Source organism: Electrona antarctica, assembly GCF_951216825.1.
Source record: "Electrona antarctica genome assembly, chromosome: 2".
In the NCBI taxonomy this organism is placed as follows: Eukaryota; Metazoa; Chordata; class Actinopteri; order Myctophiformes; family Myctophidae; genus Electrona; species Electrona antarctica.
The window spans coordinates 34,241,614-34,313,702 of record NC_136807.1 but is presented as its reverse complement, the minus strand read 5'-3'; the positions used below and the strand labels follow the sequence as shown (position 1 = coordinate 34,313,702).

The 72,089-nt window shown below is 42.3% G+C and overlaps 3 protein-coding genes across 4 annotated transcripts; 2 read left to right on the top strand and 1 right to left on the bottom strand.

Moving 5' to 3' along the window:
- Window positions 1-39,997: 39,997 nt before the first annotated feature.
- Window positions 39,998-54,707, bottom strand: LOC306913917 (uncharacterized protein). Of its 2 annotated transcripts, none has more exons than XM_079490753.1 (10): window positions 54,557-54,707; window positions 53,177-53,291; window positions 51,822-51,895; window positions 50,871-51,005; window positions 49,634-49,802; window positions 49,215-49,515; window positions 48,692-48,750; window positions 48,007-48,135; window positions 43,171-43,299; window positions 39,998-41,836 (listed from the first exon to the last, which is right to left on the bottom strand). In XM_079490753.1, exons 2-10 carry the CDS (start codon window positions 53,244-53,246, stop codon window positions 40,623-40,625), a joined length of 2,280 nt encoding a protein of 759 aa, XP_079346879.1. In that variant the 5' UTR covers window positions 53,247-53,291; window positions 54,557-54,707; the 3' UTR covers window positions 39,998-40,622. The 2 variants fall into 2 exon arrangements, with proteins under 2 accessions (XP_079346879.1, XP_079346878.1); XM_079490752.1 differs by having other exon boundaries at window positions 53,177-53,275.
- A 484-nt stretch (window positions 54,708-55,191) lies between these two features.
- On the top strand, window positions 55,192-64,404 carry LOC306912636 (chitinase-3-like protein 1). The gene is made up of 13 exons (XM_079489004.1): window positions 55,192-55,256; window positions 57,290-57,348; window positions 57,586-57,650; window positions 57,751-57,780; window positions 58,417-58,618; window positions 59,346-59,405; window positions 59,971-60,121; window positions 61,472-61,596; window positions 61,693-61,810; window positions 62,043-62,225; window positions 62,459-62,575; window positions 62,942-63,084; window positions 63,180-64,404. Exons 3-13 carry the CDS (start codon window positions 57,626-57,628, stop codon window positions 63,880-63,882), a joined length of 1,857 nt encoding a protein of 618 aa, XP_079345130.1. The 5' UTR covers window positions 55,192-55,256; window positions 57,290-57,348; window positions 57,586-57,625; the 3' UTR covers window positions 63,883-64,404.
- Window positions 64,405-65,021: 617 nt separating this feature from the next.
- LOC306933132 (caspase recruitment domain-containing protein 19-like) lies at window positions 65,022-71,885 on the top strand. The gene is made up of 6 exons (XM_079515173.1): window positions 65,022-65,153; window positions 67,234-67,379; window positions 68,202-68,358; window positions 69,091-69,159; window positions 70,905-70,970; window positions 71,118-71,885. The coding sequence occupies exons 1-6, from the start codon at window positions 65,147-65,149 to the stop codon at window positions 71,237-71,239; spliced, it is 567 nt and encodes a 188-aa protein (XP_079371299.1). The 5' UTR covers window positions 65,022-65,146; the 3' UTR covers window positions 71,240-71,885.
- The last annotated feature ends 204 nt before the right edge of the window (window positions 71,886-72,089 follow it).

The window sequence follows — 72,089 nt, the reverse complement described above, 5'->3', positions numbered from 1 at the left end:
GCTGGAAAGGTTTGTGTGTGCATGTATGGATACTTTGACTTATAGAAGCAAACATTGGCGGCGTGGCAGGAGGTCCCAGAGAGAGAGAGAGGGGGAGAGAGAGTACTGGGGGTCGTGTACAATAAATCATGACTAACAGGAAGGTCTGGACTAACTGTCCGTGGAAAGGCCTTACTCACGTTCATCCATATAAATGGAGTCGACATTTTCGAGCGCAGGCAAGTAGTGATCTTTGCACCGCTCGTGACCTTCTTGGCGCTTCAGAAGAGGCCTGTTTAGTGTTATTCTTATTTAGGAAGTACACCGTAAAACCCTCTGCGTTAATCTGCACCATGTATAACTCCATTTCCCTCCCACTTGTTTACAGGTGTAGCTTCTGGGCCACTTATAGTATAGCATATTATGCTAATACTACTATACTACATAGGCCGCTACAGTATACTACAACAATTAACAAAAAATAGCCAACCTGCAAGCTTCACATATTTTTGAATTGTTTTGACCTTTTTTTATCTTAAAAGAATGTTCACCTATAAAGTAAGCCCAAATGTAGCCTATAGGGAAGCCAGGTGGAAAGTGATTAAAATGACACAGTCTGTTGTTGCACACAGCCCCCCGCCCCCCCCCCTCTCTCTCTCTCTCTCTCTCTCTCTCTCTCTCTCTCTCTGCCCCCTCTGTATTTTTGTTATACTCAGCTACTGCAGCTGTGTAGAGATGACCACGCTTGGTCCCTCTCATAAGCGAGGCGCACGCACGCACGCACACACACACACACACACACACACACACACACACACACACACTGCAGCACCACTCTCCGCTCCACCTCTCCAGTGCACACGATCAAAGTCTCTTTACAGAGGCTGGACAAAAGCAAAAAGCCATAATAGAAAATAACAGCCGCTGTAGGATGACGGCTGCATTCGGAGGGAACGTTATTGTCGCCAGTTTGTCAAATAAAGTGCACATCAGGGAGCTGACAAACAGACGCACACCGAGGGGTTATGGCTGCAATCAAAGCCATTGATAGAGATTGAAATAAAGCACATATTTGGGAGTGGGAAAAATGTACACGCACGCGCGCGCACGCACACACACACGCACACACCTATGGCATTATAGAGGTGTGCAATTATTCAGCATGCATGAATACTTTGTAAATGACCGCTATTAACATCCACATATGGCTGAGGGTATGTGTGTGATTTCTCCATCTGTGTTGTGGCCTGAAACAAGTTGACAGAGGACAAGATGCACTGCAGCATAGTATAAATAATGTAGGCTACTGCCGTAATTGTATGCACAATATATTGCAGTAATACTATCAAGGTTTGCTGCTAAACAGTGTACAGTTGTACTATTAGGGCATACCGTTGAATGCCACTGACCTTGTCCCTTTCTCTTTGCAGAGGTTTGCGTGACCTGCGCATTTCACAATGTAGATATTATGTCCACTAGGGGGAGTAGAGAGCTATATAAAATCTGCCACCAGTCAAATCAACAGAGACAGAGAGAGAGAGAGAGAGCGAGAGAGAGGGGCTAAAAATGACTGTGGTTTGGGTTTTTATTCATTTGTTGTATAAATCAAACATCATACATAATGGTGGTTTTCTGTTAATGTTGACACTAATATTACGTCACGTCATTAACAACTAATAATGTTATCTTCTACAAGTTGTAGAAGACAATGACGTGACGTGTAGTATCTAGGCATACAAGTTGAAAAGCAATTTAATAATATATCATGTTGTCATGAACCTGGCTCAGAGTTCGGACAAAAGTGAAGGATACACAGATAACTTAAAAACATGGTTTACAATAATTAAAAGAAAAAGAGTTTGTTAGTCTGTAGAGTCAGTAGTATAGGTGAGTGGATGTGTGTGAAGTATGGTGTTGCATGATGGATGGACACAAACAAACAAACAAACAAACAAACAAACCAAAGTGTGCAAGGGGAAAATGAGACAGAAGAAAACGGGACTGCTTTTAAAGCTCTGAGCACTGGACCCAAGTAGGCCTACTCCAAGTCAGGGCTGATGGCTCATGCAGCTCCACCTACGTGGTACCTGCAACACAAACCAAACAGTGACAGAATGGGAGGGCTGTCCGAGTGTATTCTCTGTACATGTAACATTGTCAATATGCATATTAATCAATCAATCAAAATAATATAGGCCTACCTTTATATTGGCACACAAGACAGTGTGCTACACTAAGGCGACTAAAGGTGACTAAGACCATGTTTACTGTTACACGGCAACGATCAGAATAGAAAACGACAAAAGTGCTGTTGCATTTCTTACTTTGCAACAGTGATTGAAATTAAAGCTGTAGTGTGCATGCCAGGTGGCTAGGTGGCGGTGACGCGCTGCCAGACACCATGAGTCACGCATGTACAACCACTTCTGTTCAGAGCCGATGTAAACAGATGCCATGTGCATTCGTTCCCGTTCACGGAGATGCCAGACGGAGCGTTTCCAAAGATTTCCACTCTGGGAGGTGGGTTCACTTTGGCAACGGCAAAAATGCCGCTGCCGTCTGAAGGCCTATTCATACTCCAGTTTTAGGTGAAGAGTTGGCCATCTTTTCGGTGGTCACCTCTTCACCAAAGCGGTGGTTTTGATAGCGGCGCTCATAGTCCATCACCGTGCTCATATCTCCTAACATCCATGGCTAACAATTCCTCAAATCCATCCATTGTTTTCCCTCTGTTGTCTCTCTGCCTATCTGCCTCCATTCTATTCCTTACTGGTCCTTTTCTGTTCCTTTCCTATTCTATATAGTCTCTCTCTCTTTCTGTCACTGTCTCTATTATTTAATATCTTTGTTCTCTCGTTCTTTTGGTTAGTTATTTTTTTTTTTTATTATTCTTTTTTTTTCTTCTTTTTTTTTACCAGTAATACTGTGTACAGCATTCATCCCAGTCTGATTTGGCAACCGGCATGCGGATGTCTGTGTGGACATGATCTGGCCCGTGAAATGACGCTACCGTATCCTTGCAGCCATGTGGGTTAATAACATAATTTGGCCTTTAGAGGTACAGTACTGTTACCTGTACCTGCAGGAATACATATCCTGGCATGTTTTCACACTTTCATTCTGTGTTGAGTGTTTTGTGTGTAGCAGGTACTCAAAGGGATATCCTGTGCCAGGAAGACAATTCTTGAGTGAGATTAAATAACGTGCTGGTCTGCAATTAATTACTGGTTAGCTTGGATCGCCATATACTGTATTTGGTAAATAATCTGTCATTGTCCGCTGTAGGACTACAGATTAATAACACTACAGTCACTTCTCCTCGGGGCCATCAGGTATGTAGATGTGATCTTCAGAGGAACAGGCAAGCTGTCGTTGGAAATGTCCTTTCAGTTGACGGGCCGTCATTTACAACGCATCAGAGGCAGGCCGTGCGGCTGGCAATTCCATTCAGCTCCGAGTCCTGCTGCTGCTCACGCTCAGTAGTAAAAAAATAAAGCTATTCTAATTAACATCCCCAGTGACCCGAAAATAAACATTTATTTTCCCATCTCCACCGTGCACAGTGGAGGATTTCTTGACATTGTCTCTTTGATAGCTTCTGATTTTCATGTTTTTTCTTCCCTCTTTGCTCAAACCCCCCCCCCCTAATCTATGCATAGAATTCATGCATAATTAATTTTGAATTTACCACTGTATAAGTCTTAAAACACCAAAACAAATTCTGTGATAATGGAGCTGCATGGGTATGGTCTCCCTCATTTGAAAATATTAATCAGCCCCTCCCCCCTTTCCCTCGCTTTCTATCAGTCTGTCTTCCTCTCTCTATCGCTCATGTTTCTCTCCCTCTGGATGTGTCAAATCAAAGCATAACATAACATATGAGGACAGGACAGGAGGACAACAAAGCTAGTTATGATGAAGTGCTACATGGTTCACTAAACACATTGATACAGATACTGTATTTTAGCATTAAACTTATAGACAACTATAGATCCATAGAGAGCAGGCTAGACAAAGATTGATCATCCATAGAATAGATCGAGATACCTGTATAGAGAGAGAGAGAGAGAGAGAAGGGGGGGGGGCGTGGTCAGGCCAGGCAGCCATGAGAAAGCAATAGCAATCTCTGCTCGGCCTTCTTCAACTGGTGGTGATGTAGTTCTCACCTCGGAACGCGATATGTGGCCCATAATAGGTCCTCTTAAGATGCTGAGTTTGTTATGACTCACCTGGCCCTGTGCATTGAGCCCCAGTCCCCAGACCTCCCCAATCTCAGGGTGGCACTCCAACGTCCAACCTTAAGGCCACTGAGCTACGTGAATATACTGTACACACAATATAATTCAATTCAATTCAAAGGGCTTTATTGGCATGAGAAAACACATTGCCAAAGCAAAAGGCACAATACAACAATACAACAATACAAATCAAAACAAAATGTATGTACATGATTTGATTTGATTTGATTGATTCTTTATTTAAGTGTCATGCTTCCGAAGAAGCCCAGCCCATATGGACTTACAGGACACTTTTTACAGTTTACATAAACAATTACAATAAACCGACATGACGGTTTGCAAACAATGATCAAGTGAATACCAAACTGACACTCCAGATCCTTACGAGGCAGATTACATAATATACAACATAAAATAAAATACCATAAAATAAAATACACCATGTACATTTGAAAGTCAGTCTTCAATAAATCAATTTCTATGTACCAAGATCACTCGATGTACAGTAGATAGTGCAGGAATACACACAATGATTAGTCTTTAGGGTGGTTGTGTTCCATTTGATATCCTTCTCCTATCACAGCAGCTCACAAATCTTGCTGCTGTGTTTGTTCTGCAGGTGTGTGTTACACACACGCCATCAGCTCACACCATCAGCTCCACAAAGTGAGTTAGTCCCGGCTAAGTTTGTTTGAACTTATAGATACCAGGCAGCTCTGTGTGTCAAGAGGGTTCTCTTATATGAGAACAAATAGGCCCAGCAGTGTCATTGTACAATATAGGCATATAATTAATACGATTTAGTCTCCGTGAAAGTTTTAACACTCCTGTCAGACAAAGCTTTCTATGTTTCCCTTCTAGTTTCTCCCACAGGCCGGCGTTCCTCGGAGTGGAAAGGCAGAAGACTAATATTCTAAGCAGAGCACAGAAAATTAAACCCACATGGAGAAAGGGAAAAAGGGAGAAGAAAAAGAAGAAAAATAACTTCAAGCGAGCAATTAACAAGGCTCCGCATGCCTATAGCTTTAATGGAGTGGATGATTTATCAGGCGAATTAAAAGCTTAAGACTTCCCACACCAGGGCAGGGGCTATTTGTCAATCAATGCTGGCCCTGGCTCCTGTCAACACAGGTCGCCTTAAAATCGTTCTAAAGTCGTTCTTTAAATGTTTGGTTTATTTCTTGCTCAAATCCTCAAATACCATTGTGGGTATTGGATTTTTAACAGGAGATATATAAATATTGCTGAAACCTCCTAAATAGCTGTAGGTTTTCTTTTCAATCGTAACTGTAGACAGGGAGAGGTTGGGCCACATATGCACAGTGAAATCCAGAGTGATGAGCTAAAGGCTGTCACTCACACATAGAAAGGCCTACTACAGACTGCGGGAGATCACACACACAACACACACACACACACACAAACACACACACACGCACGCACGCACGCACACACACACACACACACACACACACACACACACACACACACACAGTATTGCTGTAAATTCTTGGCCTGGTAAACCACCCAGGTCGTGGAAATCACATTTCATTTGATTTCAGTAGAAGGTAGACCGCTGAAATCTGCGACCGGAGGGGTTTAACAGGCTAATCAATTCTGAAACAATATGAACAAGGAACAATAATGACATTTTTAATTTTAAAATGATAGCCACATTTTGATTTGTATAGGCTATATAGCCTACAAAACAAGTTAACCACACATGATAATAACCCATCCGTTACTACATGTGCAGGGCACAATACTGGGTTAAAAAACACAGCTGAAACATGAAGTGGAGTCTGTCAACTCCCGCAATTTCCTTCTTCCGCTGCAACGTAACTCTAGGATGAGCCGCCCAAAGGGCGGCAAATTCTAGTTGCCTACAAATCAAGATATTAGGGCTATTGGCTTTAATTCCAAGATTAGGCCTATTGCCGGACAAAATATTCATCCAAATCACTACCACCCACAAAATACCACAGCATTCAGACTCCAACGTCAGTACACACTGGATCATGCCTGCACTGCCCACAACCCGGAAAACATTGTGTGATGTGTCCGATTTGCGTTGGCTATGGTTCGTATAGGTATGAGGCACGTGTGACTCTGCCCTAAGAAGAAAGAGTGAGGGAAAAGGCAGAGAGAGAGAAGGTAGACTGAGAGAGACTAAAGTTAGACTAAGAGAGAGGGAAGGTACATTGAGAAAGAGAGAGAAGTGAGAAAGGGTAAAGGCGAAGTCCTGATTTATACTTTGTCGTACGTTGTACATTGTACTTGTTGCATCCGCTTGTAGATCGGCTATTTTTGGCATGCAACATGGTGTACGATGATGGAGTATCATCAAGTGTCCCTGCACAAAACACTTCCACGTGCACGAATCAAAGCTATGAGCAGTCATCAGTTGGGTGAAGCTGTAAAAGCCATTGGCCCTCCCCATGGGACCAGAAAAAGCCATTGCTCCTCCTCCCCAGAAAATACACCCTTTCCCACAGAGAGGAAAAAAGTTAAAGCATAGTGAAACCCTGTGCGTTAATTTACCTCAATTTCTTTTACTGTGTGGAGTGGGAGGAGGATGAGCGCAGAGGAGGCAGAGAAAAAGGATTACAGGAAGTCGTTGTATAGTGGGCAGATTAAAGATTAGATTGAACATCACTTGTAATATAACTGCTCTTCACTTGGCCTCTGACAACCATAAAAGTTGTGAGAGGGAGCTCCATCAAGAGAGGTCGACTTATATTAGAGGTGAGAGGAAAATGTGTCTGCAGATTCCAACGCAATATCCAACGGGGGAAAAGTGCTGACAAGAACGGTCTTTAGAATGAAAGATCTGGCCTTTTTTTCCTCAGACCTTTATGATTCTAATGAGACAGAGTTGGAGCGGTGACGGCTGTCGGGACCGGTGTGGTAATGTGTTAAACGCTTGCAGCAGGTTGGAAAGAAATAATACATATCTACTGTATAGGTAAACGGTGAGATGGCATTTTCTTTCTTCCCTCTGCGTTTTCAGCGCCTTCTACTAATGCGGGCATCTCCAGTCAGCACACAGCACAGAGCCAATGGAAGACGGACGCTGCATGGGCATCTGCTTCAACTGGCGTCAGAATTACCAAGCAGCTTCCAAACCACCATCGCTGACAGACGGGGACCATTTTTAGGGCCACCATTATTTTGTAGTAAGTAACTACTGACATTAGGCTATATAACACATCTAGACAGTGGCAGTTTACATTTTGCCCCACCCACCCAGCAGACGACCTGAAGTGCAGCCAGGCGTGAAGTCAATCGGATCGGCGGCTGTCCAGACTGTTATGCCCATACTGTAATATACACATACTGTATGGTTGTCTGGTTTAGACACTAGAGGGGCATACTGATGACATCAGGGATGCCCATATGGGTATAAAATGAACAAGGGCTATTTGGGGGTCTTTGGCATAGAAAAGGTTGGGGACCCCTGATTTACTACGATAATAAAATAGACTAGCTACTTATTATAGTAACGTATATTAAATGATTGCACATATGTTGCATGTGTATCACTTCCTCATCCTTAGTCAAATGATTCATAATCAGAGTTACTGTATATCTGTCAACCAACAGACCCCTGTGGATGCTTATTTTCCACGCGACACAAAGTCACAAAGTGAATGAAATGAGCTTTGAAGGGAGTTTTGAAGGAGGCAGAAAGCAAGCTAAAAAGTGCATAGAGGGATCATAATTAAAGAAAGAAAGAAAAAAAGCTTCAAATGTCGGTTCCGCTAGCTTAAAGTTCTCCCACCACCACGTCATGCAATCTGCCTTTCTAATTCCCCAAAGGCCTTCAGGCCAATTTTCTGCTATGCTGGCACTAGGCTTCCAAGGAATTGCTTATGTTAATATGCCGGATAAAATAACCTCAGCAATTAAGCAATTAATGTGTTTGGAATTCTTTTTTTCTTTTTTTTTCTCTTCTTGTCAGATATTGGCATTTCCGTGCCTCCTCGACCGAGACAGAGACGGGAAAATAAACAAAAAACTACAGCTTTAGTTGACTTTCTTCTCTGCCATTGATGGAGCCATACACTCATTTGTTTGGTTTGGTTTAATTATTTGCAGATTTAAAAAAGAGAAAAGAATGAAACGTCAACGTGATTAAATATACAGTGATAGAATGATTGAAAAACACAATCAAGCGACAAATGTATGCAGGTGGGATAAATATAAATAAGTGTGACGCTCCCGGAAATTGCACACAGGACATAAAATTCAATTGTAATTGTGGTGTTTGTTTATGTTTCTTTTTATTTTCTTTCTGAGTTCTTTAGTGTTCATGAAAACCTTTAAAAAGATCAGATCTATAAGAACACAAAATAAATATTCCACTAACAGGCTACTGTAGAAGTAAACAATACTATAACCATATTCGGACAATGATGGTAGAAAGATTATTAATATATTAATTGTTTGTGTTTTGTGTCTACTTGTTGCGCATGGCAAAGCACAGGTTATTTTGCTGCTAAATGCTAAAATTGTAAATTGTACACAGACTGTCTTTGTCTTTTTTATTTATTTTTGTTATCAAACAGGGAGAAAGACATTTAGATGAAGTGTTCGCTTTAAGTCTGTCTGTCTGTCTGTCTGTCCATCCGTCCGTCTGTCCGTCCGTCCGTCTGTCCGTCCGTCCGTCCGTCCGTTTGTTTTCCTGCCTCACTACTCTGTGGGCTAGTGGGGTTGAACAGTAAACGGTATAAACTTAACTATTGCTAACATGCTTTTCACCCACAGCTTCCCCTATGAGCAATACAAACCTCGTCAACGAAAATTTGAGTGACCATATTCAACTACACACAACATAAAAAAAAATCCAAAAAATATTCAACCACAGTTTAACATAATCCCTTGTTATCAGTTATCACCCAGTATGTTATGTTTCATTTTCTTTCTATACTCATACCAGGACAAATATAATACATTTCTTCACACATTTATGTGGCAGTGTCACAACCTATAATGACCACAGAGTGTCACAGACTAGACAGTGTCACAGACCCTAAATAGGCACCTAGGTTGAAAGTAAATATATTATATCTCTGCTGTCTGGAAGAAACCACCTAACTCCAAAATGTTAATTTTTCAGGAAATTAAAAAAACGTTGTTTTTCTTCAGGAAATGAAGAAAACCTTGTATTTTTAAAACAAAGCAATATTGCCTCATCAAAGTTGGTGACATTATACTATGTCAGTTACTTTAAGAGTGGGAGAGGTGGTGGAGGCAGTTGCTTTAGACGTAAAGGGTGTTAAATGTCAACAGCATTGATTTATGGAAAGAAAAATCAAAAACCTCAAAAATGGTTTCTTCCCGACAGCAACGCTATAGTATATAATTATCTGTATTGGAAAGTGAGTGTGCAGTACAGTACATTTAAAACTAGATTAGTCTGCCTATAGATAATCACTAAGAAATGATTTGATAGTTGCAGCCCAACTGAGAGTGGAAGGAAAGAGGGAGGGAAAGAGCGGCATACGATTCACAATAATATAATCCAAAGTGAGGCAATAAGGAGAGAGATGGAACATTGCCAAGAGACTCTTGAGTGCACTTTGTCAGCTGAAAGAGCAGGTCAGGGTGGTTGAAAGGGTTTCAATATGTCGCGGAGCCGAGCCATGCCAACATGAACAAATAACACCTGCAACACTCAGCTACAACATGACCCAAGTATATTTTTATTTTGTATTATTATTCTACAATGTACAAGTAAGAATACCAATTTAGACATACTTTGTTACAAGTAAAAGTTCAGTAGTTTACCAGTTCAAAAGTACAAAAGTATTGGCGTCAAAATATACTATAAGTACTAAAATTATGTACTAATTAAGTACTAAGTCACGCAGAATGTCTATTTCACACATTATATCAAAAGTATAAAAAAATCGTCAAAATCTTTCAAAAAAACTGCTGATCTACACAAGCTCACAATATGATGTGATGCGTTGTGAGCTTGTAGATAAAGAAAGTATAAAAATATGACTTAATTGGTAAATGTATGTTTTATCTAATCTACAAAGTAACATGTAACTAAAACTGTCAAATACTTGTAGTGGAGTAAAAAGTACAATATTTGCCTCTGATATGTAGAAGAGTCAGTAGAAGTATAAAGTATTGGAAAATTGAAATACTCATAGTCAAGTAAACATACGTAAAAATTGTACTCACTGTTCAGTACTTTTAAACGAGTTACAGTTAGAGTGCAGATCTTCAGGGTACGACACAACATTCATACACAAGAAGGGAACATACATTACTATATTGTTCTATGCACTGCTATGTGGAATACAGTGAGGCTCATGCATTAAACAAAACCACATGAACCTGAGCATCCCTATTCTGGGGCAAAAGAATAGCAGATCTACAATCTCACAATGCATCACATTGCACACAACAGAATGTGAACTTGTATATCTGATAGTTCTACAATGTATTATAGTTCTACAATCTACAATGTGTGTGTTTTTGTTTTTTGCTTTTGTTGTTGTCCTGTCTTTGTTTTTTGTATCATTGTGGAAAAAAATTAAAGATACGTGACACGTTTGTCTGAATAAAAATATCTTTAAATAATAATAACAATGCAGAAGAGTCCCGAGACAAAAAGTTGTGCGGTTCCGTCACGGACCCAGAGTCACTTCTTGTGGATGGAACCGTGACCGAGCCGGGTCGGATCCCGCATATTTTCGGGTCTCAGGTTTACCCGAAGACCTCTACTGTAGTGCTTAAAGGGACATTTCACCACTGGAAGAAACTCCAGTCACTCAATGTTAATAGTATTTGTAGTAGCACAATTAGAAATGTGCACTATATGGCCAGAAAAACAATGTCTGTGTGTGACTAGGGATTGACAGGATTGATGGATTACTACAACAATGACCATAATGCTTTTGTGCATTCACCCCACCTTGTGGAGAGGGGGAGGCCTGTCAAGTTGGCCAAATTCCAATACCCAAAATCTCGGCCACTCGCTCACCCACACTCGGTCACTCCAGCATGGCGGTGTTACCGTGAAGTTCACATAACTTACATGGAGGTCTTTAAATACGTGACCTAAATAACGCTAAATTGAACTGTGCTAATAAACAAACCACAATGATTTACGATCGGACACTGACATTATGTGATGTCTACATGATTGTCACATATTTAATGCAGGTCACCAATTTCACCATAACACCGCCATGCTGGAGTGACCGAGTGTGATTGAGCGAGTGGTCGAGATTTTGGGTATTGGAATTTGGTTCAGAGACAACATAGTCCAGGAAGGAAGTGAGACCAGTGTCTGTGACATCACTTTGAAAAGTTTGAAATACTAAAATAACACATATTACCCATATAAAAACCCCAGGAAACTGTTTCTTGTCTCCCAAACATCATTAAAATAAGATCTGGTTGCAAAAGGGGTGAACTGGCCGTAGAAAAGGAGTGCAGGAAGATTGGCCTCAAGCTCAATGCCAAGAAAACAAAGGTAATGACAGTCAACACCGAGGACAAAACCATTGCCACTGCAGACGGGACGGTGCTCGAACCAGTCGAGGACTTCAAGTACCTTGGGGCCTGGACTGCCTCAACTGAACAGGATCTGAAGGTTCGGAGAGCACTTGCCTGGATAGCCTTGCACGGGATGAGGAGAGTGTGGAAATCAGATATGGGAGAAGACCTTAAGAGGCGGCTGTTCATAGCTACTGTGGAGTCAGTACTGCTGTATGCTGTATGGGGCCGAGACATGGACCCTCACAGTACAACAGGAAAAAACCCTGGATGGAGTCTACAAAAGAATGCTACGAATGGCACTAGGTGTCACATGGACGGACCGCATCAGAAATGTGGACCTCTATGGGGACCTACCACGGGTCACGGACAAAGTCAGAGAGAGAAGGATGAGGCTGGCAGGGCACTGCGTCAGGCACCCAGAACTTGAGGCAAGTAAATTGACTATGGGAGCCAACCCAGGGCAAAGCCAGGAGGGGAAAGAAGCGTACCACCTATGTAGACGTGCTGACAACACTGGCTGACAACACTGCAGAGCTCAAGAACCTGATGTTGGATAGGAAATTGTGGAGGGCAGCGATCCAGGAATCCCGAGTTGGTGTTGGCTAGACCTCACTCTCGCAGCAACTAACTGTACTCAAATTCATTATGACAATACTGAACCTCTAACCCTCTCTTTCTCTCACCTCCCTCCCACTCTCATCCCACTATTTATTTATTTCTCTCCTCCCACCCCCCTTCTCTCCTGATGTTCTCATTCCATCTCCCTCCCTTCCTCTCACTCTGTCCTTTTATCTCTTTGACACACACCACTTGTAATGTCCTCTTTTTTCTATGTCACCTTTCCTCTCCCCTCATCCATCCATCCATCCATCCATCCATCCATCCATCTATCCATCATAGTGTCTCTTTTCCTCGTCTCAATTCCTCCTCCTCTTCCCCAGTGGGCTGGAATGTAACTCAAGTAAGGCATTGTTACTCCACAAAATGTATTTACGTGACAGCTTTAGTACCTATAGTTAATTTGTAGATTTAGATTATTATTACAAAAGATACCGCTTATGTCCTATTTTTGTTTTGTGAAGTGGTTAAAAAGAAAACAGAAATTCACAATGCATGATACGATACTATATAAAAAAAACTATAAAAACGACTTTAAAAACTAGTGCAATTAAAATAAATTATATATAAATTCTTTAGTTTGTCGATCTGCTATTTTCAGAAACATTTTGTCAAAATGTGAGTTATTTTACTCTGGTATGTACTTTTAATTTTGATGCCAATACTTTTGTACTACTGTAATAACGGACCTTTGCTTTGTAACAGAGCGTTTCTAGATTGTGTTATAGCTACTTCTACTTAAGTAAAACATCTGAGTACTACCTCCTCCACTATTGATCTTCCTACGTCCCATGGCCTCCACCTTCAGCCTCGCGGCTCCGGACTTCCTTCACCGCCCTGCTGCCTCCAACCCCCCCAGCAGACGAGCAGAAGGATGGAGAGAGAGATGAATCAAACGGGGGGCAGAGGAGGAAGCTCCACCTCTGCGCTGTTGTGATATCGAACGCCACTCATCCGCCGTCGGCACCACACTAACAAATTGATTGCGGTTACACTGGGCCACTTGACGGGTCTGCCTCGCACCCCCCCTTTTTACTTCATTCCCCTCTAGCTCGTCCTCACACACACACACACACACACACACACACACACACACACACACACACACACACACACACACACACACACACGCGCGCACGCTTGTATTACTATTCTTGTGAGTTTATCAACATTTTAGGCCAGCATTTCAAAAATCCATTTAGCCATATTTAACCCTAACCCTGTGTTATATTTAGTTGACTGTAAATAGTTGATCTACAAGCTCACAACACAAGCATTATGAGCTTCTAAGTCTGCAACTTGCGGTGCGCAACCACGTAAATATCAGGCATAACTCCAACCCAAATCCTAAAACTATAGAACCTGAAACTTTTTCTAAATGTAAGCCTAACTTTTCATTATTTCTTTTTGCAAAGATTACACTATTCTCATGTGGAAATTTGGCCCTCACAAGCCTGTTAACACACACACACACACACACACACACACACACACACACACACACACACACACACACACACACACACACACACACACACACTCTCCTCTCATTCTTACATTTTTCTTTCTATCTGTGGCGATAGAAGAGCAACAGCGATCTTGACATTAATGATCAATTTAAGAAATACATATTGAGCACAGTTCCCGGGAGAAATTTGTAATCAAGAAGCACATCGATCCCTGGCGCATTATTCTGTACTTGGCCATGATTGCCACTAAGAAGACGTGCAGTGGCGCTTGATTGTAGCGCGATACATCACAGAATAAAAATTGTTTGGGTTGGGATAAAGGGGGAGACAATGAGTAAGGCTTGATTTGCAATGAGTTTCTTGGGAGAAATACTATAAGAGCCAGGCTCTGAGTGAGATATTTCTTATAGGCTACTGATAAACCTGAAGCTGGGACACAAAGTTCTGATGGAGTTGTAGTTTAGTGCAATGTAATGTATCTGATGTATCTGTGTCTAATTTGTGTAGTGTGGGTGTGGCAAGACAATGAAAAACAAATACAAAACCATGGCATGTCATGTTTACCACGTATAGTGGTGTTATAGCTGCAAAGACATGGGCTTCCAGTTCACAATCACCCACTGTCACTGCCTCTCTCTGTCTGTCCTGTTGTTCTGTAGTCAAAAAGAATCACACCTGTGTGAAGTGAGGGGCGAAGCAAAGCAAAGCAAAGCAAAAGCAAAGTTACTATATTTACCCAGGGTATCTGGGCTAAGCTCAAGAACTTGTTTCCAGCCAGGCCCTGCTCATAGAACATTTCATGGTAGTGGTTCAATGCCTTGCTCAAGGGCACTTCAGCGGTGGTAATTTTAACGTGTCGGACCGCTGATTCGAGCTGGCGACCTTCCGGTATCAAGACCGCTCCGCAATCCGTTCGGCCACCGCTGCCACTGACGCTCTTATCATCGTACATCATCATGACGTAACAGCCAACTCGTGCCTTGTTTTGTGATGTAAAAAAAAAAAAAAAAGGCATGCATTTAAAACCATTCTTTATTGAGTTGAAAGTGAAAAGTGCTCCCTCTGGTCCATCCATTGTAGCACTAACCGCCTCACTTTCTGACAGACTCTCTAGTGGGTGTCAGCGTTCTTATTTTCTCTCCAGCCCACTCAGGACTTTGCAAACGCAAATTGCATATATACTGTGTATATATATATATATATATATATATACACACATATATATGTATATGTATATGTATTTATATATGTATATATATATATATATATATATATATATATATATATATATATATATATATATGTATATATATAATTCACTGTGACATATACACACATGGTTCTCAACATGTGGTCTGAGGACCGCATGGGGTTCTTGAGGGGATTCCAGGGGGTCTGAGAATTAACATATTGACTGCCACGATTGTTTCAGTGTCTGTCCATTCATGTGCCATGGTTTAAAGTGAGGTGCCTTATTCAAGGGGAAGAAATTAGTCTCCGGACCCCATGATGAGAAACAGTGGCATACAATTTAGTATTTGTTCCATTGTATGTGTTGTTTTTTTGTGCATGTGTGTGTGTGTGTGTGTGTGTGTGTGTGTGTGTGTGTGTGTGTGTGTGTGTGTGTGTGTGTGTGCGTGCGTGGGCACGTGGTGTCACTGTGTGCATCTCTATGCAGCTTCTGCATATGAGGATATCTGCATCCCTCTGCGGGCTTCCTTCCGCTAAACAGCCCCTCCGCCAGCGCTACGGAGAAGCAGACCGCATCTGTCATCTCCACCACAGCCAGTTCCGCCGCCAGCTGTGGTTTCACAGCTAACACAGCGGCCTGCCGGGAGCCGCCGCTAAATCGGGACCCCTGCTGTCGAGGCTGGATCAACAGGGGCCCCCCGAGGGCCCCCGCTTTAAAAAAAGGAGAAAAAAAGGAGGGGGGGGGGGGGGGGGTGTTAGAACTAAACAAATACGAATAGCAGGCCTCAACCCAGCAGAGAGCGCATCACAAAGCTAATGGAGCGTTCGCGCTGTTTAGACTTACATAAGGGATTTTCTATTTCTTCGTTTAAAGAGGCGTGTGTACTCATGTATGTCTGTGAGTGTGACTGACTGTGTGTGTGTGTGTGTGTGTGTGTGTGTGTGTGTGTGTGTGTGTGTGTGTGTGTGTGTGTGTGTGTGTGTGTGTGTGTGTGTGTGTGTGTGTGTGTGTGGAGAGTGGGCTGCATGGACTTACATTTTTGTGTCTACACGCACATATATCTTAATTTGTGTATAGCCCATCATACCTACAGTATATGTAGCTAAGCTTGCATATCTACGTGTGAGTGCACTTGTATTGTATAGCCCTGGATGTGCACCTCACTCTGTCTGCATGAGTGTAGGTCTAACTTGTCACCCTTGTTTGTTGTCGTCGTCGTCGTCGTCCCCCTATCTCATATCACAGAGGAGTTGTGTACACAACACACTGCACTCCCCTCCTCCCCCCTCGCTAGCAGGAGTGGACCTATCCACTCATGCCCTTAGACCAGATGTGCCAAAACACACTGGTGTGCCCCAGGATCCAGGTGTGCCTTGAGATACAACAACCACACAATATTATTGCAATATATATACAATTATACAAGAAGTTATGAATCATTTTTATAACTTATTTCCTGTGACATGCAACAAATTGTTGGGCCACTAGGGAATAGAAAAGAGGACTCGCTGTCAGGAATTAGAGCATGACAGCGCCTTAAACACACACACTTTGGGTTGCAAAATCGTGGGATAAAATTTAAAAAATAAAACACACACACCCTTCGGGTCACATGTTTGCTTGCATTTTTGATGAGATTACACAGGATTTATGAATAATCTTTAATAGCTTTGATTACATACAGTACTATAGCGCGCCGCTCAATGACCTTGACCAGTATAAATGACCTTCATAAGACTAGTAAATTACCCTACCCAGTATCAATGACCTTGACAAGTATAGATGACCTTGACCAGTATAGATGGCCTTCATAAGACTAGTAAATTACCTTGACCAGTATAGATGACCTTGACCAGTATAGATGACCTTCACCAGTGTAAATTACCTTGCCCAGTATAGATGACCTTCACCAGTGTAAATGACCTTGACCAGTATAAATGTCCTTGACCAGTATAGATGACCTTCACCAGTGTAAATGACCTTGACCAGTATAGATGACCTTCATAAGACTATAGCATGCCCTCCGAGACCATGGCCTTTCGCTTTTCCGTGATTTTCACATTTATTTTTAAATACTCCGAAATCGTGAAAAACGACATACTATAGCATGCCCTCCGAGACCATGGACTATAGCCTTTCGCTTTTCCGTGATTTCACCATTTTTTCAAAACCTCCGAAATCGTGAAATACGACATACATACATACATACATACATGAGCATGCCCTCTGAGACCTTGGACTATCCAACAATGATGAAGAATCGTGCACTATAGCGCGCCGCTTAATGACCTTGACCAATATCAATGACCTTGAGCAGTATAAATGACCTTCATAAGACTAGTAAATTACCTTGACCAGTATGCGGTCTGTGACCATGGACTATAGCCTTTTCCGCGATTTTCAAATCCTGCGAAATCGTGAAAAACGACATACTATAGTATGCCGTCCAAAACCATGGACTATAGCCTTTCGCTTTTCCGCGATTTTCACTTTTTTTTCAAATCCTCCGAAATCGTGAAAAACGACATACTATACTATAGTATGTACTATAGTATATACTATATACATAGTATATACTATAGTAACTATAGTATGCCCTACGAGACCATGGACTATAGCCTTTCGCCTTTTCCGCGATCCAAATCCTCAACAATGATGAAGAATCGCGCACTATAGCGCGCCGCTCAATGACCTTGACCAATATCAATGACCTTCACCATTATAAATGACCTTGACCAATAAAAATGACCTTGACCAGTATAAATGACCTTCATAAGACTAATAAATGACCTTCACCAGTATAAATGACCTTGACAAGTAAAATTGGCATTGACCAGTATAAATGACCTTCACCAGTATAAATTACCTTGACCAATAAAAATGACCTTGACCAGTATAAATGACCTTCATAAGACTAGTAAATTACCTTCACCAGTATAAATGACCTTGACACGTATAAATGACCTTCACCAGTAAAATTTACCTTGACCAGTATAAATGAACTTCACCAGTAAAAATGACCTTGACCAGTATGCGGTCCGTGACCATGGACTATAGCCTTTCGCTTTTCCGCGATTTTCACCTTTTTTTTAAATCCTCCAAAATCGTAAAAAAACGACATACTATTGTATGCCCTCCGAGACCATGGACTAATGACCTTGACAAGTATAAATGACCTTGACCAGTATAAATGACCTTCACCAGTATAAATGACCTACACCAGTATAAATGACCTTGAACAGTATAAATGACCTTGACCAGTATGCCCTCCGAAATCGTAAAAAACGACATACTATAGTATGCCCTCAGAGACCGTATGGACTATAGCCTTTCGCTTTTCCGCGATTTTCACCTTTTTTCAAATCCTCCGAAAACGTGAAAAACGACATACTATAGTATGCCCTCCGAAACCATGGACTATAGCCTTTCGCTTTTCCTTGATTTTCACCTTTTTTAAATCCTCAACAATGATGAAGAATCGCGCACTATAGCGTGCCGCTCAACGACCTCTGAGACCATGGACCAATGAACCATGTAAATACAACACATTGAGCAGGGCACTGCAGGGTAAACCAGAAGTACGACACCAGTGCCTTAGTTTTTGTGTTGTCATTTACAGGTCCTTTCGTTGAAATGTAAAAAAAAAAAATCAACAGTAAAGTAATATATAAAGAAGAAAAACACAGAAGCACAAAAATAACATTTTCGAATTATTTGCTTTGATTTTTTAAACTTTCTCTTGCCGACCTCCCACATTTCATTCGATGATTAACAAAAAACAGTGTTGGACCTGTAAGGGTCCATTTGGTTACATGTGTTACACTCTCAGACTTACAGACATGGACCAAATGGTCCATTTGGTTACACTAGACCTGTACGTGCCCGTCGGCCACCATATATACTCTCAGAGTTACAGACCTGTAAGGGTCCATTTGGTTACATGTGTGTTACACTCTCAGAGTTACAGACCTGTAAGTGTCCATTTGGTTACATGTGTTACACTCTCAGCGTTACAGACATGTAATGGATGGTCCATTTGGTTACATGTGTTACACTCTCAGAATGACAGACCTGTTTTGTGGCTGTTTACATTTGAGGGTCGCCGGTCCTCTCGAACGGAACAGTTTAACGTCATGCCCAGGACGAAAACAGAGAACACCAACATGACAAATAACAGCAGGAAGGCATGGGCCACAATCCACCGTCTTGGCAAAGACCACACAACCCATAATTCACAACGGTCACAGCAAACTCTGTTGCATCACAACTGGTGACCAACAGTCGTAACCAACACCGCCGCCGACCCACAGGAGAATACCATCACACAGTGGTATCAGACGAACCACAATCAGCCAGCCCTCAAACCAAACCCTTCGACCTAGAAGAACTCGAAACTGCAATGGGAAAGTTGAAACCCGGAAAAGACATACTGGCAGAAATGATACAGCACCTGGGACCTAACGCAAAGACCTGGCTCGTGGGGATGCTGAACACATGCATGGAACAGAAAACCATCCCTTCTGTCTGGAGAAAGGCCAAAGTGGTTACAAGCCACAAACCTGGCAAAGACCCATCATCCCCCAAAGAGCTACCGACCCATTTCCCTCCTCTGCATCACCTACACGCTCTATGAGAGGCTGCTACTCTAACGCCTCATGCCACTCAGACACCAAGCTGACTAAAGACCAAGCTGGTTTCCGTTCCGGCCGCTCCTGTGCTGGACAGAGCTAAACCTCACCCAACACATTGAGGATGGGTTTGAGGGAAAACAAATAACTGGAGCAGCATTCAGAGATCTCTCTGCTGCCTATGACACTGTCCAACACAGCACAATGGTCAGGAAAAGCCTCCTCAACAACAGGCGCTTCTATGTCCAGTTAAATGACCAGAGGAGTAAATGGAAAGCCCAAAAGAACGGCCTCACACAAGGTAGCGTGCTCGCCCCCCTCCTTTTCAATATCTACACAAACGACCAGCCACTACCCACAGAATGCCAGCGCTTCATCTACGCCGGCGACCTCTGCATTACCACTCAACAAGCAGACTTCCAGAAGATTGAGTCTGTCCTTGAAAGTGCCCTCCAAGAAATGTCAAGCTACTACAATACAACCACCTGAAACCCAAGCCATCAAAAACCCAACTATGCATCTTCCACCTGAGGAACCGAGACGCGAAAAAAGAACTGAGCGTCACTTGGGATGGTCACAAACTCTCCAACCATACACACACCATGTAACTTGGAGTTACACTGGAAAGGACTCTCCTTCAAAAAACACCTGGAGAACACAAAAGCCAAGGTCAACACCCATACCCGTGAAATAAATGTTTACACACCTCGTTCAAGTTGCAGGCAGGCAGGCAGGCAGGCAGATCCATCCCAAAGCTTCCCTCAGGGAGCCCAGCTAGCCAGCAAGCCCGCCCAGTCAGCCAACGCAGCCAGCCAGCCCCGCCAGTCAGCCAGTGTAGAAAGTCAGGCTGCCAAGCCAGCGCACATCAGCCCTTGCAACCAGCCATTGCAGCCAGCCTTGCTCAGTCAGCTCAGCCAGGCCTCTCTCGCGACTTGGCTCTCTGTCTGCCTGGCCCGGTCTGCCCCGTCTTGCCTTGCAGCAACAGAACCAGCCGGCCTGGCAAGCTAGCCAGCTCAGAATGCGAGCCCAGAGAACGCAGGCAGGCAAGCACGCAGTCAGGCGAGCCAGTTTCAGACAGGCAGGCCAGGACAGACAGTTTGTGGCAGACCGAGGCAAGCAGGCAAGGCACAGTTAAGCAACAAAGTGCAGGCAGGGGGACTATCCGGCCTAAGGCTGCGCTGCAAGGGTTGGATCCTGGCTTGCTGCAAATGCTGGTCTGGGCTGGCTGGCTGTTGGCTGCACAGGCTGTCTGGGCACCCTGAGTCTGGGCTTGTAAAAGTTTTCGCTGCACTGGCTTGCTGGGCTCGCATTCTGAGCTGGCTGGCTTGCCAGGCCGGCTAGTTCTGTTGCTGCAAGGCAAGGCGGGGCAGACCGGGCCAGGCAGACAGAGAGCCAGGCCGCGATAGAGGCCTGGCTGAGCTGACTGAGCAAGGCTGGCTGCAATGGCTGGTTGCAAGGGCTGATGTGCGCTGGCTTGGCAGCCTGACTTTCTACACTGGCTGACTGGCGGGGCTGGCTGGCTGCGTTGGCTGACTGGGCGGGCTTGCTGGCTAGCTGGGCTCCCTGAGGGAAGCTTTGGGATGGATCTCTAGGGGCCTCGGCTTGTGTTGAGCCTTCCAACAGCGTCTACCTTGATCTCCATCCTAAGAAAGAAAGACAGAAAAAGAAAGACACACACAAACCCAACTATGCAGCTTCCACATGAGGAACCGAGACGCGAAAAAAGAACTGAGCGTCACTTGGGATGGTCACAAACTCTCCAACCATACCCACCCCATGTATCTTGGAGTTACACTGGACAGGACACTCCTTCAAAAAACACCTGGAGAACACAAAAGCCACGGTCAACACCCACAATAACATCCTGTGAAAACTAGTGAACTCCAAGTGGGGCGCAGCCCCACAAACAATCCGTGCAACTGCCATGGCCCTGTCTTTCTCTACAGCAGAGTATGCCTGCTCAAGCTGGAGCCGATTATGTCACACCAAATTGGTCGACACAGCCCTAAATGACACCTGTCGCATCATCACGGGATGGGTCAAGACAACAACTGTCCCGTGCCTTTATGCGCTAGCCGGCACCTCCCCGTGTATCGCTCAAGATGAATGGAGAATACAGGAGATAGACAGTGAAGTTGGGGATGAACGAAGGAAAGTCTGGAATGAAATGATAGAGAACACCTCACACACAGTTTCCTTTTGTGGCTGTTTACATTTGAGGGTCGCCGGTCCTCTCGAACGGAACAGTTTAACGTCATGCCCAGGACGAAAAGATATAGAGAACACCAACATGACAAATAACAGCAGGAAGGCATGGGCCACAATCCACCGTCTTGGCAAAGACCACACAACCCATAATTCACAACGGTCACAGCAAACTCTGTTGCATCACAACTGGTGGCCAACAGTCGTAACCAACACCGCCGCCGACCCACAGGAGAATACCATCACACAGTGGTATCAGACGAACCACAATCAGCCAGCCCTCAAACCAAACCCTTCGACCTAGAAGAACTCGAAACTGCAATGGGAAAGTTGAAACCCGGAAAAGCAGCAGGGATTGATGACATACTGGCAGACATTATACAGCACCTGGGACCTAACGCAAAGACCTGGCTCATGGGGATGCTGAACACATGCATGGCACAGCAAACCATCCCTTCTGTCTGGAGAAAGGCCAAAGTGGTTACAAGCCACAAACCTGGCAAAGACCCATCATCCCCAAAGAGCTACCGACCCATTTCCCTCCTCTGCATCACCTACAAGCTCTATGAGAGGCTGCTACTCCAACGCCTCATGCCACTCAGACACCAAGCTGACTAAAGACCAAGCTGGTTTCCGTTCCGGCCGCTCCTGTGCTGGACAGAGCTCAACCTCACCCAACACATTGAGGATGGGTTTGAGGGAAAACAAATAACTGGAGCAGCATTCAGAGATCTCTCTGCTGCCTACGACACTGTCCAACACCGCACAATGGTCAGGAAAAGCCTCCTCAACAACAGGCGCTTCTATGTCCAGTTAAATGACCAGAGGAATAAATGGAAAGCCCAAAAGAACGGCCTCCCACAAGGTAGCGTGCTCGCCCGCCTCCTTTTCAATATCTACACAAACGACCAGCCACTACCCACAGAATGCCAGCGTTTCATCTACGCCGACGACCTCTGCATTACTGGCTGAGCTGACTGAGCAAGGCTGGCTGCAATGGCTGACTGCAAGGGCTGATGTGCGCTGGCTTGGCAGCCTGACCTTCTACACTGGCTGACTGGTGGGGCTGGCTGGCTGCGTTGGCTGACTGAGCGGGCTTGCTGGCTAGAGCCTTCCAACGGCGTTTACCTTGATCTCCGTCCTAAGAAAGAAAGACAGAAAAAGAAACACACATACATTCAGAACGACTTAAACCCTCTATATTTAATAAAACAATTCTGGACAGGAATCCTGTATTGCAGGGGTGCCCAAAAGGTACATTGTGATCTACCAGCAGATCACAAAGGCTGTGCAGGTAGACCACATGGCATGCCCCTGTATATAATCTATCACTTGAATTAAGGTGACTTGATTGATTGACATAAAAGGCCTGTCAGCTCAAATATTGCACACAAACGTTAGTAGCATTACAAAGTTATTGTGACAGTAATAATTGCTATAGTGTGTGTTCAGTAACAGTGTTAAATAGCTCTATATTGTGGCAGTAATCATTGCTAAGCATTGGAAAGGTTTGCTATCATTCCCCCGCACCCTCCAAACTGGGGTCCCACAGGGATCTGTACTTGGTCCCCTCCTCTTCTCACTGTACACTAAATCCCTCGGCACCATCATCTCTGCTCACAATATATCCTATCACTGCTATGCCGATGACACACAACTGTTTCTATCCTTCCCCCCCTCTGCCACCCAGGTAGAAGAACGCATCACTGCATGCCTGGCTGACATCTCACAGTGGATGTCTTCCAACCACCTCAAGCTGAACCCAGACAAGACTGAGCTTCTGTTCTTCCCAGCTAAGTCCTGCCCTATGCGGGAGCTAACTATCTCCGTAGACAACGCCCTGGTAAAGTCTGTCCCGACAGCCAGGAACCTTGGTGTTGTCCTGGACAGTCAGCTCTCGTTCAAAACACACATCACAGCTGTCACTAGATCCTGTAGGTTTACACTCTACAACATACGACGAATTAGACCGTTCCTCACCCAGGAGTCAGCCCAGCTCCTAATCCAGACAACAGTCTTGTCAAAACTTGACTATTGTAACTCCCTCCTTACTGGCCTACCGGCATGTGCACTTAAGCCCCTCCAACTGATCCAAAATGCCGCAGCCCGCTTGGTCTTCAACCAGCCAAAATTCTCACACGTCACCCCCCTTCTCCGCTCCCTCCATTGGCTCCCGGTCGCTGCCCGCACAGAATACAAAACTCTGATGCTGGCATTCAAAGCAACCAAAGGCATGGCCCCCCCATATCTCACAAGTATGATCGTACCCTACAAACCCTCCCGCGCACTCAGATCAGCCAACGCAGGGAAGCTGGAGGTACCTTCACTAAAAACGCCGGGACAACGCTCCACACGTCCCAAACTCTTCTCCCTTCTGGCTCCAAAACTATGGAATGCACTTCCCATCACAGTCAGAACTGCAGCCTCACTCCCAATCTTCCGCCGTAGTCTGAAAACCCACCTCTTCAGACTCCACCATGGCCCGTAGCACTTGCCCTAGCCTAGCCCCTTAGATAGCACATTATGTAGACTTAGATAGTATTTTAAACAGACTTATAGCTTGTTACGTAGACAGCTCTAGAATTGCACTTTATGTAGTCATAGCACTTTATAGTACACATGTATAATATATTATATAGTATAGTATGTATAGTTTACATAGATACTCCACTGTTACGTTCTTAGTCTACGCATGATTCATGATAACTACTTTTTATATATGTGATGTATGCCATGCTTTTGTTATTGCTTAATGTAAGTCGCTCTGGATTAAGAGCGTCTGCTAAATGCCTAAATTGTAAATTGTAAATTGTCTATAGAGTGTGTGTTCAGTAACAGTGTTAAATAACTATATTGACATATTGTGACAGTAATCATTGCAATATAGAGTATGTGTTCATTGTTCAGTAACAGGAATATCCCTGTCTCTCCAGCTCTTTAATAAATAGAAACGGGTTAAAAAAAAATCAGCCAATCAGGGGCAAGTAGCTATTTATGAGCTTAATGTTCCAGTTCTAATTTTGTCTGTTACATTACAATTCCACTTGTTTAATCTGTATCCTGACTGCGTTCCTGATTGGATAAAATTGCTATTCCAGTTTCAGAAAATGCTTTTTCTGTTTAACAAAAAGCTGGAGAGACCGGGAGACCTCTGTTACCGAACAAACACTATAGCAATGATTACTGTCACAATATAGAGCTATTTAACGCTGTTACTGAACACACACTCTATAGCAATGATTACTGTCACACTAGAGCTATTTGACACTGTTACTGAACACACACTCTATAGTAATGATTACTGTCACAATACAGAGCAATTTAATTTAGGTCACCAAATGGACCCCAATATTAGATCTTTACACTCTCAATAGTTTAATTGTTGTTAAGCGTCTGCTTAATTTCCAAAAAACGACACAATTAGAGAATGTAGAAGAAATGCTGCTTTTATTTGTTCCCTGCTGATGATGTTCACAAATATTTCTGTAGTGGAGTGGTTAGAGTCTGTACGTTGTAAACATGAGTGCTCGGGTTCGATTCCCGCCAATTCCAAAGAATGTTTGTTTCCTTCCTGCCAATTTCACAGAATGTTTGTCCTTTTACCAACCAAACAAATAATACTCTTTTCACATCTAGTCGATTATGTATTCAGCATTTGAGCCACGGACCACCATTTGATAACATTTAGCCTCTCACTCAGACCCATTTGAGCCACTGACCACCATTGTGAGAGTCTATCATAAAATGGTGGTCGTGGCTCAAATGCTGAATAAATAATGGGCATCGACTAGATGTGAAAAAATGTCATTTGTTTGGTTGGTAAATAGGTATAAGACTCTACTGCCTCGACGGGGACGAGACGCCGGGCCCTGATGTTATCAAAACGCCGGACTCTAACCACTACAGCACCACAATGCAACATCATAGCAGTAAAACATATCATAAATAACATATCAAGAATCGTGCTGATGGTGACTATATATTACTGTAGCCGAATGGGTAGTGTCGCCGCTTCATTAATATGAGTGCTCGGGTTCGATTACCGCCAATGCCAAAGAATGTTTGTTTCCTTCCCGCCAATTTCACAGAGTGTTTGTCCTTTTACCAACCAAACAAATAATACTCTTTTCACATCTAGTCGATTATGTATTCAGCATTTGAGCCACGGACCACCATTTGATGACATTTAGCCTCTCACTCAGACAAAATTTGAGCCACTGACCACCATTGTGAGAGTCTATCATAAAATGGTGGTCGTGGCTCAAATGCTGAATAAATAATGGGCATCGACTAGATGTGAAAAAATGTCATTTGTTTGGTTGGTAAATAGGTATAAGACTCTACTGCCTCGACGGGGACGAGACGCCGGGCCCTGATGTTAACAAAACGCCGAACTCTAACCACTACAGCACCACAATGCAACATCATAGCAGTAAAACATATCATAAATAACATATCAAGAATCGTGCTGATGGTGACTATATATTACTGTAGCCGAATGGGTAGTGTCGCCGCTTCATTAACATGAGTGCTCGGGTTCGATTCCCCCTAGTTACAACGAATCTTTGTTGCTTCCCGCCAATTCCACAGAATGTTTGTCCAAAGAAATAGTACTCTTTTCACATCTAGTCGATTATTTATTCAGCATTTGAGCAACGGACCACCATTATGAGCATAACATGGTGGCCCGTGGCTCAAATACTGAATAAATAATGGACCTCGACTAGATGTAAACACAAATGTGTTAGTTTGGTAAGAAAGTCTCAGTCCTCGACGGGTGCGCGAACCCGAGCACTGTTGTTTACAAATCGGCGACAGTAACCACTCGGTTAGCACTCGGTAGTAGCAATATAATATATATAAACATCATAACATGAACAAACAAAAACAACAACAGCCTTAAGTATTAAATAACATTGAATTATTTACCTGCAGACGGACACGATGTGGTGACGTGGCACTCTCAAACAAACTGACCGACCAACCCGCCTCAGCACGTCTGCGCCGTATTTGAGGGGGGCGTCACTTCCTTCCGGTGTGAGGCCACGCCCGCAAGTTTTTTCCCGCAAATTTCTTGTAGTCATTTTGTAGTCCTCCTACGTTACATCCGGGTCCCGTCCGCTTCTCATTGTAAATACTAAATAGCTACATATTTTTTTTACAATAACGTTATTTTTCAGAAAGGAAGCCATTTAGGGTTAAAATGTGTCTTAATGCTTCCAAGTCGAATAGAATTATTAATGTAACTGTAAAGAAAATATATTACGTGGAAGCTTCCTCGAACCCGGAAGTGGCTCTGGAAGAGCGGCTGACGTCACGGCTTAAATACACAATACAGACATTGATCTCCAACCTCCTGACGTTCTCAGTGGTCTAGTGGGCTAGTCATCCGATCTAGAGTTCTAACTTCATAACCTTTCCTGTTCGAACCGCGTTGGTAATTTTCCATTTTGTGAGGTTACGGTAAAGGTAAAGCACTTTCTAGCACTTTGAGATTCTGACGAATATAAAGTGCATTATAAATAAAATCCATTATTATTATTATTATTAAAGGCACACTGGCCACGTTTTTCGGAAAACCGATGGAGATAGGGCTAGTTTGACAATGACATGCATTGTGCTACGGACGGACCCTCATTTAGTGGCATTTCTATCTCTTGGACCCCCAGCAACTGACAGGTAGGTAGGCTACTGGGGGTCCCCGGACCCCAGCAACACTGCAGGGGTTCCCCGGACCCCCCAGTCTGAGACTCACTGAGCTATTGTAGGCTATAGGCCTATTGTTTGTTATTATAGGTCAGTCTGTAAACACTGAAGTTGGTGAAAGTAAGGACAGCACTCAATCCATTGATTCACAATAATACCAGAATGCACGATTAAACCTTTAGCATTACACTGCAACCACACTGTGGTTACGTTTTTATTCACAATGCAAAGTTATTGTACTCCTAATATATCATGGTGTAGTCAGCACAGTAGATTCACATTTCAATCGTTAAAATTGTGCAAAACTCTGTTCAATTAATTGCCTCTTCTGCTACATTAAACATTACTAAACATTAAACGTTACTTATAGCCTACCTGTTATTGAGACTTCTATAGAGTATGTTGACATGGATAGCTTGGTTAGTAGCATCTCTAATTAATGCAGTTTGATGATTGATTGATTGATTAAATTAATATCCTATTTTATTAGACAAAAATGTAGAACAGTAGGGAGGTACATGAATTTTAAGGCCGCAAAAGTGTATAAGGTGCCCACATTTCTTGTGTTTGTGTGCTCAGTCACACAATTACATAAGTTTATAAGCTTTAATGCCTTACATCCTATACTTCATCATATGACTAATAGCAAAAAATAACCTATTATTAATTATTAATAGTGACTTGCCCAAAATAGGGAACCAGGTTGAAAGTGGTTAAACGCATAGTTCACTTTCTATCAATTACACACCCCATGAAGCCTTGCATTTATGGAGATTTGTATTTTATTTTATTAGTTGATTGTTTTGCATTCCTGAGCCAATAATTTGATGGACAGTGGAGACTCAATTAATGCTCAATTGAGACTCCTTGGGCCCTATTTTGCGTGTCAAGTACCAGGTCTTATGACTTAACTTAAGACCTGGAAAAGAAATTCTACATGGGGTGTGTAATTGATATAGTGTGTGTGTGTGTGTGTGTGTGTGTGTGTGTGTGTGTGTGTGTGTGTGTGTGTGTGTGTGTGTGTGTGTGTGTGTGTGTGCGTGCGTGCGTGCGTGCGTGCGTGCGTGCGTGCGTGCGTGCGTGCGTGCGTGCGTGCGTGCGTGCGTGCGTGCGCGCATGTGAACTACTCCTTTAAGAGCTAATTGAATGTCTTTCCATTCTCATTTTAAAATATAAAATAAAAGAATGGCCAGACAACTTCACCAGACCATTCTACTGTGTCTGGTATCCACTGAAAATATCAATCACTAGAGATGTTTAAAAAAAGGCGAAACCAGTTCAAGTATAAATATATATTGTGGGATCTCAGTTGCAAAACCCCGATATAGCAAATGCGTTGCCATGGGAACCTGCAGCGACGCTGGCGAAACCCGCCCTCGGGCACATCTACCTACCGAACTTCATACTTCACCAGTCAGGAATGATGCCGCCACCACGCCCGCCGACAATCGGCACCAGCCGCGCCGTGTTGACGAGGTATTATAAAAGGCTCATTTCACTCTGTGAGTGGCGACACTCACTGGTTCACCACGGACAGACAGAGACACGCTTCGCCGTATCGCATCAGGTGGTAAGACTCTCGTTCTCGCTAACATACACACCGCCACTCTTGCTTGTTGAAAATTCGTATCCTCACCCTGCATTCTCTCATCAGGCTCATAGGATTGGAGCTGGCTACGGAGAAGCCTAGGTGGAGGAAACGAGGAGGAAGGATTGGTGCCCCCCCCGGACTCCCCGATGCGCTGAGAGAGTGAGCGACAGCCAGGCCCCCACTTCTCCCATCGCCGCTCCCCCCCGCTACAAAAGGTCGTAAGAGAAACCTTAACACTGTATACAAAGCACCTTGCTAGAAGACTCTATGCTAAGGCTAATATCACACACCACACTTGGCTGGATAGAAGAATACCACACCTGCACTGGGCTGTGAATAGAAGAGACACTCGTATTGAACTATCTCACCTGTTTGTGGATACCTGAGGAAGGAAGAGCTAACGCTAGAATACACCTAAGCTAAACCACTCACCTGTACCTACCTGCCGCCGCCGCCGCGGGAGCCCGCTGTTCGCCGCTGTTCACCATTGTCCACTGCTGCACACCGCCGCACCTAGAAGAGAAAGAAGAAAGAAAGAAACTGTTATTATTTGTAATAGTTGCCACAGACCCAGCCCCACCAGTGTGGTCCCGGGCCCGCGTCAGTGGCACTTTAAGAGGAGGGAAACTATTGTTTGAACTGAATAAGGACTAATACTTCTCTCTCACCTGCAGAACCCGCTCCGCGGAGGGACAAGAGTGATGATGTTTTTCTGTTGCCTATTCTCCCTGGCTCGCTCCTAATTTATGTATCAAAGTAATAAAAGAGGCTGTGCACCTCAATTGTGAACCTTGCCAACCTGTGTCCCGACTGAGTGTCTGTATCAGACCTTCACAATATTACTGCTGGGCCGTTATTAGCGTTAACGTGCTGCGTTAACGTGAGACTCTTATCGGCGTTAATCTATTCTCAAAGTTGGGTCTGGGAGCTGTGTCTGCATAGCGGCCAGGAGGCGGGCCGTGTGTGTGTGCATGTGCGTGTGCGCAGGGGAGGATTATCCAACGGGCTTGTTGGGCCCAGGGGCCTCTGAGCTAGGGGGGCCCCTGAGCTTCAGCCTCCACATGACCGCGTTGCTGTCACACGGAGGCTCAAGCTTATGGGCCCCCAAAAAGTAATAACAGTTATTACCTTTGAACCTTTTGTCAGTAATGGGCTTATCATGTCAATAAAATAAGCCCAAATGTCCTAAACCAGTGAACAATCAACTGATTGTGAATGAGGGACCGCCACCCTGACTTAGAATCAACCTGGGGACCACTGTTGTGTTGGGTGGGGATATGGGCTAAGATTAGTACTTTTGTATCACTTGCTATGCATCCCATGTGTATACAACATCCTACTGTGTCTCAACTCTCAATCAATGGTCCATTGACTAATAATGTCCTAATAATAATGACTCATCCAGACATTCCGGTGAACTTCCCCCTCTTGAGATTTTAACTCCCTTTTTCTGTTGAATTTCTTGACCTCCCACTTGTCAGTAAATGACTGCATGGATGCTCATCAATGTCACCAGGTCATTCAGTTCACTGTTTCTCAACTAGTAGAAAGAAAAAGTAAAAAACAATCTACAAATCCTACTTTACTAAATGCATGGTGCACCCGCTTCGGATGTTATCACCCGATAATCAAGAGAATGTTTGTAATCAGCACCTTAGAAATATCCCCAATATGTGATAATCAACATACTGGGAAATCTGGAACAGAAACTATGGGAGCGTTTGCTTTTTGTGTCAATGACGGAGACGCGCCGTGTCTGGTGGCCTTGAGCCACGTGAGGCACCGCCAAGCAAGGCGCTAGCCGAGCGAGTCGCCGTGCCGAGCGTTGCGACGGCCACCAGACCCGACTCAGCGCCGTCCGAGTCACGTCCCGATAGGCAGAGAATAGTAAATATTAGTAGCCCCTAGTTTCCATGCCCCGACAATAGAGTTGGAAATGACATGTTCAGCAGGGGGAGTCCTTGACCAGGCTATGTTTTCACCACCCTGCATGTGTGCAGTCCGGGTGAACACAGCCAAACACCACAATGTCTAGTATGCCAGGCCATATTAGCCATATTCCAACATCCTGATAACAGTTCGTATATTTAATACAGTGATAATGGACAAATCCGCTGCATGGTCAGGTCAGGGACCACATGCAATACCTCCATGGCTTCCGCTGCAATCGGTGTATGAATGTGTGTGTGAATGGGTGAATGTAATGCACAATCTATGTAAAGCGCCTTGGATAAAGGCGCTATATAAATGCACCATTTACCATTTTAGCTCTTGTGCTACACTAAAGCATCATCCATGCATAATATAACAACCAAAACAAACACTGCTAGGACTAGCTTTGACAGTTGCCACATTTCGTGACTGTGAGAGAGAAACAAGCAACCAGGTCTATGAAAATGTGAACAGGCCAGATCAAATCAGAAAATCCGAAAAAGTCAGAAAATAAGTCTAAAATAAGCAACTATAGTACTGACTGTCAAACATCATTGTCCAATGTTGTTTTAGAGCAGTGGTTCTCAAACATTTTCATGTCAAGGACCACCAATATTTTAAAGAAACTTTACAGATAAACAAGTCCAAAGTAGTTTACAGTATAATGACTAGACTTGGCAACACTGTGAACAGTTCTACAAGCTCACAATATGAAATATAAGGTATTACTAGGGTAGTTGTATTAATATCCATAATTAGGGCTCCTGGTCTAATGGGCCTGAGAAACCCGTTCTCAAGGACTTACTTCTGGTCATTATTTAGGTAGCACACATATTTTGAATGCCTTCGGCAGAGTTCAAATGAGCCATTTTAATCTAGATTAAAAAGAAAATCTATGCCCACCACTAATATATATATATATATATATATATATATATATATATATATATATATATATTGCAGAGGCATGCTGTTGGCATGCTATAGACATGCTGTTATAATTTGTTATAACAGTTGAGGTTCTATCACATGCATGCAACACAGTGAGAAGACCTGCCATAATGTGTCAAGTCAACTCATCACTTGGTCTCTGCTTACCTGTTTATGTAGTGAGGTGTCAGAAGCTCAGGAAAAGAAAGCAAGTGTGCGTGAATATTTATATGCCAGACATTTGTTCCTATCAAACTCCTGTCCCAGCAGGAGTCTTACCTGTGAGGAGAAGATGAAAGAGGTTTTTGGATAGATGGCTGCTGTTGCTGTCATTCTCACTATTTTTCATCACCCAGTTGTGTAATCTCCTTAATGCATAATCATACAGCCCGTTATCACAGAAGAGACCACAGCAGCTCCATGGGTTGGTTGTGCAATGACACAAAAATCTAAATAATGAATGTGTCCATACGTGTGTGTGCGTGCATGCGTGCGTGCATGTGGGGGAGGGTTATTTTCGCCCTCAGAACTTAGCCAATTAGGTACACTACAATGAATTAAATGAATAACTACTACAAATAATAAATACTCTGGATTAGATTTGCGTTATTTATCTCTTCTCTTTCATCCTTGTCACCTGTTCTTTTATTGTTCTGTGAGTGAGTGAGTGAGTGAGTGAGTGAGTGAGTGAGTGAGTGTGTGTGTGTGTGTGTGTGTGTGTGTGTGTGTGTGTGTGTGTGTGTGTGTGTGTGTGTGTGTGTGTGTGTGTGTGTGTGTGTGTGTGTGTGTATGTGTGTGTGTGTGTTGTTGACACAATCGGTTCTTTTGTTTGTTGTTCAAACCCAGAGGGATTTAGCGGTGTACTGACACCGTGCTTTGCCCCTGGAACTGAACTGTTTGACTCAAGGCATACTGAGTCGTTCATTTTTTCTCTTTTCTCCTGTGCTGAGTGTAATCCTCACAGATAAAGGATCCTCGTCCAACACAGCCAAGTGTAGCAGTTGCTTAGGCAACAGACTATCCCATCTAATCCAAGCAGTTCTTGTGCTCCAGGGGGAGTTTGAATACCTGTCTGACTGCAAGGCTTCCACATAGCTCTCAAGTTATTAGCCTTAAATGTTGTGAATGTAATTTTACACAACATTCTGTGTAAACCATTCACTGACGTTTGGACGACATTAATTCAGTTTAGAATCAGTATCAGTATCAGTATCTTTACAGTCTTAACAGTTACTCCCAATAGTCTAGAGTGGGGGAATGCCCATAAGACCATTAGAATGGACTATAAAAAATTACTCCCAATAGTCTAGAATGGACTATACGAAAGTATACAACCGAGAACATGACATGTGTTTGCCTTCCGTGAAACTCTCGTTGCCCACCTCAGATAGAAATGATGGGGCTTGATTCACTGGCCCAGTGCTGTACAATATTCCCTAGGTTGCTGGGAGCAGAAATGGTTGTGGACATTGTATTGATTTATATAAAACTCAATGTTACCTAGACCTCAGTGCATTGATTGATTGATTGAATTGATTGAAAAATGTATTAACAGTTTGCAGAATTACAGTACATTTCAAGCACAAACTCAATACAAAGGCTGTTAACTGTGAGTGGACGACCCAATTAAGCATTACACTTGTTTCCAATAGGGTCCACAATGTTCAATTCATCAAAAACATTTAGAGACGTACAAATAGACACTTCTATATAGACAAAGGACAGAACAGGAATTCATCATAAAGGAGGTAAAAAGGGAAAAGAAACATATACAGTGAGGGGAAAAAAGGGGTGGGCGGTGGGGGGGATTCACGTTCAGCTCCGTTCATTTGTTTGTTTTCCTTGGAGGAGCTGCGTTGGGTCCCCAAGTCGGCTCCGTGGCCGTACCTTGAGTTGGCTGTGTGGCCGTGACCGTCTCTTGTGTTGCATCATGAGTCATGACCATGAGAGTGACAGGAAATTGTAGGCCTACTAATGTGAGAGGAGAGTGAAAAAGGCCTTGATGCCAAATTATCAACGACAACCTGAAAGTCATCACACTGTCTTTGTTCTTTTTATTGTGTTGCTGTTACAGTTTTGGAGCATTAAGAGGCAGGTTCTGAACTACAGTGCACTGGCACCTACATTTAAAACAGTGGAGTATGTCTAGCCGTGTGCTACAGTTACGATTGGAAGTAATTTAGCTTTGCCGTTTTCCATTTACAGTATGCATAATACAGAAATCTCACACAGAAGACGGCAAAAAACCCTCACTTTGAGATTTCCTCTTTCTAAGGGACAGATGGATCTTTGACAATATTGCAGGAAAGGCAGCTGGGATGCCTGATTAGTTCCAGAAAGTACATACATAACCTGAATACAGTGACACCACCTTTTTTCAGACAAATAAAATATAAATATTGCATTGAAATTTGTAATAAAGTAAATTACACACATTAATGTAAAACACAATGTAAAATATCAAGTCAGTCCACTTGTCTCTTAAACAAGATAAACCTATAGCTAGGGCTGGCCTGACCCGCTAAACCAAGTTTATTAATTTATTGCCAATCAATTGTGACACATAAATTGCTATCGGTGCCCCAATCTTGCTGGCTGGGTTTGGGGTAGCTCTGGTCCATAGCTCTAATGCAGGGGTGCCCAAAAGGTAGATCGCGCGATCTACCAGTAGATCACATGACATGCCCCTAAAGAGTATTTAATTTAAATATATTGAAGAAAAAAAATGATAAAAAAAAAAAAAACATTTCTCCCCCTCCATTTCCCATTCCAAGTGCATTTGTCTTATACTGTACAGAATGTAACATGAACTCTACTATTCCGAAGCCCCCTCAGGTACATATTTAAACTATTTTCAGCAATGGTATAATAATTGATTTGGTGGGTAGATCTTGCCGAGCTGGTCATTTTGAAAGTAGCTCTCAAGTCAAAAAGTGTGGGCACCCCTGCTCTAATGCGTTGCATTTAGAGCTATTTACTCTCGACTTCCACAGCTCGCATGAATGCAGACCAGCCTCTCGTCTTTAGCGTAAATAAAAAGAAAGTTTTTGCTACTCACCAAAACAAAGGTGGGTTGTGTCATTAGAAAGTCTACTTTCCTTAGTGGAAGCACTCTGAGCCCCCCACCACACATATAAACGGCACTTTTTGGCAAAAAAGGGATTTTTTTCCACCGGAGGAAAAATATTCTCTATGAGGCAATTCTCTGGGCAATATCGGTAGAAGGCGCAGTGGAGTAACTAAAAGTATTTTTTTTCGGTGGAAACAAAATCCCCTTTTGCTCAGAGTGCTCCCACTAAGGAAAGTAGGCTTTCTAATGACACAACCTGGGCTCCGTTCTTTTAGCAAATCTAGAACTTCCTGTTTGAGAGCTAGCAAATTTAAGACATCCGGTTGCTTTCAGAATAAAAGCGTTGTTAATTAAATAATTATTACATTACATTATTAGTATTGTTATTACATTACAGTTATTGTGAAGACACACATTATGTTTCTGTGTAAAAATAAGTAATTAAATAACGTAAAAAAGTTATCTAAATGGATAAATGCCCAAGTCCATGCACTGGAGTGCCCAAGTCCATTCACTGGAGTGCATGGACTTTATAAAGTGGACACTGGACAAAAATCCCTGCTATGTATCGACTAGTGTGACATACGCACATGTCCGGGGAGACCTCCTCTACAACACCACACTGTCCGCTAAGCAGCAGAGGTGTAAAAATTTAATTGGCACACCATACAGCAAGGTGAAAGGTCAAAAAACATCCCATTTCCAGACTAAAGTCAACTAAAGTGGACACTGGACAAAAATCCCTGCTATGTATCGACTAGTGTGACATATGCACATGTCCGGGGAGACCTCCTCTACAACACCACACTGTCCGCTAAGCAGCAGAGGTGTAAAACAAAAATTGGCACGCCATACAGCGAGGTGAAACATAAAAATATGTCCCATTTCCAGACTAAAGTCAACTAAAGTGGACACTGGACAAAAGTCCCTGCTATGTATCGACTAGTGTGACATATGCACATGTCCGGGGAGACCTCCTCTACAACACCACACTGTCCGCTAAGCAGCAGAGGTGTAAAACAAAAATTGGCACGCCATACAGTGAGGTGAAACATAAAAAAATGTCCCATTTCCAGACTAAAGTCAACTAAAGTGGACACTGGACAAAAATCCCTGCTATGTATCGACTAGTGTGACATACGCACATGTCCGTGGCAGGGATTTTTGTCCAGTGTCCACTTTAGTTGACTTTAGTCTGGAAATGGGACATTTTTGTATGTTTCACCTCGCTGTATGGCGTGCCAATTTTTGTTTTACACCTCTGCTGCTTAGCGGACAGTGTGGTGTTGTAGAGGAGGTCTCCACGGACATGTGCGTATGTCACACTAGTCGATACATAGCAGGGATTTTTGTCCAGTGTCCACTTTAGTTGACTTTAGTCTGGAAATGGGACATTTTTTTATGTTTCACCTCGCTGTATGGCGTGCCAATTTTTGTTTTACACCTCTGCTGCTTAGCTGACAGTGTGGTGTTGTAGAGGAGGTCTCCCCGGACATGTGCATATGTCACACTAGTCGATACATAGCAGGGATTTTTGTCCAGTGTCCACTTTATAAAGTCCATGCACTCCAGTGAATAGCATTTATCCATTTAGATAACTTTTTAATTACTTATTTTTACACAGAAACATAATGTGTGTCTTATAGCATCATATAGCATCATTTAAATGCTTCATTTGTAGTTTTAATGTGCAAATAAAACTTTTTTTCAATACTCTAGAGGGTACTCTTATTTTGAAGAGATCGTCCACCGGAAGTCTTATATTTGCTCACTAGATTTGCCAAAAGAACAGTGCCCACAACCTGCCAACGTCCGCTAAAGACAAGAGGCTGGTCTGCATTCATGCGAGCGTCGGAAGTCGAGAGTAACATAGCTCTAAATGCAACGCATTAGAGCTATGGACCAGAGCTAGGTTTGGGGGTAGTTTTTGACCAAAACAGAGTTCCCCGATATCCAAAGATCTTGGCCCAGCAGCCAGCACTGCCTACATGTGTGCATATTTGAGCAAAGAGGAACGTGGCTCATTGCCAACGTTGTCTTTAAATTGCAAATTGTGTTTCACTATAGTTGAATCTGACAGAAGGACATACAAACACACATGCAGCACCATTACAATAGTTTTCCAATAACTTTGTACGTCATACTCTTTATATAGGCCTACCCCACAACCTGCTAGCAGGTTTAAACATTCACTCCAATAAATAAACAAATACTCTTTAAATTGCATTGCCATTCTTATAACACAACATCAATCGACAGGGCCTTCTGTGGCCCCTCTGGAATGCTCTCCCCGAACATATCCGAGATGCCCCCTCACTTCCTACCTTCAAATCTGCACTGAAAACCCACCTGTTCAGAATCGCATTTCCAAGCTCATGTGTTTTTAAACTTGTTATATGCACTGTTTTCTTGGTTTTACTCTTTGAATTGTTTTTTCTAATAAAGTTGTATTTTTTCCTGTTCCCCCCGACCCCCACACATGTAAAGCGTATTTGAGTGTCATGAAAAGCGCTATATAAGTCCCAGATATTATTATTATTATTATTATTAATCAATAACACCTTTTATCCAATCTTGGCTGTACACCTGGTCCAGTACTGTATTGGCTCACAGTAAGATTAAGATTGCACTTATCTTTCATCATGAGTTTGGTTGCAAATGGTTGAACCATTGTCCTGTGCACTGCCTCATGTGTCTCATATTATGCACATATGGCCATATAGGCTTAGTGCTGTAGAGTAGCAGAGTTTCCACAAAGACTGGCCTGACATGCTTTGATGGAAGATACTTTCCTCCCTTATGAATTCCCTGCTTTGTTTCAACCATTTTTGCAGCAAGGATCAAGTAGCCTAAGTGTTCATGCCACAATGTAACAGTATATCAAACAACATATAGCCTATTTGAAATCTCCTGTTATTATTCATGTGAAGGGAGCTACTTTTGTACATTTAATATACGTGCATATCATATAATGATGAAAATGGGGTGTTAGGGAAGCATAAACTCACTTGTGGGGATATAGAGCATCCCTAATGTGGAGCGATGGTGCCATCATATGGCTATCAGAGGTACTGTCATTGAGCAGTTTCAGGAGCCGAATTCTACTTGTATAAAAAAATGTAAAAAATATAAAAGCTGAAACCACAGGAGATGGCTCAGTAGATAGATGTAATGGATGAGAAGAGGAGCATAATCAGCTGTGCTCTCAAATGAACACTTGATCTAATTAGTTCCTTAAAATATCTTAAATAGCCTGTAGCATAATATTTTAGGGCTGATCAAATGGAATGAAGCTGCAAAAGAGGCTGATGAAGCTGCCCCAAACTTTAATATAGGGAAAACAGAGAGAATATGACATGCGAACTGCTCCCCATCGCACTCTTCTGTTTAACTTCATGTCACAAAGTGATGAGCTGAACAAATCTTACCACAACATATACTGCTGGAGAATGAATATGGATTGCTGCGTATGTTGCTATGGAAACCACTTTATTTTTTATTTTTAGCAGGGGACCAGCTGAATTTTCATCTGGGCCTCACCTGGTCATTTGAAAATAGGCCTGTGTGTTGATAGCATACCCCTTTTTAAAGGGCAACCAGACTATTGTTATTGTGACACTTATTTTTCCTCCGGAGTAATCGAATCGAGTAATCGAATCGAACTTCCTGAACTTCTCCTCCTGAGGAGGGGAACCCTGTGTACAATCTGCTGCCCCATCTGGCGGAGTCAGGTTACCTATTTTACATGGTAAATGGTGCATTTACATGCTGCCACAAATCATGAACGGAATGTCCAATCCGCCCCAAATTTTGTCGAGGGTGGTTGAATCAACAGAGAGCCAAAAGCAATTCCATTTTAATCCATAGGGGGCGCTGCAAATGTGACAAATTTAAATGTTTGTTGAATTAATTGGCTAACTAAATCAGTGGGAGGGGCCTATATTTCCAAAGGCATTTGTGCCTTTGAGCGAACCACACTTTGCAATTTCCCCAGAATTGAACCTTTCCTGTACTAATTCGACTTTGCATCTGCCCGTGTAAATACACCATACAAGTTGAGGTTACACGCGCACTAGCGTGAAAATGCATCAACCAGCCGTTTAAAACCCCAGAAGAGACGCTATATCATACCTTTTTACCTTATTTTTCATGTATGCCCATGTAAGCTAAATTCTGTTTGGACTTTAGGCTATATGTGGAATTCCATGCAGCAGCTTCAAACTGCCCACGGACCGAACATGTATTGATTAAAAGCAGGGAACAGCATGTACGTAGCAGCTATCTTGATGTGTGGAATTGCATGCAGTTTTCCTCACCTGAATATCTAACCACTATGGCTCGCCAGGCACTCTTTTTTTGTGTTTTTATAATGATTTGTGTATCATTATTAATTCTGGATATTTCTCCACTTCCCCGATGACTCTCCTCATTCATCTCGACGATTGCATGCAGTCTTGTCTTGAGTTGGGACTGGGAGCCGGGAGGGGCGTAGTTGGGAATCTGGGATCCTATGAGCTTTTAAAGTAGACCTGCTAACCACACCCACGAATACCCGGTTGTAGTGAAAAAATAAAAAATAAAATCACAGAGTGGCAACGCCTGGAAATAGAACAATGGCGCATCTGACGCCGCCGCCGTGTGATATGTCTATTGAAAATAATGGTGGCGGCTGTTTTGATGCGCGCCGTTTGCAGACTGTGTGTTGCCCTTAATACAGCTTGAAAACCGGGGCCCCTCTGTCGCGGTCTAAAATTGTACTTTATCCCCAACTATTACTACTAGGAGGGGACGTGACCATTTACTCAAATGCGAAGAAATGCGCTTTCAGTAGTGTGTGTTGAAACAAACACTACTCTTGAGTTACCCTAAAATGTTATCCCCACAAACACTACATAATAAACAGTATAAAACTTTGCAAAGCTCACAGTCAAGGCTTTATTATAGATGAACATTTCGACAGAGCCTTCATCAGAATGAATTACATAATAAACAGGACACTGTTTTCAATAGTTTCCAGACTGTTCCGAGTTTAGTTATTGTACCAGAATGTTCTGGGAAGCAGGAAACAGTTCTGTTGGACAGATTGTAATGGATGAATTGCACTGGGTCAGGCTGATCGTGTAAATCGTGTAACTAATCATAATAATTTGGAATTTGTAATATTGTGCACCAAGATGTAGGGCCAGAAGAAGGTATAAACACAGACCCTATTGATACGGTTCTGTCTGCAGACATGGCTCTGGCCGATAAACCCCACCTCCATCTCCATCTCCATCTCCATCTCTGAGGATGACCTAGAGAGATGCTCAGAGCTGCGTAGCGCTATAGATGTTTTTTTGTTTTATAGAGTTTTTTGTTTTGTTTTTTCTACTCTACCACTGGTAATGGATATAATTATATCATTTTACGGTACGAATTCTCGCATGTAATAGAAGCAAGGTTATTATAGTTAACTAAAACTAACGAAAAAACTAAAACTAAATAAAATAAAAACATTTCCTGACTGTATCTCAGTTCAAAATGTTTTCAGTGGATTACTTCTCTCAAATGTGGACACTCCTCTGGTGTGCCTTCAGTTCATCTGACCGACAGAAAGTCTTGTCACACTGTGTACAGTGGAAAGGTTTTTCTCCAGTGTGAATAAGCTGGTGCCTCTTCAGGTCACCTAACTGACTGAAACTCTTGTCACACTGTTTACAGTGAAATGGTTTTTCTCCAGTGTGGACACGATGGTGTTTTTTCAGGTCAGATGACTGAATAAAACTCTTGTCACAATGTTTACAGTGGAAAGGTTTTTCTCCAGTGTGGATACGCTGGTGTGTCTTTAGGTGACCTGACTCACTGAAGCTCTTGCCACAATTTTCACAGTGGAAAGGTTTTTCTCCAGTGTGGACACGATGGTGTTTCTTCAAAGAAACTGAACCAAAGAAACTCTTGTCACAATGTTTACAGTGGAAAGGTCTTATCCCAGTGTGAACACGCTGGTGTTTTGTCAGGTCAGATGACTGAATAAAACTCTTGTCACAATGTTGACAGTGGAAAGGTTTTTCTCCAGTGTGGACACGATGGTGTGTCCTAAGGTAATCTGATTGGCTGAAACTCTTGTCACAATATTTACAGTGGAAAGGTTTTTCTCCAGTGTGAACACGCTGGTGTCTATTCAGATCAGATGAGCGAATAAAACTCTTGTCACAATGTTTACAGTGGAATGGTTTTTCTCCAGTGTGGATACGTTGGTGTGTGTTTAGGTGACCTGACTCACTGAAACTCTTGTCACAATGTTTACACTGGAAAGGTCTTTCTCCAGTGTGGACACGATGGTGTTTATTCAGATCAGCTGACTGACGGAAACTCTTGTCACAATGTTTACAGTGGAAAGTTTTTTCTCCAGTGTGGACAAGCTGGTGTCTCTTGTGACAATATGAATTGCTGAAACTCTTGTTACACAGTTTGCATTGGAAAGGTTTTTCTCCAGTGTGGACACCTCCACTTGTCTCTTCCAAATCATCACCGTCTTCAGTGACTTCAGTGTCAGATTCAATTTCAACTTCTACTTCAAAGCAGTGTGAAGAGATGTCTTCATCAACTTCACCTTTAATTGCTAGTAATGTCATTGACCCAACAGGCTCCTCTGGTCTTTGGCATAGCTCCTCCTGTTCTTCTTTAATGTGTGGAGGCTCTGGTTCCTCCTGGAGCAGACTGGGGCTCCTCTCCTGTTCAGGAGAAACCTCTTTACACACAACGATGTTCAGGGTGGCTGGTAGCAGGAAAAATAACATGATACAATGTCAACACTGGATTAGTAAAATGTAAATGTATTTTTCTATCTTCCATGTTCCATGTACATGGCTATTACCTAATAAAGGCCAGTACACACTGCAAGATCTTAAGCCCGATTTTAGCCTGATTTGTGACCTCCGACAAAATTCCTGTCTCGGGCGCGATTTTGAACTCCCGACAAATTAACGTGCGTCTTTTCATCTTGTAGTGTGTCAGATCAAAAATACAAATATTCGGCCGCTGCGACGCCCAAGACAAAACGTCATCAATATTAAACATGTTTAATATTTTTGACATTTCCTCGGCCAGTGTGACATCCCCTACGACGTGTTGGTTGCTATGACCATTATAATTACAGCTCTTTGCAGTGAAACAAGCCGGCCTGTGTCCCTCCCCACGGTCCGGAGTTTGGGATCACATCACTGTCCGGGTGTCCGTGCGCCACTTGGGCAACATTCAATTTCGAGTAGACCTATATCATTTAATAGCAAGCTTATCTCTCTCTCTTCTCTCTCTATCTCTCTCTCCCTCTCTCTCTCTCTCTCTCTCCTTCAGACAAGGAAAAAATATATATATAGCTGACAATGGCGAAATCATTTTCTATTAGGCCTACCTATTATTAGTAGGCCTAGTAGATATTTTGGTACTCGCTATAGCTTATGAACACATGTTGTAAGCAAAGCAACTTGGGTGTGTGTGCGTGCGTGCGTCAATTGATTGATTGATTTGCAGAATACAGTACATTTCCAAAGAAAGCACAACTCACTGCGGACTCCCTTCTGATTACACTATATTTTCGCGACCGTCTCCCCTGGTGAGAATATATCGGAGCATGTAAAAAACGTGTAGTGTGGCCAGTCTCAAGAGAAATAAACGGCAAGGATTTATGCAATTTTAATCGGATAGTAGACAGGGTACGTCGTGAAGGATAATAAAACATTCAAAAATATCTTGCAGTGTGTACCGGCCTTAAGACTGAAAACAGTTACTAAATTAGTACAGGTTGTTACGGTGGTTCTGGAGAATCAAAGTTTTATTCAAAATATTAGTAAACGGAATCAATATACCTTACCTATATATTTAGTAATATTTCCCAACAAATGAATTATGGTGATAGAACAAATTTGATTCAATTGTAGTTTGAAACCAGTGTAATCGAGAAAAACTGGGCGAGGGGCACCCGCTTTCGGGCCGTGGGGTCTGGTTCGATCCCCCGGCCAATCTTGGGGACCTGTTTCCATTGTGGTCCTATAATATATAGATATTATTATTGACAGTTTTCGCCAAGATTATCATAGTAAAAATACGTACTGAGGTGTGGGTGGTCTTCAGGTTCCTCCTGTTTAATAGAAATGTCTTCAGGTTCCTCCTTAATAGAAACGTCCCTGGCTGAGTCTGGAGAGTTCATCTTCACCTCCAGTCTGGACTCCACACACTGGTCTAAAATGAAGGAATTGAATAATGACTTTAACTAGTGGACAATATTTGTTGTATGGATATATCGCCACTTTAATTTTCAATACTGTGATGCTCAGGCCATTGTATGTATTTATGAATTCTTAAATTATAATAACTTTTGACATGTCTAGCTTGTCTGCTTCGGTATATGCCTATATGACATTTGAATTCACATTCACAAATATCGAATAAACATAATGTGTATGTATGTATGTATGTATATATATATATATATATATTAGGGTGCATCAAAATTTGCAAGTTTAACCTCCTGATCTGTTCCTTTGATAAAATGTGCCACTTCATGTTTTAAGAACATGTGCAAAATATTTTTTCAATATATGGTGATTTACAGGTCCAACGCAGCATGTCAAATTTGGGTAAAAGTGCAATTTTCGGTCCTTTTATAACTCCCATTTTCTATTAACATAACACGTCAATTCATCAAGTTTACAACAAATAGTTTTTGAGAAGATGTTTTTGGAAAGAGCTAAATGTGTTTACTTAAGAATAAACATTACATTTTCATTTAAATCATCACTGAAAAATGTTTGAAAATGGAGTCTTAGTCCTTCACTGTGTTCATGTTCAACTGGCGCTTGCAGCAGCGAAGATTGGGCTGCTCACAGCGATAATGCTCAACTGCTTGCAGGACCTCTGCAGATCTTGCTCACTCTTCACTGCTGCCACAAACTGTTGTGAGTTTGACCCCATGCTCAGCGCAGTCATTGACAACGTTGATAGCACACACATTCACCAGTCACCACACCTGCCTGGAATGATAGCCCAATCCTCTGGTAGCCCAATCCTCTACACATTGAGTGAGATAAATGCTGCCGGTGTATACCGAACCAGCAGTCTGGGTTGGCAATGTCGGACAGCCTGGTGGTCGGCGAGAGGACTGGAAACTTTGGCTTGCACCAGTGCCAAAGCGCTGCTGTTAGCATGGGAAGATCATCCGGCTTGTTATCCAAGATGGCATCCGCAAGTACACGTCACTCTTCAGCTGGTACGTTGGTATTGAAGAGTGCCAGGGGCAGCATCTCAGCAGTCAGGTACCAGAGGTGCCTCTCCAGTGCTTTCATGGCTGATATTGCAATGCCCTCATCAACAGACTTGTAAGAAAGTGTGCAGGTTGTGGTAGAGTGTGAGGTCATTCCATGCAGCATCTACGGCCGAGTCTTATGTCACTGGCTACACGGTTGAAGATCACACCAATGCAGCAGCAGGCTGCCTTCATGTGCGCCCTGATCACAGAGTCGGGCAGTAATTGTGAAATGATTTCAGCATCATACACAACAGTAGATCGATCACAGCGCAAAGTGCTGGAGGCTGTCAATAAAGAACACCACAAGCAGTCCACCTCCTATGTGCACCCTGCACTGGGACGGCAAGTTGACACCGACGCAATGTGCGCCAGTTGGAGGAGCGTTTGACAGTGGTGGTTGGAGATGCAGAGCAGCTGAAATTGCTTGGCGTGCCAGCATATACAAAGGGTAAAGACGAGGCGTGTGTAGAGATCATTGCCAGGCTGACATGTAAGCTACTGCAGGAGTGGTGCTGTGCCGACCAGATTGTCAACATGGCATTTGACAACACTGCATCAAACACAGGCCATCTCACAGCAGCCTGCATTGCCATCCAGCTCTCACTTGGTAGACCACTGCTCTGGCCCGGTGCCAGCATCACATTGGTGAGGTGATCTTCAGCCACATTTTCACTGGCCTCAAGGTGGAGTCCTCACGCTCACCAGAGGTTACCTTGTTTAGGCATCTGCAGGATTGCCACACAAATACAGTGACCCATTGTACCGCTGCATTACTGCCAACGCTGAACAACCGTTCCTGAGCAGGTTACGTGCTGAACTCACTGCATGTGCTGCGGCAATGATAGACTACAAGCGAGGCGACTACCACGAGTTTGTGCAGCTGTGTCTTGTCTATCTGGGTGCAGATGATGCAGCACAGACTCCAGTAAACTTCCAAAGACCGGGAGCGCTGCACAAGGCATGCTGGATGGCCAAGTTACTCTACACTCTCAAGTTGGCTATGCTGGAGCGGCATATCACCTTGCTTCCCCAGGGCACCACCACCACACGGCAGCAGGTGCAGAAGATTTGGACGTTTGCCAACTTCATTACGCACATCTACGCAACATGGTGGCTGACCTGTGACACGGCCGTAGATGCTGCATGGAATGACCTCACACTCTACCACAACCTGCACACTTACAAGTCTGTTGATGAGGGCATTGCAACATCAGCCATGAAAGCACTGCAGAGGCACCTCTGGTACCTAACTCCTGACATGCTGCCCCTGGCACTCTTCAGCACCAAGGTGCCAGCTGATGAGCGACCTGCACTTTCGGATGCCATCTTGGATCACAAGCCAGATGATCTTCCCATGCTAGCCCCACAGCAGCGCTTTGGCACTGGTTTCGGCAAGCCAAAGTTTCCATTCCTCTCGCCGACCACCAGGTTGGCTGACCTTGCCAACCCAGACTGCTGGTTCGGTATGCACCAGCTGCAGATCGATCCAGCATTTATCTCACTCAATGTAGAGGATTGGGCTACCAGTGCATCATTCCAGGCAGGTGTGGTGACTGGTGAATGTGCGTGCTATCAACGTCGTCAATGACTGCGCCGAGCATGGGGTCAAACTCACAACAGACTTTGTGGCAGCAGTGAAGAGTGAGCAACATCTGCAGAAAGCAGCCCAATCTTAGCTGCTGCAAGCGCCGGCTGAACATGGACACAGTGGAGGACTAAGGACATTTTTCAGTGATGATTTAAATGACAATGTAATGTTTATTGTTAAATAAACACATTTTGCCCTTTCCAATAACATCTTCTCAAAAACTATTTGTTGTATTTTTGATAAATTGACATGTCATGTTAATAGAAAATGGGAGTTATAAAAGGACCGAAAATGGCACTTTTTGGCATTTTACCTAAATTTCACATGCTGCGTTGGACCTGTAAATCTGAATGAATTTTCCCCAAACTTTGCAAAGATCATTTCTATAGCCATTGGAACAAAATTCCAAAAGAACAGATTGATAATTTGTTGTTACATTTTTTGCATTGAATTTTGATGCACCCTAATATATATACACACTGTATATATAATGATATGATAATGTAATGAAGACTTGATGATTCTTGATGACTATTTCTATGATTAGATTACATTTGATTTACCATGTGTTGTCCTTGCTTACTGTAATGCCTACATTGCATTGCAAATTGTATTAAATAATAACAGTTGGGCCTAGTGACTAGTCAACATCCTCCTGTCTGCTATATTCTGATACACAATTTAGGTTTTTTTTAGAACAATAGTTATTCATACCATCATCCCCGTTTTTTTGTTTCCTTTTCCTCTTGCCTGCTATCGTCACCAGAGGCCTGCCTCTCTCTCTCTCTCTCTCTCTCTCTCAATCATTTTCTATTAGGCCTACCTATTATCAGTGTTGGGTATATTACTTTATACTTGGAATATATTTCTTATTACTTATTACCTTAATTTGTCAAGTAATATATTGTATTACATATTACTGTCTGAGCAAGAGTAATATATTAATATTACTATTACATATTACTTTTTTTTAAATGCTCAAATCGAACAATTAAATAGACCAGTGGCGTATCTACAATAAGGCGAGGCCAAACGGCCGCCTAGCCAAATCCATTTGAAAACACGACTGAGAAAAAAAGAGGACAAACACCAGACCTGAGAACTATTAGTGGGGAGCGGAAATACGTAATTCTTTAACTTCGCAGTTGTCACATAATGTCACAAGACAGAGCCACGGGCAACGAGACAGACAGACAGAAAGTAATACAGAAAGTAATGCAGTAATACAGAAAGATTTTTAGAATATATTACAATTTTTTTGTTAAGTAATGTATTATATTACAAGTTACCGTATTCCGGTAATATATTACGTAATATATTAAGTTACGTAGTGTTAGTTACCCAACACTGCCTATTATTAGTAGGCCTAGTAGTTCATTTTGGTACTCACTATAGCTTATGAACACATGTTGTAAGCAAACCAACTTGGGTGTGCGTGCAGCGGAACAGCTGCCCGCGCGCGGGCATTGATTGATTGATTTGCAGAATACAGTACATTTCCAAAGAAAGCACAACTCACTGCGGACTCCCTTCTGATTACACTATTTTCACGACCGTCTCCCCCGGCGAGAATATATCAGAGAATGTAAAAAACGTGTTGTGTGGCCAGTCTCAAGAGAAATAAACGGCAAGGATTTATGCAATTTTAATCGGATAGTCTGACAGGGTACGTCGTGAAGGATAATAAAACATCCTGAAAAATCTTGCAGTGTGTACCGGCCTTAAGACTGACCAAACAGTTACTAAATTAGTACAGGTTGTTACAGGTGGTTCTGGAGAATCAAAGTTTTATTCAAAATGGAATCGATATACCTGTATATATTTAGTAATATTTCCCAACAAATTAATTATGGCGATAGAACAAATTTGATTCAATTGTAGTTTGAAACCAGTGTAATCGAGAAAAACTGGGCGAGGGGCACCCGCTTTCGGGCCGTGGGGTTTGGTTCGATCCCCCGGCCAATCTTGGGGACCTGTTTCCATTGTGGTCCTATAATATATAGATATTATTATTGACAGTTTTTGCCAAGATTATCATAGTAAAAATACGTACTGAGGTGTGGGTGGTCTTCAGGTTCCTCCTGTTTAATAGAAATGTCTTCAGGTTCCTCCTTAATAGAAACGTCCCTGGCTGAGTCTGGAGAGTTCATCTTCACCTCCAGTCTGGACTCCACACACTGGTCTAAAATGAAGGAATTGAATAATGACTTTAACTAGTGGACAATATTTGTTGTATGGATATATCGCCACTTTAATTTTCAATACTGTGATGCTCAGGCCATTGTATGTATTTATGAATTCTTAAATTATAATAACTTTTGACATGTCTAGCTTGTCTGCTTCGGTATATGCCTATATGACATTTGAATTCACATTCACAAATATCGAATAAACATAATGTGTATGTATGTATGTATATATATATATATATATATATATATATATATATATATACACACACACACACACTGTATATATAATGATATGATAATGTAATGAAGACTTGATGATTCTTGATGACTATTTCTATGATTAGATTACATTTGATGTACCATGTGTTGTCCTTGCTTACTGTAATGCCTACATTGCAAATTGTATACTATTATATAATAACAGTTGGGCCTAGTGACTAGTCAACATCCTCCTGTCTGCTATATTCTGATACACAATTTAGGTCCCTGTACAGACAGCTGTTGAATTATACAAATATTTTTTTTTAGAACAATAGTTATTCATACCATCATCCCCGTTTTTTTGTTTCCTTTTCCTCTTGCCTGCTATCGTCACCAGAGGCGTCCTGCATGGAGGAGGAAAAGAAAAAGTGTAAATGGCAATTAAAGCCTATGGTCTTTGCCTCACAAGTCAGGTTCTCAAACACCACGCCCCTTCCCACTCTCACGGATCTGGTTCATCAGTTTTATTTAAAGAATATAACTGAATAAAATTGATGCTGCTGAGCAAGAGCAGAGAGTGTGGTTTTTGTTCAAGAATTTCTATTCATGATTGCGTCATTTGGCAATGTCCAACGCATCTACATCTGAACAAAGTGGATGTGTGAAAAATGTCTTTGCAAAGACTATGTGGTCATATGTTTTATATATGGTAACAGGAGTATTTTAACTGCCACAGCATTGCACTCGTAGATAGATCCTCGGGAAAACAGCCAAGTATTAATCTTGTGCCCAAAGATTGCCCACCTGTTCTGCATAGTGACGATCACCTCTATCGCTCAGCATTTTCTATTCTGTATCGGGCACTTACCGTTTAGTCGGTCCCTTCTTCTGCTTCTTCTTCTTTGGCTCAGTCTCCACTTCCTCTGCCTCCACCTCCACCATATCTTCCTGCTCCTTGACCGACATTTCCTCTTCTCCATCCTCATGTTCTGCCATCCCTTGTCCATCCTTATCGCCTCCATCTTCCCCCATCTCTCCACCCTCTGCATCCGTATCCGTATCCCCTAGATCCTCTGGCCACTCTTCCCCCATCTCTCCCTCCTCTACAACCTCTTCTCCCATCTCCTGCGTGTCTCTCCCATCTTCACTCCCTTCTGTAAAATCGCATCCTTTGAAAAAACAAAAACAGAAAAGGTATAGTTAACTAAGACATTTAAATTGGCTCCATATGGACATACAGTAATTCAGGACCAATGTCATGGATATAGATATTGTGTTCTAATCTACCTTGCAATAAGCCTTCAAAGAGGCCCAGGAGCTTATCCAGCACCACAATTCCCTCTGTGGGGAGTTTGAATGGGAAGTACATTTCCACATTCCACCCACCAGCCTTGCACTTTTTTGGCTTCCCCCACATGATGATGGGAATGTGCCCAAGTGCCTTCATTTTCTCCATCTTAAGCAATGAAAAGCATAAAAGCAAACTTAGAGACATTGTCATGTCATAGTAATTGCTATTTCAGCTGGTGTCGTACGCTGAAAAAAGCAGACCAACATGCCCTGTATGCATTAGCCTGGCATGGCCAGACTAATATCACTGTGTAGATATTAGTAATAATATTAAATACAACTTTATTTGTATAGCACCTTTCATGTCATGTAGCTCAAAGTGCTTTACAGAGCAATGAAGAAGAAAGAAAAGCAAAAGCATGAAACATTAAGATAATAGCAAGAAAAGCAATGAATAAGGCAAAACAGAGTAACTCTGTGTTACTCTGTTTTGGATTTAATTTTTGTATTAAAAATGAATTCAAAGCAAGTGTGAAGAAATTGCTCTTGAGCTATGCTTTAATGCTATCTACTGCCTGTCTTAGCTGTAATGCGAGTTTATTCCAAGCCGTCGGCCGTAGCAGCAGAATGCTGCTTCACCGTGTTTTGTAGGCACTTTGAGTAGGTCAGCACTAGAAGAAGGTGCGTTCGGATATGAGCACCGGGAGCGCACTCACGTATTAGTTTGTATTGCACAGTGTGCTATATCTGAATCCTAAGACAAGACAAGACATATATGCTGTACAGTAGCTCTGGTCCATAGGACTTCTCTTTAAGGCTATGGGACTCTCCATTTCCTGCCGCCGCATGACATGCAGCACACAGCACAGCCTCTCGACTTCTGCAAATATAAAAAAATAATGATTCCCTACTCACCAATACAAAGACGGTTTTGTGATGAAGAAAGCCTACTTTCCCTAGTGGACGCACTCTGAGCCCTAGGCTCTATTGCCTATATCCTCAGCCTATCAGAATGCTTGTTACATTCCAAAAATTACTTAGGCACTTTTGCTATGAGGCTAACTTTCTGACTTAGGCAGAAATTATTTTGAATGTAACAAGCATTCCAATGAAGCAAAACAAAAACCAACAACAAGTCAATAAACCCAAGTCCCTAAACAAGACAAAAACATTTGTAGTCTACAACTACGAATAGTACATAAAATACTACAATCCAATAATACTAAAATATTACCATCAACATACTACGGTCGACAACCTTTGCCCCATTGCCAGCCTCTTTGGTCTTCTTTGCCCACTGCACAGCTTGTTGCCTGAACTTCTGTAGGCATTTGGTGTGCCGCTCCTTAAGAGCCAACAGCTTCCCACACTGTATAAGTGAGAGAGAGGAAGGATGAGAGCACTTTAAGGGGACTTATAGACTTAGATTAGAGAAAAAATAAACTAGGAGCGTCTAAATGAAAATTACACAAAACATGCTAATCATTTAAAAGGTAGGGTGGTAGAAAACCAGGAAAATGTCCATTATCTGGCCAGTCCATTATCTTTCTCTAGCCCGACACGGTCGAGGCAGATGGCCGCCCACCCTACATTCGGGTTCTGCTTGACGTTTCTTCCTAAGGGGGAGTTTTTTGTTACCACTGTCGCAATATTGCTTGCTCTGGGTTGCTCGGTTTTCTGCTCTACATGTACAGTGTCTTGAAAGACAACTTGTTGTGATTTGACACTTTAATCAAATTGAATTGAATACGCTGTCATTATTGCAATGCTAATAGAGCCATGTTGCCATTTTCTTGAATTCCTAATTGACTGACCGAAGTTGAATACTAACAAACAGACTCACTATCCACTTTTAACTATAATATGTAATTCATAAAAACATAGTCAATTCTATTTCATCAGTTGATAAATGTTTTGAAAATACACACTATAATGACAATTGAATTGAATACGCTGTCATTATTGCAATGCTAATAGAGCCATGTTGCCATTTTCTTGAATTCCAAATTCACTGACCACAGTTGAGTTTTGTTTTGTCTGGTGTAACAAAACAAAACTCTCGTCACTGTATTGCTCTGTCGACAAAGACAGAGTAATTTTATGTCACTGAAGTTCATTTGAACTTTAACTTAATGACTCTGGACTGTTATTCAGGACAGTTGGCTAAAGGCTATTATATACCTACCGTTTGGCACGTCCTGATGCCACATGCCATTTCGGCTTTGCAGTGGGGGCACGTTCGGCGGTTAGATGGCATTTCTACAATTATTTTTTAAGGGAAAGGGGGAAAACAATTACTTAAAGCAGCACTATCTAACATTAAATTAATACAATTGATTTACTCCAATGTGTATAGTAGAGTATGTTAATATAATAACTATATTATGACATTATATAAAAGGGACAACCTTAATACGAATGCATGTAACTTATACAATTGGGATGGTTGTATTTTGTCTCTCTGCTCTTCTATCGAGACATTAGATTAGGGTGTCCATATGTCCTCTTTTGAGGGTCTGTCCAGCCTGTCCCGGGGGGGGTTTCTAAAATCCTTCAAGCGTATCACTCGCCTGACTGACAGACCAGCATTGTATTTACAATGCACGTTCATGGTTCATTTGGGAAAATGCACTCTGAGAGGCGGAGTTCCACCCCCAACCCAGCCAGGAACATGTTCATTCATTAAATCGGCGCTCAGCTCACTGAGGCTCATACCGTGCCGCGGTGCGCAGATCAAAACAAATGGTGGAGTAAGGCGAGCGCATGCACTAGTGTCCGTGAGAGAGAAAGAGAGAAATGCCGAAACGCAAATGCAACTTCACAGATTATATGCAGAAAAAGTATCTGTGTTTTCGTCCTGGTCGTGACAAATCAGAAGCAGAGTGCACTGTGTGCAAAGATAGATCAGTGCTCAATAGATAAACCTAGAAAATAGATAAAAACTACGGCAGAAACTACCCTCCCACATAGTGACTACGTCAGTGATTTCTGTACTTTGAACACGTTGTTTGTATGTATGAGCTCTGCTAATTACACTTTAGTCCAAACGATTTCACTGAACAGTTCACAAACTGTCCAAAAGTAAGATCTTACAATCTTACCAGATCATGTTGAATGCAAGCTCTGCCGCGAGCTCTGCCCCTTCAGAGAAGCGACAACTTGTAGCAAGATTTTGCCTTCAAAACGTTTCAGTAGCCTTCTACACACATTCGTCAACATCAGTTGATCAACTGTTAGCTTTGGTTTGTTACCTAGTTTAAGTAGGCTATGTAGCTCATTAGGTGTGCCACTGATAGCCATCATCATAACGGTTTGGTAACGTTTGTGTGTGTGTGTGTGTGTGTGTGTGTGTGTGTGTGTGTGTGTGTGTGTGTGTGTGTGTGTGTGTGTGTGTGTGTGTGTGTGTGTGTGTGTGTGTGTGTGTGTGTGTGTGTGTGTCAGTCAGACAGTTACATTTTGTCTTGTTCCACACTGTTGAAGCACAATTATTTCACTGCCAATATTGCAGCTGGCAACTGTGACAATGGAAAAGAGACTTACTGAGGTCCGGCTGGTCTTCAGGTTCCTCTTGTTCCACTGAAACGGGTCTGGCTGGGTCTGGAGAGTTCATCTGCACCTGCTGTCTGCACTCAACAGAGTCTGCAATGAAACAGGACTTGAAGAGAAACTCCTCCTTACTTATTGTGTTAATAACTAGCTGGGCGAGGTGGGCGAGTTACTTTTTCATAGAACACTTCAATTATAATTCATAACCTTTTTCACTTCAAGGTGCCCAGGATCAAAGTATTTTATGCAGCCTTGAATATTGTGCGACCAGCTCAGTGGCCTTGTGGTTAGAGTGTCTGCCCTGAGACTGGGAGGTCGGGGTTCAATCCCCGGCCGAGTCATACCAAAGACTCTAAAAATGGGACCCAATGCCTCCCTGCTTGACACTCAGCATCAAGGGTTGGATTGTCCCTGCGACATACTAGCGGCATGTCCAGGGGCTGTATTTGTACATCAAGCTGCCTCACGCTACAGAAACAGTAGCCGCAATTTGCAACTCTAGATTTTTTTATAATGGGATGAATCTAGAGTTGCAATACCCTCCATTGACTCCCCACTCATCCAATTTGGTTTGCGATCTGCTTGTCTTAAACAACGTTAAACTCACCAACATTGCAGCTGTAGTCCAAGCTTGAATGATCCTCTTTCAATCTGCCGAGCTTGTTTTTCATAAAAATCCACCGTAGAGATGTTATGAGCTACTTTCTGTCAAGACAGCCTCTGCAGGTGATTCGCTCGTTTTTGTTAACGGGTCGCGCTGCAGGGCCGTTCAGTGACATACGACGAGTGCTTCCAAACTCTAGATTCAACTAGATTCAACTCTAGATTCATCCCATTATAAAAAAATCTAGAGTTGCAAATTGCGGCTACAGAAACAGGAGATAGGCTCCTGCCCTATGGGCCTCATGGCTCGGCAAGGCTACTTACTTTATTTACTTGAATATTGTGCAACATAATTCGTATATTAATCTTAATGTTATCTTATTTCCAATTAATTGAATATAATATATGGACCCCAATGGAGACAAGCCATAGACCTTCTTGGGTTTTAAATCCTCTTACTTCCTCAGTGCTTTTTTCTTCAATCAATATTCAATGTCTGATAAAACAAAATGTACCTCTTAAAAGGTAAGTAGAATAAAATAATACTAATGTCATGATAATTTAGCCACGCCCATTAAAAAAACGTTTAGTTTAGTTTGAAACTAAATACATTTTCAAGCTGAGTTTCAGGCTATAAATGTTCAAATATTATGTTCTTTTTTCAGGAAAACACTGCTCATAACCATATTACTGAAATGCCAGTCAACACTCCAACGCACGCACGCACTGTGCGTGACGCACACACACACGCGCGCGCGCGCTCCTACTTACTATAGTTAACGTTCCCCTGGACGTCCCTGCCTGGATAGTCTCTCTCCAACCGTCACAGGTGCAGGTTTAGCAGCAGGTTAACGTGGTATTTCACTCGCTGTCACGTTGTCAGTTGTCAGAGGAACGCACATAGATGGGATCGCACACTCACCTCCCCCTTTTATTACTCTATTATGACACTCACTCACTCTCTCTGCTCTGTTTTTGTGTTTCAACCCGGACGAGAGAGAAGGACGGAAACAGTCTTCGTCCTTCCCTCTATCTTGTCCGGGTTGAAACTAACACTAGTGTGTGTGTGCGTGTGTGTGTGTGTGTGTGTGTGTGTGTGTGTGTGTGTGTGTGTGTGTGTGTGTGTGTGTGTGTGTGTGTGTGTGCGTGCGTGCGCGCGCGCGCGTGCGTGCGTGACGTGTGTGTGACCTTAATTCATGAAAAATGCTTTCTCTTCATTTGCCATATGACCTTGGACTATTCACTAATAAGATACTTATTAACAGCTTAAACTGTTCAATGTTTACAGTCTATCAGTCTCAACACATATCAAATTCAGAGCCTTGAAAGCAGAGTGAGATAAACAGATAACTATATCCTATACTTACAGTTACAGACAGTGCTACAAGGCCAGCTGGTAACAGAAGCAGATATTTCTTCTGGGTCAAAGAAAATAACTATTGGTAAACAAGGTTGAAGACCAGAGAGAAAGGTAAGGTATGAGTATGGTCATTAAAGAGTAAATTCACCCCATGTCGTAAATATACTACCCATCTTCCAATTGCTCCATATCCAGTCTCTCTCTCCCTGTTTCCTGTCTGTAGACAGGAAGATATATCTTCACTGTATCCTATCAATAAAGGCAGAAAAGCCCCCAAAATATCTTAAAAAATATATGTTTGGCTTCATATGCAATTTTTGGCTTTTAATGCAATATAAGCCATTTTTTATAGATTGATGAAATGCGCATCAAGAGGAACTGCAATATATATATATTTTTTTCTTATAGTTTTTATCCCACGATTTTGCAACCCAGTTTTTTCACCCAGTGCCACTGCCAATTATCTAATGTAATCCTGGGCGCTACACTTCCTCTGCCAACCTGGGGAACTGCAATATAGATTGCACTCTTGTTCTAAATTTACATTACAGTTACAGTAAGACGGTGATTCTCAACCTTTTTTATTTCAAGGACCCCGTTTGATATTAGGCCACCACCAGGCCATGTCATACCTTTATGCGTTTATTTTGATCTATAGAGCCCCACCCCACATCTACATTGTAAGAATAACTATAACTTTATCCCCCACGTCTCATTAAGTAGGGTGGACTCATGCCTTCCACTTGAGTTAGAACAATATCTTTAATTAGTTATTGTGCTTGGTGTTTACTGCCCTTGCAAGTGTGCAAATGGAACTAAATTGGACCTGAAATGAAGTATGGAAGATTAATATGCACAAATATCATGTTTGAAGGCTGTCCTGAATCAAGGTAATAGTCTGTTTTCCTCTCAGTTATATCATGATATGAAATCCATCTGTTGTTTTCTTTCCCTCTTAGCCTGCTTACTTTCTCTGCCAGGACACTCCATTCAGACAAATCATAACAATGTGTACAATATGTAATGTATGAACCATTTTTGAATGCAGCGATATAAGAATAGAGCTGAAAAGAGATGCGTACAAAATTAATAATGAATCAATAAGCAAGAGGGAATACATTGCATTTCTGTTATACTTATCTTATCTTATACTTAAGTATAAAATTGACCCCAACCTGTGTACACACCTGATCTATCTACGCCTTCTCAACCACCAACCAAACCAACCAGCTGCATGGTGGTTGGGGTATAATGACAGATGCAGGTTGAAAGTGTTTAAAGGAAATAGTACGACTTTCTGGTCAAATGGAAACAACAATCGTTCTAACTATATCTATTTTTTCTAGACTTCAATCATATCAATTGGTATTGTATTTTATGTTGTTGATTAGTCACCTTTACAACAAGGTATAACTTGAATTGTATCGTGCAATGGTGGAATGGACAATATAGCTAAACGTGCCCCAAAATTCCCCAATATGCTCCTGTTAGTATATCGCTCTTGTTTTGAGAGACCTTCGGCACAGGTGACACCTGAACATGGGTCCTGCAACTTTGTTGAGTTTGTGTATGCTCCAAGCAGCAACACTGTCCCCATGGAAAAGATACCACCGTTTGTCCCTTGAGGGATAAGGCCCTCAAACGACAGGGCAAGTGGAAGCTGGTGTTCAGTCACAAAGAGTGACAGCATTATTTGGTGTCAGCCCTGGTACCATTTCTTAAACGTAAGACCAAGTTACTTGAAACTAATAAAGTCAAAGACAGACCCCAAAAAGACCAGTTCCTCACCCTTACTTCACTGAGGAACAAACCATAGGCTTCCAGAGATTTACAGGCACGATTCGGTACCAGTACCACAGACAGATCTTTGTCAAAGTTTCAATCAGGACCTATGCTCAGGTCAGGTGCCAGTAATAATCGACAGTCATGAGTCTCTCAATGATGTTCACCTCACCTACCTAATAATCTACATGCGATTACAAAGACTGCTCTATCTCTGGGCCTTTCATGGCTCACTAGTAGTCAGTCACTACAGGCTAATACAAAAGATAGCACTGGAATATCTTGTCTTGGATTTGACCTTGCTGGAATACAGTCATTGACCCTGCCTCTATATCCTCTATCTGCCTCTTTATAAACCACAGAGATGATGCAGCCAGTTGTCTCAGAAAGCCCGGAGGACCAGTCCTTCACTAAGAAACAGGTACGTCATGACTCCTTTTATTTATTAGCACATAACGTATTTTGCATGCTGTTGTTATCAAATTATTGGCAATATGATGTTAAATAAAGTATCAGAATTATCCATGTGTTTGTGTCTAGAATAATATAGAAATAGAAAATGGTAATGGCTCTTGTAATAGTTATCATGTAGCACTAAAAAATAAATGATTATAATGAAACCTTAAAAGGATGAATCATACTCCTTTCATTATTTCAGTTCAGACCACTATCAAAAGGAGCACCCGCTGTAATAAACCATGGCTCGATTTACCATCGTTGCTGGTAGGCGGAATTTGCGGAAATCTCACTAATCATTGTTAATCAAATTAAATCTAATTATCTGAGTATGGTGCAGTTACTAAAACAGATTTTCTCCTTTTAGGACTAACCCTTTTAATCTGTCTTCAAGTGGGTATGTGTCCATTCATTCATTCTATTTAATTGAATTTAATAAGAATGTGCTAACATGATTCCATCTCATTAGAGAAGTCTTGAAGCTTAAATGCAGAGTTCTTCAGACAGGACAGGATAGGCTATGTTGTTATGATAGATAGATAGATCTTTATTGTCATTGTAACATGTACAATGATATTAAAAGTGTCAAGTGCATCAGATCACAAAACAACATAAAACTAAAACTATGAAACAACAAAACACACATGACTGTTATATAGAATTGACAATAATCTGCTCGACCAGTAAATGTACTGATTCACTCTCATCTGCATAAGCATATTGATACACTTGATGCCATGGCCATCGTTCAATGCTTTTATCACCACACAGTATCCCAGGACATACAGTATGCCATGATATGAAATCCATCTGTTGTTTTCTTTCTCTATTATCGTATACTTTCTCTGCCAGGACACTCCATTCAGACAAATCATAACAATGTTTACAATGTGTAATGTATGAACCATTTTAGAATGCAGCAATATAAGAATAGAGCTGAAATGAGCTAGGTACAAAATTAATAATGAATCAATAAGCAAGAGGAAATACATTGCATTTATGTTATACTTATGTCTATTTTTTTGTTGAAAAGTGTCATCCAGCAAACCACTGCTGTGTTACTTCACCAACTGGGCCCAGTATAGACCTGGCGCTGGCAGATACCTGCCTGCTAACATTGACCCCAACCTGTGTACACACCTGATCTACGCCTTTGCAACCATCAACCAAACCAACCAGCTGGCCACTTTTACGTGGGATGATCTCTTCAAGGACTTCAATGGACTCAAACGTTGGTGAGTTGTTCTCTACATGCTAGCAGATTCGAATTAGAAGTATGACAATGTTACAATGAGACTAATAGATGTAGAGTAGTTGGACAACATTACTAATTGAAACTTTCCTATCTTGTTTGTGGTATTTGTTGAACAAATGAGCAATGACCCAGAGAAAATTCTTGAGTAAAGTTAAAATGTTACAGTACCTTCATTATGTTTTATGTGTCTGTCTGTCTGTCTGTCTGTCTGTCTGTCTGTCTGTCTGTCTGTCTGTCTGCGTGCGTGGACTGCGTGCGTGCGTGCGTGCGTGCATGCGTGCGTGCGTGCGTGCGTGCGTGCATGTGTGCGTGTGTGTGTGTGAGTGTGTGTGTGACTAGACAGACTCCCGCGTGTTACCAGCCGATACTGACAATAAGCCACTCCCGAGTCCCAACCTACTTCTTTAATATTACGCACTCAACCCCAAATTGGTATCACAAATTGGCATCAGTTGCTTTGAGGTGCCTGTATAGAGCACCCGTTGTACCAATGCTATTTCCAACCGCAGCTTCCTCAGGTCCTGACGGTTGCAAAACACAGACTTACACAGCCCTCGGTTGTCAACCCTACCTGGCAGAGATATGTGCTCTGCTGCGTGCCACTTTATAGTTCACCCCACCCCCTCCCAAACAAAAGTTTAAATGTATTTAATATGGGGGAAATAATATATTCATATATTCATAATTGTCTACTTTGTACTTTGCAGCAACCCTGAGCTGAAAACTCTACTTGCTGTTGAAGGGTGGGATTTAAGATCTTCTACACAGTGAGTTCAAATACTTCAGCAATTTATGAATATTCATAAGGGTGTTGTTGGATAATACAATTCATCTAGCTGTGAAGCAAGAAAATCATTAAAGGACCACTTCACCACTTTTCAACTTCTCTTCCTATAATTGGTCCTAACTAATGTTCATGATAAAATGCCACCATTTTTTTCTACTCAGTCTGTGTCTCATAGGAAGGCTGTGGGCAGTTCAGAAACCCGTCCACCAGTGACATCATCGATGGTGAATCCAAGCTAATAGAAACGGCAGGCTTTCTTTTCCTGAAAAGTTGCAATGCAAAAGTTGAAGCCATCGTTCTCACGATAATAAAAATCTAAATATATTTTAAAACAAATCTTGTTTAAAAAAAATCTGCCTAATGATGATGTCACTGGTGGACGGGTGTCCGAACTGCCCAAAGCCCTCCTATGAGACACAGACTGAGTAGGAAAAAATGGTGGTGTTTTATCATGAACATTAGTGAGGACCAATTATATGAAGAGATGTTGAAAAGTGGTCCTTTAACAGTTGCAGTGTTTGTTCTGTTGTTTTATGCCTCTGTAGATTTGCCAAAATGGTTGAATCCAATTCCACCCGCCAGGAATTCATCACGTCAGCCATTGATTTCTTGAGACAGCATGATTTTGATGGGCTAGACTTGGACTGGGAGTATCCTGGGGAAGAGGACAAGGAGGGGTTCACCCTGCTCTGCAAGGTACCTGTCTGCTAGAGCACTGGTTCCAAAACAGTGGGTCAGGACCCATTTGTGGGTCGCAGACACATTTGTATACATCCCTTTATCTGTAGTTTCCTACATTTTGTTTTTCTTTTCAAAATCTTTTTATTTTGGTTTTATAACAGTATGGGTGTCAAGTCACAGATTAGATTTTAGTATCAGTGACTGAGGTAAACAAACGTATAAATCACAGAGATCATGGGCAGACATAATGAAAAGACTATGTTATTGTGCAAAACATTCCCCTTCAAGACAAAAGAAAAACAAGCGAAACTTTTCATGAATTGAAAATTATTCAATATTTATTTTTAGTAATTTCATGCAGAAATCAAAGAGAATCAAAGAATGTCAATACATTTGTAAACAAACGTTTAAGTAGTGAAAATCGCCGATCCCGCCGCATTGTGGGCTTGTAGATCTGCTATTTTCACTAGTTTGGGTCCCGGGCAAAGATCTAATTTCTGTTTTCTGTCTCGGCCTAAAATTAGTTTGGGAACCATTGTGCTAGAGAGTTAAAAACTGCTGAGATGATACAGTATGTTATTAGCCCAGCATCTTTGTTTTAATAATAATAATAATAAAGCTTTATTTATATAGCACCTTTCAAGAACAAGGTCACAAAGTGCTGAACAACAAGAGCATAGAACATATCATACATCCAAATACCATACCATAGCCATAACATGGATTGCATTTTTATTGCACACATTTTCATAACTAAGCCAGTGACCATTGAAAATGATGCCTGTTGGGAACGCATGCCCCTCCAGTAATACCCGTAGTACACCAATTATCAGACCCAATGTACCCGTCTGTCTGTCAGCGTAAGTTTTATACCCATGGAGAGTTCTGTGTCTGTCTGTCTGTCTGTCTGTCTGTCTGTCTGTCTGTCTGTCTGTCTGTCTGTCTGTCTGTCTGTCTGTCTGTCTGTCTGTCTGTCTGTCTGTCTGTCTGTCTGTCTGTCTGTCTGTCTGTCTGTCTGTCTGTCTGTCTGTCTGTCTGTCTGTCTGTCTGTCTGTCTGTCTGTCTGTCTTGTCTGCCTGTGTCCTTTAAAAGGACACAGGCAGGCAGACAGACAGACAAATCGAGAAACAGAGATATACATGCATGGGCATAAAAGGACTCCTTTTATGCCCATGCATGGATATCTCTGTTTCTCGATGTGTCTTTCTGCCTGTGTCCCTTCGTGTCCTCTGCGACATGCAGGCCAAATTTTAAGCAAACCGTTACCGTTCTCGAGATACGCAGGGAAAGGATATACGCACGCACACATGCAAAGAATTGCATAATTTATAGGCGGTTTATCACACATTTTCTATTTGGATGTAGGAATTGCATGCTGCCTTTGAGAAGGAAGGAGTTCAAAACGCAAGACCAAGACTGCTGCTCTCAGCTGCAGTTGCTGCTGAGAAGGAACACATTGACAATGGTTATGATATTTTTAACATTTCTATGTGAGTTCATGTGACAAGGTATTTTCTAATAAGCTCTTCATTCCAAATGCAACATGTATTTTATCATCCATAACTGTGTGTCATTGTATATAACAGGTACCTTGACTTTATTAATGTCATGACTTATAACTTCCATGGACCATGGGAGCCATTCACTGGCCACTTCAGTCCTCTGTACAGAAGTTCTTCAAAAGAGAGCAAGACTCAAAATGTGGTGAGTAGAAATCTCAGAACTCAAAAATACTTTCTTTCCAGTATGCAGAACACATACAAATAATCATGTGCAGAACAGTACTTGACACAATGCTTTACTGCAGTGTGCCTTGAAAAGGAGATCCTTAACCCCAACAATAAGTATGGGTTTAGAATAGATTGTTAACCTCACTGGGGTTTACCTACATGGCAAATGATTGTGTATACATGTCACATCTTTACATTTTCCCCAGGACTTTGCTATGAAATACTGGAAAAAACAAGGAGCTCCTGCTGAAAAACTCATGCTTGGTTTTGCTACATATGGAATCACATTTAACACATCTTCAGCAGATGCTGGTGTCGGGTCACCAGCTAGCAGTCCTGGCTCTGCTGGATACTATACAGAAGAAGCTGGATTATTGTCTTATTTTGAGGTTTGTGAATATTGAATTTCTATAAGGGTAATAACAAAGTGTCCATTTTGATCTTAGAATCATAAGATATGGTCAATACTAATACTAATACTAAAATAATACTGAACTCATAGCCTATTACTAGTAATACTCACTGCAGTTAATATTGCTGAAAATATTGAATGAAGAGAGAGGTATTACACTGCATTGTCTTGTCACATCTTTTGGATCTAAGATTTTCATTCTTCCAACAGATATGTATCAACTTCCAACGATCCAATTTGCGCTGGATTGACAAGCAAATGGTGCCTTTTGCAACCAAAGACAAAGAATGGGTGGGATTTGAAAACAGAAGAAGTTTTACAAACAAGGTAATGTACAGCAAAAATCGTTATGATGCAAACTACACATTCTCAAACAAGAGTAATTTATTTTTGTAATCATTAAATGATTTATTCTTTCTGAGATAATTAAATGTATTTTAAGTGTTCTGTCTCTTACTGTTTTCATCAAAGACTGAAGTTGTAAATCGTAATAATTCAACAAAAGCTAAGCTTGATGAAATAACTAAATGTACCTAAAACCTATAATATCATGAGTTGATATCAGTGATGATACTAGCTACATACTGAATTTGATTATATAATTCAGGCAAAAATGATTAAAAGTGTGTGGTTTTGATGTGCAGCATTAGATATAAAATGTATTGTTGTGTTCAATTATATACTATTATACAGGTGAAGTACCTGAAGGACAACAATTTTGGGGGTGCCTTTGTATGGAGTATTGACCTGGATGACTTTTCTGGAGAAGTGTGCGGACAGGACAAGAAGTACCCCCTCATCAGCCACCTGCGTTCTCTTTTGGATTCAGGTTACAGGTAAACACAATACAAACGTAATTTAATCACCACACAAAAATAAGGCTTCACAGAAAAATCCCTTTTCTACTTTTAACATATTATTTGTTTGTCAGATTGATGCCTAACCTGTCTGCCACCACCACTACTGCTGCTGTTGCTGCCGCCACCACCACTGTTGCACCTGACAGTAACCCTAACCTGTCTGCCACCACCACTACTGCTGCTGTTGCTGCCGCCACCACCACTGTTGCACCTGACAGTAACCCTAACCTGTCTGCCACCACCACTACTGCTGCTGTTGCTGCCGCCACCACCACTGTTGCACCTGTCAGTAACCCTAACCCTAACCTGTCTGCCACCACCACTACTGCTGCTGTTGCTGCCGCCACCACCACTGTTGCACCTGACAGTAACCCTAACCCTAACCTGTCTGCCACCACCACTACTGCTGCTGTTGCTGCCGCCACCACCACTGTTGCACCTGACAGTAACCCTAACCCTAACCTGTCTGCCACCACCACTACTGCTGCTGTTGCTGCCGCCACCACCACTGTTGCACCTGACAGTAACCCTAACCCTAACCTGTCTGCCACCACCACTACTGCTGCTGTTGCTGCCGCCACCACCACTGTTGCACCTGACAGTAACCCTAACCCTAACCTGTCTGCCACCAACACTACTGCTGCTGTTGCTGCCGCCACCACCACTGTTGCACCTGACACTAACCCTAACCCTAACCTGTCTGCCACCACCACTACTGCTGCTGTTGCTGCCGCCACCACCACTGTTGCACCTGACAGTAGCAGCCTTCTGTAGAGGGAAGACTGATGGCCTCTATATAAATGAGGAAGACTCCAACTCCTATCAATGCTCCAACGGAATTACCTACGTCCAGAAATGCTAGTTCTGGCGCTAAACTTGTTTATTGCGACAGTTGCAAATGCTGTGAGTGGTCTTAATTAAATATGTCCAAGACCAAGGTTATAGGTTATAGGTGTTTGCTCTGTCTCCTGTGTGACGTGACATGCGATGTAAATAGTTTCTCATTTGCTGTTTGCGATGTGTGCTTGGAGTAAGTAAGTAATAAATGGATAGATCATAATAGTAACCAATTGTGGCGTTGTAACTTAAAGTAATGCTGTGTAACCTTTTCAATGGAAACTGTTCAGAAATCTTGTGGTCTGGCCCTTGATACTGCGGTAGAGGTCGCCTGTAGAAACACAGTAAGTAAGAAATAGCCAGAACTCTGAAGTCTTTCTGGTACTTTTACTTCATATTAAGTCTTCTTCATGAGTGTGGTTGTAGTAGCAGCTTGAACAGATGTGACTGGGGTGGTGGTGAACATCCTTGATGATATAGTGAGCTTTGATCACTTCTCATACGATTCCTGGGGAGATGAAGCTCACCTCCCATTATGCGCACGGCCATCTGCACCACCCTCTGAATATACTATAGGCTACTCCTCTTTCTGCTATTGTGTGAATGTGTGAATGTTCTGGTTTTAGCACCCTCTCTCTGTCACCATTGGCAGAGAGAAAGAAAGACAGCTAAACATTAAAACAGCAATAATATGTGATTTAGAAATTTAAGCTGTTTACTGAGGTCAACAATTCACTTGAAGTCTTGAATATAACTTCTAAATGAAGCAGTGACATTGGATGGGAGTAGAGCCTAGGAATAGAAGTGTGTGTGTGTGTGTGTGTGTGTGTGTGTGTGTGTGTGTGTGTGTGTGTGTGTGTGTGCGCGCGCGCGCGCGCGCGTGCGTGCAGTGTGCGGCTGTGCGCGTCACTGAGCGAGTGAGTGAGTGGTGAAAGTATATGGCATGGTGAGAGAAAGAAATTAATCCCTTGTTGTAAGTGCGACTCATGACACGGACGAAGTAGCCTACCGCAGGGCGGCGTGAATCTGGTGATGTCAGGGGCTAACTAGCCTCGGTCCCAGGCTCAATACTTAACTGCGAAAAAGAAGAGGATGGAGGCTAACAGGTCGTGCCATTAGGAAGAGCTGGACGTTCTACTGAATCTACTCTACCCCGAGGCACTAGGTTGCAGAGAGGCGATCGATTAAAAAGTTGATCGGCATGACAGGTTGGTGTTGACACTTTACGCCACTCTGTAAGTCCACTCTCTGAGTAGAAGTAGCCCAGAGTGACTCCAGTAGTATTCCTATATTTTTAGACAGTCACCGTGATTTGAGGCAGCTATATTGTTGAAACAAACAGCCCTTCAACTTTCACTCACTTGTTTAATCTTAGATGTTTACTGTCATGTCATTTGAGCTTCAAACTCAGAGCTTGGTTTTGGGCATTACCTCAATAGCAGTGTCACATTTCACAGCGAGTCGATTTCCCCTCTCCAACTATAAATAAATCGGGAGAAATTTGGTAACCCGTCAGAACCATTAGTTCATTCCCTTGTTGTTCTCAGTGCCGCCAGAAGATGGCGCCAGTTATCCGTTTTAAATAGCAATCCAAGTCGCTTTAAAGATCGTGCATTACATTCACCCATTCACACATCATTTTATTAATGTCTACTTACTGTAGTTAAACAGTGGAAATTTGTGTGTGTGTGTGTGTGTGTGTGTGTGTGTGTGTGTGTGTGTGTGTGTGTGTGTGTGTGTGTGTGTGTGTGTGTGTGTGTGTGTGTGTGTGTGTGTGTGCGTGCGTGCGTGCCTGCGTGTGTGCGTGCGTGCGTATGTGAGTAACTACTGCATTGTATCATATCAGTCAACAGTTTTTGATTGATTGATTTATTGGTTTTATTAAAGTATTTATTAACATTTTGCAGAATGGTTACATTTCACATGAAAGCACAACTCAATTCAAAGACTGTTACTGTCAACGACGACTGATTGATTGATTGATTTAAATATTTATTAACAGTTTGCAGAATTACAGTACATTTCAAGCACAAACTCAATACAAAGACAACCCAATTAAGCATTACACTTGTTTACAAGAGGGTCCACCTTGTTCAATTCATCAAAACATTTAGAGACGTACAAATAGACATTTCTATATATAGTAAAAAAACAGAACAGGAATTCATCATAAGGGAGGTAAAAAGGGAAAAGAAACATATACAGTGAGGGGAAAAATGGGTGGGCGGTGGGGGGGGGGATTCAGATTTTACGGAGGCCAGTTTCGAATTGCAGCCGTCCGTAGGTGCCCTTTGAGGTTTTGAAGGAGTCAAGGGATTCGCATGTCTTAATGACTGTTGGTAGGGCGTTCCACATGTTGGTGGCATAGGAGCGAAAAGATATCTGGGTTGCAGAATCTGGGTTGTACATGGTTTGTTGCACTTCCTCTGGTGTTATGGGTGTGGACTGTGGACTTCATTAACATTAAGGAAGTATCTAGACAGGTACATGGGTATCTTGGTGGTGTATCGAATCTTGTGGACCAGACCCATTGCAAGATGCTGTACTCTGTCGTCGACCCTAAGCCATTCCAGCCTGTCAAATTGGGCAGGGGTGAGGTGGGTTCGGGGGGTGAGGCCAAGTAGGAGCCTGACCCGTTTGTTTTGGGAAGTCTGGAGCCTAGTTTTAAGGGCCTTTGACACACTGATAAAGCATTGATAAAGCATTACACTTGTTTACAAGAGGGTCCAAATCTGTGGTCCATATCAGTGGTCCCCAATGTCTTCTACATCTGACACAAACTGAGCTTCCCCACACGTGCACGCATGCACAAACAGCTAGTATATCCACTTAAACACTATACTCTTTTTCTACAAGGACTTTAGATGAACTTCATACTGTTAAAATGTATTTCCATATTCTGTATTTACTTATCTTGTGTGTTGTGTCCCTTTTTATACCTCATTTCCTTTGAGAATGGTGAGAAAGCACTGCTCTTTGTTGACGTGCTAACCGCAATGCAATATTGCATACTAAAATGATTGACGTTTGGCGAATTCCCCTGCCTGGTAACGCTATGAACTGTGAGTTATTCTCTTAGCCAAAGTCTGAATAGATTTGTGGACTTTCGGAAAGTGTGCATAAAGGCCCTCACTGACTTACCAATTTCAAACAGGACAGCCCTCAAGCCCTAGACTAGAGGACTTTACGTGAATGAACAAGTGCCGGTGCACCAAGTTAGTGAACCATTGGAATTGGGCCCTTAATTCTGTCCTCACTTAACTCATAGTTTCGGTTTTCCCTGGACAGACTTGGATGGCTATCAAGAGCGGCTCCAGCGGGACTCTGAGTTCCTGTGCTCGGACCAGCGGATGGACACTGACCTGGTGGACAGACTGGTCCTGCAGCTGAACAGAATCCATCCTCAGATCCTCAGTGACAAAGAAGCCCACAGGGTGATTCATTTAACACATGGCTGCTCAAATTGCTGACAAATGGGATGGCTCCAACAAACATCCTTAACCAGATGAACCGTTTTGATTGATTGTTATTGACAGTTTGCAGAATTGGTACAGTTCAAGGAAAGTACTAAATCTGCTAGACCTTTATGGGTCCTCCATTTTCCTCCCTAGGCCTCTCTATTCTGGGGCAAAGTTATTTAGGTATAGAGCGGGAAAAGGATAGGGGGCCTATATAGACCTATAGACCCCTATGCTTTTTTTTTATTAAGATATATTTTTGGGCCTTTTTTGCCTTTATTGATAGATTAACAGTAGTTTGACAGGAAAGGGGGAGGGAGATGGGGGATCTCCCTCAAAGGTCATCGGGATCAGGACTCAAACCCGCGACACGCTGTCAGGCTGGATTACCAGCCTAGTGCCTGGACCGCTCGGCCAGTTATACGTAATTTACCTATATATAAAATGTTGTGTTGTCTTGTCACACAGATTTGAGCTTATTTTCTTTATTTACATAAAACCCAATGCAAAAAGCAGTTGAGATAACTTCTGGGTTGGACGTGATCCATGTTGCATTCTTAAAAAATATTCTCTATCGCACGATGGTGTCGCTCATCGAGAAGAAGAACAGATCTTTTCGCATGTCATGCAAAAAAAAGACGTAAAGAAATTGTTAATATAGCCTATGTAAAAGTACTGCATCGCGTCGTTTCGCGATGTCTTGTGAGCTTGTGCATCGGGTATTATTATAATTTTTTTACATTTAGAAAGTACAAAATTAAATGTATTTATTTGTCCTATGTCACATCCTACATACAGTTCAGGAACCTGATCATGCTCACTGAGATGGGATTGGCTGAGCTGCTAAGTCACCTGCAGAGGGAGGGTGACGAGGCATGTCAGGAATTCTACAGAGGTCTTCACATCCATGCTGAAGATGTTTACTGTAGCCTGCCCTCTAGAATCACACTCAGAGGTACAATGCTGTTTAGAGTAGGGGTTCTAAAACACTGGCAAGTAGATGTGAAGGTTTAGGAGGTCCAGGGACCGCACAGATATCCAGGGTTCAGTGTGTTTTGGGTTCGTTTGTTTGTTTGTTTTTTGGTCAGTTAGTTGTGCAAATATCCCCAAAACACAATCTTTTGGGTTTCTTTGGGGCTGACAAATATTTCTCCTTTTCGACTAAAATGGTAAATGGTGCATTTATATTGCGTCTTTATCCAAGGCGCTTTACATAGATTGAGATATTACATTCACCCATTCATACACCGATTGCGGCGGAAGCCATGCAAGGTACCAACCAGCACATCGGGAGCAATTTGGGGTTCAGTGTCTTGCCCAAGGACACTTCGACATGTAGACAGGAGGAGCCGGGATTCGAACCGCCGACCCATGGATCATTGGACGACCTGCTCTACCTCCTGAGCCACAGTCACCCTACAAATAGGCTCCTGTGTCATATTACTAGAGTAGTGTCACCAGGTTTCTGCATCTGTTTAAGAACTTTATCCAGTCTATCCAATGTAAACAATCCTACGGCACATTATGCGAATCACACTATACATCTCTTCTCTACAGTTTCCCATAATAGCACAATAACACAGCCCGCACATTTATAAATTAGCCTTAATGGACATATAGTTCATCCGGTATGCACAAGTTACATTGTGTGTTTCTTACTAACTAACATTTATCTTCCAACTCCTAGAGATGGCCGACCCAAACAGGACGAAGACTGTTGCAGTCCACCGACAGAGATATGTGCTTAACAATAACGGTATATCTGCTCTATTTCCCATATTTCTTCTTACTGTACCATCACGTTCATGGCTAGCTGAAGTAAAGTTATACTAGTGATATAATCAGGCCTTAAGGTAGCAGTCAAGAAAAATAAATAACCAAATAAATGAATGACAACACAAAAACAAAACATATATAATTCTAAGGTATGGAGGTGTAATCATAATGTGCTGTCTGCAGTTGTAACTGTGTGTGTGTGTGTGTGTGTGTGTGTGTGTGTGTGTGTGTGTGTGTGTGTGTGTGTGTGTGTGTGTGTGTGTGTGTGTGTGTGTGTGTGTGTGTGTGTGTGCGTGGCTGCGTGCGTGCTCGCGTGGGTGGGAGGTGGAACCTCTGTCCCCCTCTCTGATCTTATCTGCAGCCTCAAATAAGCCTCTTTAAGCCGAAGCAAGCTTTGTTCCTCACTAAACGTATTTGTCCGCTGAACCTTTTGACCCCAAATGTCCCCTCTGCAGGCCCCATTGCGCTGCACCGCACTACCATTCATGGTCCAATTACATTCAGTGCTGTGGTTTTGTGGGTCAATTGAGCTCACGTGTGGCTCCCTTCCAAATCAGCTGCCTCTGTCCTACATTCCTTTAAACAGTCAGTGGTACTGTACGTTAGTCTCGCCTGGCAACACTATCGGAGCTCTCCTCCCGCCGATACATCTGGTGACCAGCGGCGGACAAAGTACTCAACCCCAGTACTTGAGTTCGAGTATAGATTTTCCTAGTCAAAGGTTACTTTTAAATATCAATCCATTGCGGTATTCAAATTTAGCCATTAACTTTATGTTTTCTAAAATGTTCAAAAAAGATATAAATAATGTTGAAAAATAGCAGATCTGCTATTTTCACTATTTTCCAAATACGAAATGTCAAAGGTACAATATTTGCTTTTGAAATGTAGTGGAGTGAAAGTCATGCCTATCCAAAAATACAAATACTCTAGTAAAATACATTTTATTTACAAATTTACTTACTGTATGTACAGACTTGGTTAGTAGACTACTCATCTAAATTGAATGTAGTGTCTAGAACACTGCCCGCTGCATTGAAAACCAAACATATCACATCCCATAGGACCATCTTTGCATAGTTCTACCATGCAGTTATTCTTTAAAACTCTGAACTGTTTCGACCCAGTTTTATCACCTTCATTGAATGTCAGATGTCTCCAGACGTATACTTAAGCGGAGATCTCCGGTCCTCTGGCTACATGAGCCTAGTGGTACATGGACTGGGTCAAAGGTAATGTCAGTCAGGGAACTGGGTCATCCGTCGTTCCTTGGCGCTAATGAGGCATTTGCTCCCAAATCACGAGACTTGCACAAAGAAAAGAGAAGCCGCTCATTCCGTGCGTGCTACTGTGCTGTTGCACTTGTTCTGGGCCAGTGGTTCTCCAACATTTTCATGTCAAGGACCTCCAAATTGATTTATATGGCTGCAGACCCCCACCTGAAAATACTTTGTGCCATGGACCCTTGTGTTGTTAAAATATTTCAGAATGTTCAAAAGCTTTCCATTATTTTCCCACATTTCTTTGAAAAAACATCACAATGTCACGATGCAATGTGAGCTCAAAGGTCATTTTCAAATATCCAATGTACACTGTTAGGAAGTGGTCAAGCTGATTTTTATAACCGCTCCAACATGTGGCCTTGTGTGTAGGTCCCACAGACACATTTTGTTCATTTAGCTTGCATTGTGCAAAAGTAATTTACTTCTCTCTCCGTCACTGTAGGACCTATGTTCTTTCTGAGCTGTTTCAGCTTTGCTGCTGGCCTTGCCATGCTCTATTATTATGGAGGTGAGTCATACGAAATGGTGCAAAACAGGGGTGAAAGAATTCCAGAATATCAATCGATGTTGACGCACTAAGGGATCAAAGTATTCAAAGACTATATGGATATCCCTCTTCCTGTGCTGTTGTTAATTCATTTCTCTTTGCAACTAGATGTTTTCCTGGATTCTGCGTTCACAGATGATAAGACATTGTTGAGGGCTACAGGTCCATTTATTCACTGTTCTGCAGCAGGACTGAAGTGGAGCAAAAGACGTAATGATGTCCTATGCTGAGGACAGATGCAAGAGAAAATGAGGTCCTAAATGAGAAGGCAAATGAACCAAACCCCTTTGGGGGAAACAGCCCACAAAATATGCCAAACACCTATACTAGCAGAGCTAGAAGGTTGCAATCTTACGGAACTATACATATGAATTAATGCTACTTTGATTGTTTATCGTTTTTCAGCCAGAAGACAAAACATGATTAACTTGACACATTCATAATGTTGTGTTTGCATGTGTGTCAGAATGTCATGGCTGTTATATAAAGAGATATAACAGTCCACCATGTGCTAACTCATTGCTTGAGTGTATAATGCTTGACTGGATCAATTATATATAAACTGCTGATCATTAAGAGACATGTTTTTCATCTCTGAGGAATGAACAATATTGATATAGCAAGCATAAAGTGCTTTGAATTCAACCTGAATTAAGTATCCAACTTATCCTTTGACTAATTTTATTGACATGTCTCTTGAAATGCACAGCAACCAGCTCACCATTAGCAGCTTGCAGAAATTCTATTGAATATGGTAAATTGCACTTAACCTATCTTCAAATATCGATCACACTTCAAGTGTTTCATAAACCACTTCATTCACCAGTCAGTGTTACCTGGTAACTTAATAAACTAAGTGACCGCCTGATGTCATGTCATGTCATGTCATGTCTTATTGTTCTCAACATTATTTTGTCCAAAGAAAGGTTAATGCAATTTAATACTTTAAGAAATAAAGTATAACAAGTTTAAAAATAAGTTATCAAGTTAAAGAAATCTAATGATTATTCATCCATGCCACATACAGTGAAATGGAAAATATGATAAAACAGGGACCCTCAGGGTTTCTTGTACTTGGCG

Coding starts and splice junctions, on each gene's coding strand:
- LOC306913917 (XM_079490753.1), bottom strand. CDS start 53,246: ATGAACTCTCCAGACCCAGCCAGACCCGTTTCAGTGGAACAAGAGGAA. Junction 51,896..53,176: donor TGAAGACCAGCCGGACCTCA/GTAAGTCTCTTT, acceptor AAATAATTGTAG/AAATGCCATCTAACCGCCGA. Junction 43,300..48,006: donor TGAAGACCACCCACACCTCA/GTACGTATTTTT, acceptor CCTTCATTTTAG/ACCAGTGTGTGGAGTCCAGA.
- LOC306912636 (XM_079489004.1), top strand. CDS start 57,626: ATGGCTCGATTTACCATCGTTGCTG. Junction 57,651..57,750: donor TCGATTTACCATCGTTGCTG/GTAGGCGGAATT, acceptor TTCTCCTTTTAG/GACTAACCCTTTTAATCTGT. Junction 60,122..61,471: donor GGTTCACCCTGCTCTGCAAG/GTACCTGTCTGC, acceptor ATTTGGATGTAG/GAATTGCATGCTGCCTTTGA.
- LOC306933132 (XM_079515173.1), top strand. Junction 67,380..68,201: donor GTGACAAAGAAGCCCACAGG/GTGATTCATTTA, acceptor TCCTACATACAG/TTCAGGAACCTGATCATGCT. Junction 70,971..71,117: donor CATGCTCTATTATTATGGAG/GTGAGTCATACG, acceptor CTTTGCAACTAG/ATGTTTTCCTGGATTCTGCG.